General features: G+C 35.4%; 4 protein-coding genes across 8 annotated transcripts; 1 reads left to right on the plus strand and 3 right to left on the minus strand.

The window, feature by feature from the left end:
- Window positions 1-2,896: 2,896 nt before the first annotated feature.
- Window positions 2,897-7,764, plus strand: GPDHP (NAD-dependent glycerol-3-phosphate dehydrogenase family protein). Of its 3 annotated transcripts, none has more exons than XR_002282197.2 (12): window positions 2,904-3,333; window positions 3,569-3,645; window positions 3,942-4,014; window positions 4,156-4,373; window positions 4,846-4,953; window positions 5,052-5,115; window positions 5,289-5,326; window positions 5,891-6,011; window positions 6,130-6,184; window positions 6,298-6,346; window positions 7,048-7,190; window positions 7,300-7,764. XR_002282197.2 is itself a non-coding variant. In XM_020671910.2 (12 exons), the coding sequence occupies exons 1-11, from the start codon at window positions 3,030-3,032 to the stop codon at window positions 7,057-7,059; spliced, it is 1,119 nt and encodes a 372-aa protein (XP_020527569.1). In that variant the 5' UTR covers window positions 2,904-3,029; the 3' UTR covers window positions 7,060-7,061; window positions 7,300-7,410. The 3 variants fall into 3 exon arrangements, 2 of the variants coding, with proteins under 2 accessions (XP_006852214.2, XP_020527569.1); XM_020671910.2 differs by having other exon boundaries at window positions 7,048-7,061; window positions 7,300-7,410; XM_006852152.4 differs by lacking the exon at window positions 7,048-7,190 and having other exon boundaries at window positions 2,897-3,333.
- A 228-nt stretch (window positions 7,765-7,992) lies between these two features.
- LOC18441926 (pentatricopeptide repeat-containing protein At5g16860) lies at window positions 7,993-13,162 on the minus strand. 2 transcript variants are annotated; one of them, XM_006852151.4, is made up of 2 exons: window positions 12,109-13,162; window positions 7,993-9,105 (listed from the first exon to the last, which is right to left on the minus strand). In XM_006852151.4, exons 1-2 carry the CDS (start codon window positions 13,023-13,025, stop codon window positions 8,211-8,213), a joined length of 1,812 nt encoding a protein of 603 aa, XP_006852213.2. In that variant the 5' UTR covers window positions 13,026-13,162; the 3' UTR covers window positions 7,993-8,210. The 2 variants fall into 2 exon arrangements, with proteins under 2 accessions (XP_006852213.2, XP_020527706.1); XM_020672047.2 differs by having other exon boundaries at window positions 7,993-9,123.
- A 3,078-nt stretch (window positions 13,163-16,240) lies between these two features.
- On the minus strand, window positions 16,241-20,700 carry LOC18441924 (P-loop containing nucleoside triphosphate hydrolases superfamily protein). Of its 2 annotated transcripts, none has more exons than XM_020671908.2 (3): window positions 20,628-20,700; window positions 18,163-19,702; window positions 16,241-17,858 (listed from the first exon to the last, which is right to left on the minus strand). In XM_020671908.2, the coding sequence occupies exons 1-3, from the start codon at window positions 20,689-20,691 to the stop codon at window positions 17,852-17,854; spliced, it is 1,611 nt and encodes a 536-aa protein (XP_020527567.1). In that variant the 5' UTR covers window positions 20,692-20,700; the 3' UTR covers window positions 16,241-17,851. The 2 variants fall into 2 exon arrangements, with proteins under 2 accessions (XP_020527567.1, XP_020527566.1); XM_020671907.2 differs by having other exon boundaries at window positions 16,241-18,037.
- Window positions 20,701-24,452: 3,752 nt separating this feature from the next.
- On the minus strand, window positions 24,453-56,884 carry LOC18441923 (hypothetical protein). The gene is made up of 2 exons (XM_020671900.2): window positions 56,759-56,884; window positions 24,453-25,240 (listed from the first exon to the last, which is right to left on the minus strand). The coding sequence occupies exons 1-2, from the start codon at window positions 56,861-56,863 to the stop codon at window positions 25,160-25,162; spliced, it is 186 nt and encodes a 61-aa protein (XP_020527559.1). The 5' UTR covers window positions 56,864-56,884; the 3' UTR covers window positions 24,453-25,159.
- Between the last annotated feature and the right edge of the window lie 15,205 nt (window positions 56,885-72,089).

A 72,089-nucleotide genomic window follows, 5' to 3' on the forward strand; every position in this document is an offset into this window, starting at 1 on the left:
AATTGACGGTCTAAAAATGCGTTACGAGATGCACTATTTCCAAAACTTGAAATACATTTTTTTTCTCATGTCCATACATCTGGATGTCAAGATGATCAATTTGAGAATATTTGAGCATCAAAACAACCTTCTCTAGTGAAATTTTTAAGTAGGCTCTAATTTGATTGTTTAGAGCCTCAACTCTATATAAACTTTTCCATTCCATCAATATGCTTGTCTTTTTCGCCCCTAAACAAAATGAGCTGATTGCTGACAATTAATTTGATGGCCCACTTATGGCTTGGGTCCATTCCTATCTGTCAAAATACGGTAGAGATGAATTATTTAACATCCCACTAATTTCTCTTGATTCAATTGAATACAGTAGAGATGAATTATTTAGCATCTCACTAATTTCTCTTGAATCAATTGTAAAGAGTCACTAACATTCATTAATCATAAGTTAGAATAATTGATATTTTAAGTGCGATTTGATAAGAGGGTAAACTGCAATACCTGATAGTCTGATACTTTAAGCGTGATATGATAAAAGTTCATTGAATCAACGATGCCAAGAAGTTCACGTCCATACAAAATTCCGTGCAAAATTTTCCCACAAAAAGCCAAACCTACAATTTGGTCCACGGCAATAATCTTGTATGATAATGAGATGGAGAGAGAGAGGGAGAGGGTTCTAAAGCTGTCTAAGTTGCTACCTATGTAGTTCGTTACATTAATTAGGGAAAATATAATTAGAAAAAGTTTGTATAAGGTTATCGTTTTATTTGAAGTAGTCTATAAAGATATGGGGACTTATGGCCTCACATAAAGTATGACCTTAAATAGAGCAGAATGACGGATCAGAATTTGTGTAGCTGACCCAATTAATTGAAAAAATGTTATGATGATGATGATATCACATTGTCTATTTTATCTGGAGGGTGTAAATTTGGTATTTTTTTAAAATAAGTGTCACTTTAGAATATTTTTTGATGAAGTACTCTAATGAAATGAAAAGCAGAGACTAAACCCTTTGGTATTAATTAAGATTGTTTGACCCCCTTAACAATTTTATATGGGTTCGGAGACCCTAATGATATTGTTTTACATTAGTTATTATTAGTTTTCTTTTCATGAAGTTAATACTAGGTAAGATCGATCTCTAAAATTTCGAATCATGGGGCTCGACCATGTGTTGTAGGTGGTCGGGCCGACCACCTAATTCCTCTTCAGATGGGTCGTTCAACAACAACGATTAAAGAACGCATCTTCTCACTTGTAATTCCCATAAGATCAAACTAAAATAAGGAGCGATTAGAGGGAGAATCCTTGTGGAGGTCAAATGGGCACCAAGGATTATGTACGTACCGGTTTTTTTTACCGTTATAACGGTATTATTAAAAAATAGCGCGTTATTATTTTGGAAACGTGGGTTCCCCAATTTTTTTAACTTTGTCAAGTTTACTCCCAATTTGATTTTTCAGAAATCGAACCGTTGGTTACCCTTATACTTATTGTTTTTGGTCCAGTTTGCTTTGGTCCTCGGACCACAATATGTTGCAACTTTCTATGAGCGGTTCAAACATCAAACTGCATTCTATCACAATTTTTTTATTTTTTTTTTGTTAAAAATCAAGTGGTCCGTTTTTTTTAACATCGAACCGCATTATGTTGCAAATTTTTTATGAAAATCAAGTGGTCCAATAATTTTAACATCGGATCGCATCCCACTAAATTTTGGAGTGAACCATACGGTTCAATGTCAGAAACATTAGACCTCCTTCTATTGTACATTTTTAATTGAACCATTGGTCTGCCTTGTATTGAATTTTTTTTTTTTAAATCAAGTGATTTAATAGAACATATACATGCAATTTGAATACAATAAGAAGATCATCATTTATGTAGAAATTTTCTCAAGAAAACCCAAAATCTTTTTCCCCAAAACAATACCAAATCTATAAGAGTGAGAGTGAGATCTGCTGGTGATGTTAATAGAACTTTGAGAGAGAGAGAGAGGCCCAAGATAGGAGAGAGAGAAAGCGAGAGCGAGAGAGATTGAAACAGGGAGAGAGAGAGGGTAGAGAGCAGGCGAGAGAAGAGAGAGAAAGAAGAGAGCAAGTTTTCGAGGGGTAAATAAAAAGGTCTGATGTTTAAAACATCAGACTGGAACAGACTTGACAAAAAAAAAAAAAAGGTGGATATGTCATTCCATATAATAACATGCTATTTTTTAGCCATATCGTTATAGTGGTAAAAAAACCCAGTCCATACTCAAATTTCCCTTTAAAAAATGCCAGGTCAGTAGGGAATCGCTCAGTTCGATCCGAGAGTCAGTCACTCCATTCCGATTTAGTGTATATAAAGGAAAACGACTGAGTCTAAAAGGGAACTCCGACAATTCTACACAGTAAAATGACGATCTAGACCACCGATTTCTCGATCCAGACTAGTTTTTAGCCACTTCACTGTTTTTTCACGTGTTTTTTTGGCACAGTAAAGCGGCAATCCAAACCACTGATTTACCGATCCAGACCAGTTTTTGGCCACTTCACTGTTTTTTCACGTGTTTTTTTGGTACAGTAAAACAGCAATCCGAACCACCGATTGATCAATCCGAACCGATTTTTGGGTGGCCACCGATCCGTTTTTTAATTCATATCTTAAAAAGAACACTATCTTTGGCGACAAATGCATCTGCTGACATTCTAATGTCCTCCTTAATCAAGCCTGTCCACAAATGTAGACAGAGAGAGAGGTGTTCTACTTTGCAGTGGAGAGAGAGTCTATAAATATGTATTACTTCAGGGGAGAGAGAGAGAGAGAATGCCTGTCCATGAAGGTCTTATGATTTGTATTTTGAGAGAGAGAAAGAGTCTATGAAAGTGTTTTAATTTGTATTGAGAGGAGAAGTAGAGTGTCAAAAAAGGAGTTTTAATTTGTAGAGAGAGAAAGGAGTTTTAATATGTAGAGAGAGAGAGAGAGAGAAGAACCTCCCATAGGCAACCCCGCCAGTTTTATCTGGACACCCCACATTGTTTCTTACGAACATGCCCGCCATCTCCGCCCACTTGGAGCGTCTCTTCTGCCACCACACTATAACCGTCCCCTCTCTCTCTCTCTCTCTCTCGAATAACCCAGTCAAATACCCTGAATCCTCTCTCTCTCCTATAATGGTCCCTGCCCTCGAAGTAGCACCCCAAGAGAACCAGGATCTGGAGCTTGACTCAGACATGAATTCCAACTGCAATGGCGCGACCCAAGAAAGGGTGGCCGTTATAGGAAGCGGCAACTGGGGAAGTGTGGCGTCCAAACTCATCGCCTCAAACACTGCTAAGCTCTCCTCCTTCCATGGTACCTACCCTCAAAGACCCAACTCCTCACTTTCTCTCTCTACAGATTAAACAGTAATTTTTGTCTATCCATGCACAAAAACAATCTCTCTCTCTTAAAGATATATGTGAGAGACGAACAAGAGAGAGGTTTGTCTCTCATAGAGATTGTACATGAAAGTTTTATAGATGAATTGTTTCTTTCTGAGTTTCCATGACTTGAAAGTTAATGGAGGTGAATGTGGCGTCTGTGGCAGATGAAGTGAGGATGTGGGTTTTTGAAGAAACGTTGCCCAGCGGCGAGAAACTCAGCGAAGTCATTAACAGAGAGAATGTAAGCCGAAAATCAAACTCTTTTGAGAGAGAGAGAGAGAGAGAGATTTAAACATGAAGACTTGGAGATCTCAAAAAACCTCACCCAACATCCTGAATTTCCAATGAACAATTGCAACTTTCAATGAAAAATTGTTGGATTTAAGGCAGCACATGAGAAAGAACATCCAAATTTTCTCAATAATTCTTATGAGAAATCAAAGATATCATTACATATTTTATGGATCACCTTAAAATCTGCATTCATTACTCTTGCAAAGGACGTGCCAAGACGTATTCACTTGCTGTTCTAAACAGGAAAATGTGAAGTATCTTCCTGGTGTTAAGCTTGGAAAGAACGTAGTAGCAGATCCTGATCTTGTGAATACAGGTAGCTTCACAAACTCTCTCTCTTCACAAACTTCTATCTACTTTGCTAGTGTCTTGCACCTCTCTCTCCACTTCTTTACTCCTCTCTCTCTCTCTCTCTAATTCTTCAAATGCATGTATGTTACAATTGGTGATTTGACAGTAAAGGATGCTACCATGCTTGTATTTGTAACCCCACATCAATTCATGGAGGGCATATGCAAGAGACTCATAGGAAAGGTCAGGCCTGATGCACAGGCTATTTCTCTCATCAAGGGGATGGAGGTGAAGAAAGAGGGCCCTTGCATGATTTCCACTCTAATCACTCAACTTCTTCACATCAATTGCTCAGTTCTCATGGGTGCCAACATTGCTAATGAGGTACCGCAATATCACTTCATCATCATCATCATAGTATATTTCTAATTGGAATCGGCTATACGAATCATGGTATATCATTCTGCTCTAATAAAAGCTGGTTCAAAATTCATGATAAGTTTTGACAAAATTTTACATTGGATGTCTACCAAAAACAAACCTAGCTCTTTTATCTGGGACGGGTTAAAAGAAAGTTTAAGATTTCACCAACAAAAGTTAAGGCATGGTGCTAGGACACTTACCGATTGTAATACTAAGGTTTTTAGGACTTACAAGATGTAAAAGGAATATAGATGAAAAATTGATAAACTATACCAGAACGACAAGCTTGGTTTGAAAACGAAGAATGTGCAAGAATGCTAAGAAAAATGAATAGAAAAAAAGACGGCTGATAACATAATACATGAAAAATATAAAACACAAACAAAATATGCATTTTAATAATTTTCCTCTTCATTCTTTTTTGTTGGCTTAGATTGCACAAGAGAAATTCAGCGAAGCGACAGTTGGATATAGAGAGGATGAGGAGACTGCCCTGAAATGGGTTCTCCTGTTTAGTACACCGTATTTCCTTGTAACACCAGTAAGTTTATTTTCCTTCCATTTTCCTTAAATTGTATACACTTTTATATACTTTTCCTGTAATGATTTCTCTTATATATACTTAATGGATTTGAGCAGGTTCAAGATGTTGAGGGCGTCGAACTCTGTGGCACACTGAAGAACGTGGTTGCTTTAGCTGCAGGTTAAAAGAGCACTAGAGAGAGAGAGAATAATTATCAGAAGTTTGCACAATTATAACTGGTGTCAGTGTGTGTGTGTGTGTGTGTGTGAGAGAGAGAGAGAGAGAGAGAGAGAGAGAGAGAGATACTATAAGAAGTTTGCATAATTGTGGCCATTGGTGTTCTTTTGGATCAGGATTTGTGGATGGGCTGGAGATGGGTAACAACACCAAGGTATCTGCAAACATGTATTATTCATGTGTGTATGTCTACACATGAAACCGCATGAAGCACATGCATGCATAGTGCCATCAACTTACAGGCACATACATCATATGTGCACATGGATTCATCTTTACAGCATGAGCACTAGCATGATTTCGACTCCTCAAATGCTCAATATTTATGTCTTAACATTTATGAAAACAACAAAGATGCACATTGATACATACACACACTCACAGATGCAAACCCACATCATTCATGTGGGCACGCTTGCACATTTAGTTGATGAACATCAACTAGATGTACAGATATAGAAGTATATAGATATCTGTATATTCACTTCGTGGTTTCATGCTACTACGATGACACCTAACAATTAGTTCATGAACACAAAATGCACCTACATTCATAGATAAACACATCAGTGGATGCATGCGCTTACGCATGAATGAATGCTTTCTTGTAGTGACATACAAGGTTCACACATGGGCATGTCGATCTGTTTTTTCATTAATGCATGTTGTAGCATGTAAACCCTAACCATTTGAATTCTCTTTTCACTTATATAAAAAGGCAGCAATAATGAGAATTGGGCTAAGAGAAATGCGTGCCTTCTCTAAGCTGATGTTCCCTAGTGTGAAAAACAACACCTTCTTTGAGAGCTGTGGCGTTGCAGATCTCATCACCACATGTTGTAAGCATTCAGCCCCATATTATGATGAAATCCCAATATCCTCTTTATAAAAAAACAAATTAAACCGGTTCTTCCTCTTCTGACTGTAATATGTCATGGGTCTCTTCTTTCATGGTAGTGGGTGGGAGGAACAGGAAAGTTGCAGAAGCCTTTGCTAAGAACAATGGCAAAAGGTGGGTTCTCTTTGCAGAAACAAATGCCTTCAGTATGAGAAATTCTAGGGTTTGTCGTCTGGCTCCTTCTCTTAAGATACTTATTCAGTGTTCTTTGCTTATGGGAATGCCAGGTCTTTTGATGAACTTGAAGCAGAGATGCTCCAAGGCCAGAAATTACAGGTATCACTTCCTTCTATGTCAAAGTAAAAAATGATAAATTCGTAAAACTTCCAAAATGACCTTTAACCCTTGAAAGTAACCAAAATAACTCCGCTCTAGCTCTACAGAATCAAGCAGACCAGCATTCATGCTAATCCAAAGCATTTACCATTTTGTTAAGGAAGCTAGTTTTATACTCATGAATTTAGAGATCACACAAACATTAAAAAAAAAGAAAAAAAAAAGAGAAAGAAACTGTGAAGGGGTTGCACTCGAATTGTATTGCATAAGTGTAGGTATTAAAAGAATGGATGTAAAAGCTATCCCCGCTTATTGACTTATTTTATTCAGGAAAAGTATACAAAGGGACCATTTACTTTTAGTACAAGGAGGTCACAATCACTGTTGTCCGTCATATTGTAAATCAAGTACTTGTAGATGTGTGACTGACTAAACTCAAGTTCAAAAAAGAATTTCTCAAACTTCATGATGCACTCCAAGCTATCTAAGTTGACATCTAATTACTAGGACAGGTTGTGACCTCCTTGAAATAATGGTAAATAGTCTCATAGTATACAATCCCTTTTTTATTTATCTATACAGTTCTATTAGCCATCTTCTATAGAGTGTAGTCTATAATCCTGCATCAAAATATTTGGATGTTTATCACCTACAAACTCTGGCAAAATAATTTTTAGGTAATGTACTATCGTTATTTGCAGTGGCAAGCTTAAAGGTAACACATAAGCCATGGACATATGTTTTGGGCAAACATGCATTTAATGTGCCCTAATGTGATGAGATAAAGACATTGGCTCCAGCAGAGCATTTATGTGTGGATTTGGAAAGTGTCCCTAGCAATCGAGTAAAGCTTTTGAGTCCAAGAAATTTAGTGAAGCTTTTATATCCCTTTATGGATTTGTATCATTTATAGCTAAAGCTCAACCCTATGCTTTCTGTTCTTTCTGTTTTAGGGTGTTTCGACTGCAAGAGAAGTTTATGAGGTTCTAAGCCATCGGGGATGGCAAGAGTTGTTCCCACTCTTTACGACAGTGTATGAAATCTGCATTGGGCACTTGTCCCCATCAGCCATTGTTGAATACAGTGAGCACAAACCGAACTTTGCTCTAGTGGATGGTTCTGCACAGGTTTACTAGATATTAAAAACAAGTACAGAAGGGAAAAAAGGAAACCCTATTTCTCTTAGGTACATATGTATTACATGACTAAAAAATAATGCCTCGAAATGGATTGGATCTGAAATTCCATATCAAGGCTGTAATATGATAGATTGAATTAGTAATAGTAGCACAGGCAATGAATGCGATGTTAGAATGTTATATGTAGTGTAACACCACAGGAAGTAGCAGTACCTGCAATGACTTTCATTGTAAGCTGAGGTTATCATTTACGGAATATTAATTGAACTTATGACGAGATAATCATCATGTGATCATGTGATCATGCCCAAATGTACTAGCATGATGGATTTTCTCTTGATGGAGATTTGAATTGGAAAATTTTAGATTAGAAGGACATATCCTACTTAATCAGGACAGCATTTTTTGGTCTTAACTATTATTTTTATACAGAGAACCCAATTTGTGGTCTGCCACAAACCCCTCTTTTTGCATCGTTCACATCAATCAATATAACCGTGGATAATATTTTCAAAAAAAAAATCCTACTTAATTAGAAATAGTAACTCTCTTTTGGGTCAGCCAATTGATGATAAGATTACATTTACAAAATCAAAGGCCATGAAAGGAAAAATTACAAGCTGTAAAAATATACATACATCTATACAAACAAAAAATATGGACACAATTCAAAGCCTGAATATCAGATTAACGGAATGGAAGCGAGGAGAGAGATTCCCCCAGTATCACCATCCTTGTAATGATAAAACCGGCTTGAATCTCATACTGTGATTTTCCAATCCTCGACCCTCCATTTGTCTCGAAACCAATTCAGCTGTCTCATGATCCCCATGAAGTCGGCAGGCAGCAAGCATGTTCGCCAAAATCACAGGCACTGGTTCAAAAGGCATAGAATATATGACACTTAATGCTTCTTTGAGGCGCCCTGCCCTTCCAAGGAGATCGACCATGCACGCGTAATGCTCCATCCCTGGACTAATCCCATACTTTTGGCTCATGCTCCTAAAAACTTCGAGACCTTCCTCTACCAGTCCTACCCTTGCACAGGCAATCAAAGCCCCTATAAATGTAATGTAGTCGGGCTCAAGGCCATTCTCCTCAAGCTCAGAGAAGAGAGAGAAAGCCAAGTTCCCAAACCCATTTGTGGCATAGCCCATAATCATGGCAGTCCATGATACCAAATCTCTCCTTGCCAACACATTGAAAACCAACCGAGCAGAATTGATAGACCCACATTTGGCGTAAGTGTCCAAGAGAGAGGAACCCACCACTACATCTGAGCTCAGACCATATCTAAGAATGTAGCCATGGATCTCCTTGCATTGTTTCAAAGCAAGCAAGCGAGCACAGGCTGGTAGAATAGTAGTGATAGCAAAAGCATCGGGTCTTGTGTTTAAGAAGACCATTTCGCGAAAGCAAGCCAAGGCTTGCTCGTCCAACCCACTCTGCATAAGCAGGCCGATCATCTCGGTCCATAGGACCACGTCTTTCTTTGAGAGAGTCTTGAAAAGAGAATAAGCCTCATCGATCCCCCAAAATTTGGCATAATTCTTTATTAGAGCCCCCCCCTCAACTGGCTTCAGCTCGAGGCCATGGCGCAACACATAACCATGGACTTCTCTGATATAATTACAGAAGCTCACAAAGAGACAAGACAGTAAGAGGAACTGATATATTTGCCATAAGAATCAAAAGAACTGAATTTAATGCCCTGAGATAAGGAAGTTTGTGCCCATAATCCATACAAATAACTTGCACAATTCTACAGAAGTAAAAGTGTACTGTGAGAGAAGGAATTCTACATTCATGTCCCCTGACGCAGCAAGCGTCCATCTTAAAGATGGATGCAAAAGAGTCGTGCTCCCACAAAGGACTAAAACGAATGGTCAAGAATTATTCCACAAAAAAATGTCATTTTTTAATTTTTAAAATTCAAGTTTTTGCATATATTAATTATCTTCATGTTGGAGACAATATAAACCTCGAACATTGGATTCAAAATCTATCTCAAAAATTCATAATGGACAGAGTACGCACATCTACATACGAGTCGGCTGACTTATATTAGCCGTGTCCTATATAGGTTTCGATTCTCATGACTTTCGAAATCCTATAGTATGAGCATAACACCCCTATATTTTCTTAGAGTGTATTTCTCCCATCATTTCAGAGATTCTTGCCGGTAAAAGGTATCGACCATATACCCCTAGAATTCATGCTAGATTTCCAAATATGCATCCCTAACCCACAGTCATGTCAAGAACATGTGTATCAATGTTGCACATGTGTGTTTAATGTGCAAGGGAGATGGAGAAACAGGTGCCCATCTTTTGGTGCACTGTCCGTTTGTCTCAAAAATTTGGTAATGCTGTTTTCAGCAGTTGGGGGCGAGGATGTTATGTACTGGATAATGTAACTCAATTTGCTTCCCCAAGTTTACCCAACATTGTCCCTGTGATTTGAAAAATACTGAGGGGTACGATACAGTGGGAAGTGTGGAAAGAATGAAATTGGCGCACATATGATGGGAATGAGTTGTCAATTCTCAACAACATCAAGCATTCCTTTTGGCGTTGGCTGTCGATTACCAAGGAGGATTGGGGTATTTCAGAAGTGGACATAATGCTAAATCTCTCAAACTTGTTTAAATTGGGTGTGGTGAAATGTCAGCCTAAAGGTAGATGGTTCCCACCATTGCAAGGCCATTTTAAGCTAAATTGGGCGTGATAAAATGTCGGCCTAAAGGTAGATGACTCCCACCATTGCAAGGTTGTTTTAAGTTTAACTTTGATGGAAGCTCATATGGTAATCCGGGTCAGGCTGGCAATGGGCGGATTCTTAGAGATTGGAATGGTAAGGTCCTTTTTTTTTATGCTGGCCCCTGCAGAGTCGCTACTGCTAACCACGCTAAATTCTCAGCCCTACTCCAAGGTTTGAAGATTTTTTAAGAAAGAAAGATAGAAATCTTCAGCAGTGTGGAAGATGTCTGGCTGAATGTTATTTGATGGTGTAATAAGGAACAAAGAGTGCCTTGGCAGTTGAAATCGGTTTGGCTGCTGATACTCTTGCAAAAAGGGGTGTCGCCCTTTCTTTGTTGTTGGTGTCCGAAAATGTTATTTCATTTATGTAATCTCCTGTCATTAATAAGGTTTATTAATATTGGTAAAAAAAATACATATGCACACTATACACGCATAAGCATGCCCTTGCGGATTCTTCTATCCCTCACAATTTACAAATAAATACACGAGTCTCTCACATGGACACAGGATAACACCCTCAAATAGGAAATCTAAATTTTGGTTCCCATAGGGCAAGCACCTAAAAACTGGTACCACGAGGGCAATGCATATGCGTTCCTTAAGATTGGAAGAACTATAGCACATTGTTCCACAATCATTATATTCCAATTGGAGGGACATATAGAGAGGCTAGGCCCTGATGTACATGTTAGGAAATATAGGCAATGATCAATGACGAGTTCAAGGCATCATAGTGGGTGGCTTGATTCGAGATTGGAAGACAGCATCATTTAATATCAACACGCCTAGTGTCAATCGGTGCTACGTTAGGAACCTTGATCTATCTAAAGCTGGGGATCTTATCTGTTGAAGGTTGAAAATTTTGTCCATGAATTTCTTGACAAGAACCCCTGCTAGGGATCTGGGGATCTCGTCAGAAACAGATAAGGTTAACTCTGATGGAAAATTATAATATGATCTATATAGTTATTTATAGTAATAAATAACAACCATGACCATGCGATTTATCACCATCCAATCAGTTGGTTGGACAGTGATGGAGTGAAAGTAGCCGCATACAATTAATTAATCAAATTGTATGGTGGGACCCATTCCCCTTCATCACTGTCCAACCATCTATGTGATGGTGATAACCTCATGGCCATAAGACAATGAGGATGATATTGGTCATGTTATACACCACAGTGCTAAAAGCAGTTGAAGTTCTCTAGACATTCACAATTCTGTTGAGTCCAAATCCAGAGCTGCCTTGGCTGAAATTTTTTGTGACTGGTTGTAGTGAAAGGAAATTCAATGTATGTAACTAGATGGAAACAACAAAAACAATTAACAAAGACTATGGAATGCTAAAGAACAAGAAGAGACCAGAAGCACCTCAGTGGACAGGAGAAGTTATGGAAGAATGAAGGCGATTAGCTAGCAAGTTCATCTAGAATAGGAGAAAAGCTAGCAACAGTGCAGATCTTTTTCCATACATTACAGGAAGCTAATAAATTGCTGATTCTCTTGCTAAAGGGACAATGTTTAGACGGAAGAAAACTACCTAGAACTGCATTCCCTCTGCCTAAAATTTGTGCCAATCATTGAGAAAAGGAATATTTGGTTGGTTTCCAGTGGGCCACATGAATTCTACAAGGAATTATATCAATTGTGTAAAAAGGCCACGCCAATGGGATCTACCTCCCTCACTCTCCACGCCCCCCAAAAAAACAACACACAGGTATGCACGAAGTTACAAGCACAATAACAAAACCTATCAATACATGCGTGAAGTTACAAAGTTACAGGGACACTAACAAGCACATCATAACACTAAAATTCCTTAGCACAAGCATAATCAAAAGCAACAAATTCCAAGTACCTGGCCCATCTCCTGCCCCCAACCCTTGCACAAGCAGCGATCAGACTTGCTATGGTCACGTAATTCGGCTCCACCCCAGCCTCCTGCATAGCTCTAAAAAGTTCCAATGCCTTATGACCATGTCCATTCTTGACAAAACTCGATATTAATGCAGTCCAAGAGACCACATTAAGCTCAGCACCCATCTCCACCATTTCCCTAAATTGCTCTAAAGCCTTTTCAACACACCCCATATCGACATACCCCGTAATTAATGAAGTCCAATATATAATATCCACTTTCCCTGCCCCAGCTAAAACCTTCTCAGCATCGTCTAGCCTATGGAAACTGATATACATATTGGCAACAGAATTTTGAAATGTGTATTCAGTTCCTAACCCATTTCTGATCAAGAAAGCATGCACTTCTTGGCCATTTTTTACATACCCAAGGTCTGAAATGGCTCTGAGGACACATGAGAGAGTCGGTTCACTGGGTTCAAATTGGCTTAATTGCGTCTCTCTAAAGACGTTAAGAGCCTCTTTAGGATCACCATTTCTCACAGAACAAGCAATAATAGCGGTCCACAGAAGATTTATTCTTTGATGCATTTTATCAAATACCTTCTGTGCATCTTCAACGCACCCACATTGGGTATAGAGAGTCACGAGATGGTAACCTAAAGGGCCACTTGGGTCGAGCCCATTAAGTATTATTTGAGCATGTAAAAGCTTACCTTCTGCTAGGTCTTTCCTAGCTGTGCAAGACTGCAATAAACTTGAGAATTCATCACTGGTTTTGAGCTTTATATGGGCTGTGAGCTTTGATTTTTCTTGGGTTTTGATATCAACGGAAGGGAACTTGAAATCACAGAGAGTAGTGCCATCTTCGTTGTATCTTGGGTGGAAGAAGTTGGAGAAAGACATACTGAAATTCATGGTGGATTAGGTGGGGTTACAGGCGTTGGTGTTTCAGGTCGACTGCCATGGAAGCAGGAGAGTAGAGTTAGAGAGACAGGATTAGAATTGGCTGGTCGGAACAAAATCTCCACTTTGTCTCCTCTCTCTCTCTCTCTTGTCTCTCTCCTGTGGTCCACAGTTTGTGGTGGAATAGTGGATAGAGAGGGAACTCACGGAAGTGGCCTCCAATGGATGAGGCCCCCTTTTTTTCCATTTTTGTTTTCTTTTTCAATATTTCGGCGAAATTTCGGTGTGAAACCAGAATTTCATTTTGAATTTCCAGCTGAAACATTGAAGATTTCGTCGAAATCACAAACTATAATCGAAACCCCATGAACAAGGAGCTCACTAGCTGGCATGGGCGATGAACGGTTTAGAAACAAAGTTAGAACAATGTATTTTTAAGGTTCAAAATCCCTTTTCTTTCGTCACACAAATTTTTTTTATAAGTAATTGAGGTTGGCTACACCAATTTTTGTCTACGGTTTTGCTTTATTAAGGGTCATACCTTCATTGAGGCTATAAGTTTTTGTAAATTTTTTTTATAGTTCAAAATCCATTTATAATTATAATGCTTGAGATTATTGGCCTGTGAAATTTTTTAGGTCTATTTTTGAAAGAGACCATATTTGAATAGGTGGATCTACTTATGCTTGAACACCATCCATAATAATTTTTTGGAAAGGTGTTTGGCGTGTCCGACTCACACTATTTTTGTGCGGGCTCCTTATAAAATATATGTCAAAGATCTATTTTCGATCCAAAATTTTAGTGTTCAATAATCTCAACCATAACAATGACCTAAATTTTGATTTTTTTTTCAAAAAATATAAATGTTATTTTTTTGGACTCCTTTCTTCACCATCCATTTAAACTTTTTTTTTTTTTGACTAAAGTTATGAGCTTTTATTGAAGCAGCATGGAGTTACATAGTCGGAATTAAATCAGACGAAACAAGTAGAGATTTAAGGGAAACTCCAAGCTTAGCAAGCCCATCTACTTACGTCATTAGCTGAAAAAAAACTCGCAGAGATGGAATAGCACAAAGATCATAAATGTTGACCCAAAAGAAATCTAAGGACAATGGAATCCGAAACTCTTGACTGCACCATTTAACGACATTCAAAGAGTCACCTTCAGCAATAATGTCGCCCGAAAACCCCTTCTCAATAATAATTTTAAGGCCTTGTAAAAGAGATAAAATTTATGCGTAGTTAGCCGTATTGTTGCCACAGCAGCAGCCGGAGTAAGAAAAGAGAACCTGACCAACACTATCACGGAAGATACCGCCAACTCCGATCAGACCTTGGTTGCCAAAAGAACTCCCATTAAAGTTGAGTTTAAGACAACTATCTGAAGGTCGCTTTTAGGTCCGACAAGGACGACCATGATAAGAGTTTAATAGATGTAATATTTTTTGACATCCACCTTAAAGATGAAGGTTAGATAGGCAAGGAACTGTACGGTAATAGGGAGTCAGATGACTCACCAAAACCGTGTCCAACAAAATTTGGTCCAAAATTTAGAGAACTCAGAGTTTCACATATGGTACAAAATGATAATGATGTTATAGTGTATGATCCTTGGGAATAAAATACTTGCTTCACTATCACTAGAAACTAGTTAATTATACATTCAACAAACAATCTAATCTTTATGGGTTTGACCTTTTTTTTTACACTATCTAGTATTTATAATGAACACATATAACATAGTCCATAGAAATACACTATTTATTTACCCCCTTGGGCCAAATATCTACTTTGGAAAGGTTTTCAAAATTTGATGAGAAATTTTGGGATCTACTTTAGAATCTGGCGTCTTTACGTCCACTTCAAGCACACCCAAGGTTTGTGGGGTGTTAAAGGGAGGTAAGAATTGGTTTTTTTTTTTTTTTTTCTTTTTGCGCAATTCAATGGGAATGATTGGCCTAACCTGTTTTTGAATTATTTAGTGGTTTTTGAAGCTATAAGTAGGAATGAAAGCCATAACATGCGACTGAAATACGGGGGTGTGATACAAGGGAATGATAGGCCCAACCTGTTTTTGAATTATTTAGTAGTTTTTGAAGCTATCAGTAAGAATGAAAGCCACAACATATGACTGAAGTAAGGGGATGTGCTACCGCCTTGACCTCAACCCTTTTCCCATGGTAATAGGGTTTGAAAGTAGAGAAGAGAGAACATTCAAAGTAAAAAAAAAAATGAAGAGAGTAAATGCCTAAAACTAACCTATCACTTACATTAGCTTTGTCCATCTATAAACCACACCACCATTTATGTACCATTTTCAAAGAAAAAAATTTGTATTTTGAGTTCTTAGTCTTTCCCTACAAAAATTAGAGGGCTCCTATGAAATCTTGAAACGTCATTTTTTCTTTGCAAATAAGAGAGTTTTTTTTTTCCTTAGAGGTTAGTCGCTGAGTTCTAGAGATAATATCCCCAGCATATGAGATCTAAAAAATATATTTGTAGCATAAGTTTAACTAGAGAATAAATGGACGGTATACTCCCATAGGAGTATGAAATCTTTCATGAAGCTTAATTCAATATGAGAATTTAAACCTCCAAGCTGGGTGTTCAATGTGTATCAATTGAAATATATAAAAGAAGGAAAATCTTCGAGTGCTTATTTGGAAAACAGGTTCACCGGCCACGTGAGATCCATAACCAATAAGTTCGTAAACTCAAATGACGCATGCGGTCCACATTAATTATTCCTCCCAAAATCCACTTGCAATCCAACTCATTAACATTGGAGCCACTGAATCAAAAGAATAAGGACCCAGTTTCTATGCAATAAGGATCGGTTTCTATGCGGCCAATAGAAATGTGGGCCTATTAATAAATCTATTTTTGAGATGGATTTTTGGGCTTAATTAGTAATCTCTAACATGAAGATCATGAATATGAAAAAATAAGTAAATTTTAAAACTATAAATAATAATCTCTAAGATGAGAACAGGAATATTAATAAATCTATTTTTGAGATGGATTTTTGGACTTAATTAGTAATCTTTAATATGGAGATCATGAATATGAAAAAATAAGTAAATTTTAAAACTATAAATAATAATCTCTAAGATGGAGAACAGGAACATGAAAAAATAAGTAAATTTTAAAACTATAAATAATAATTGTAGTAAGAAAACATTTGGATCGTTACTTTCCATTGTTTTTAGATGGAACACCTACTTGCATCAATCTCAAAATGCTTTGCACTTAGTCATGACGTCCAGCCCGCATGAAACAAATTTCCAAAGAATAATACAAAAAGGTTTAATAAAATTACGGGCATACAATTTTTTTGTTTGTCTTCAACTCACTTCGACATCATCCATCATCCTTGGCCAAGCCAAGGCAGAACAAGCTTGACGTCAGGCTTGATCATCAAAACCCCATTAATTCATTTACTACGATTATTGTGGACAACTTCCTTCACATGCAGCTTCATATAATGCAATGGTAGTAACCAATCCAAAAACCAGTGAGAGTATTTGAAAAGCTCTCTTACCTCTATGGCAAAGCATTTCAGAACCATATTTTTGTAGAAACACCATTGACCAACTCGATTGGGTTTGCTTTGGTTCAAACATTCTTCACAAAGCGGTGGGGTTGGTCTCGAGTAGCCATCAGGCCAAACTAGGGGGGAAGAACAAGTTCTATTATGATGAAAAGGTTCAGAGATTGATTAAAGGAGGTGCGGAGACCCCCAAATGAAGAAGCAGTTTTGGCACCTCCCGCAAACCCTGCAAGTTTTCGAAATGGTATTCCAGATAACCCAAATAAATAGTGTGATTAAAAGCCAGATGTCTTGGACAGGAGATAAGGTCTTCAATCCCCAGAGAGCACAGTTCGGGGATTCCCCCAATCCCTCCCATGAACCAATTTTCTTCTCATGGATGTATGGGTGTTTGCTCAAAATATGTCGACACCGTCAACAAGGGCACGGGCGCTCCTCAAATCTCCTCCAATCTCCCACTCTTCCCTCTGCAAAGCCAGTCTCCCAAATACAATTCTCCCTTCCAACACCAGCTACCCCAAGTGAAAGCATTCCTAGCCATGCCATAGAACCCACAAATATGATGAACAAAGGAGACCTATTCATGTCGAATGCCTTTAAATCCCCATCATCATCATCACCGCCATCATCATCAGCATTATCATCATCCATGCAAGGACATGGGTGGATGGACAATGTGGCATCTATTGGGAGTAAGAGAACATCAGGCAATGGCCTCGTTACCTCTAGGTCACAAGCTGCTTCTTGGAGTGGCAGCTTTGCCAATATGCTTGGTGGTGAAACCAAACTTATGGATCAGAAGCCACTTTCCATGGCTGCAATGGATCAAAAGCCACTCTCCATCATCACCCAAATCATCATTAGTGGCATAAGCACTGGATATGTTCCCATGAATGGTGGCAACCTCGGTAATGATTTACAAGTAGAGCTGTAACTTACGGTTAGAGATGAAAGCTGGGGGGGCTCTATCTCTCTCTCTCTCTCTACACCCCCCTACCCCCCCCCCCCCCCCCCCCCCCCATCCCCCTTGCCCCCGTCCACTTCTGCCCTCAAATCCTTCAAAGCACAAATTGACTTGGCTAATGAAACAGCCTGAAGCCCCAATCCTAAACCCCATGAGCACGAAACCCCTGTGGCCTGAAATGCTTCCACTTCTTTTTTTCAACCCATACGAGTATACCTTCTTAAGCATGAGCTAGGCCCTTCCATCAAAATGACTATGGTGCCCTCGGCCATCAAGCCTGACAGCTTCTTGACCTCGCAGGCCACCACAGTCAAGACCTTCATGATCTGTGGACCAAAGAGGCATGCATCAGCTTGCATCACTTGGTTGAATAAATCAGCCAAGACATGAAGTACAACCCACACAGATTAACATATACTTGCAATGAAAATTCATTCAGTCCTTCACCATGCTATTTAATCATTCTCTTCACATGAAAGTACTGAAACTCCTTGAATACAAATATCTGTTAAATATAAACAAACAAAACCAAGGGAAAAAAACATAAAAACTCCATTATCTCTCTTGAAAAAACACTGCTCCCTCCTTGTATTGAGTAAATGAACAAAGTTAAATGGACCCCCAATCTACCTTTTCCTTTTCTTTTGGCGTGAACCAACTTGATAAGAAGCCTGTGAATGAGGAGAATTTGCAAGCTCCCTAGGAATGATAGCCCCAGATTGTTTAAGCATCCTAACAAAATCCTTGAACAAACTCTTGTCCTCCTCATTAACAAATACTATAGCCTCTCCTGCCTCTCCCAATCTTGAGGCCCTCCCAATAAGGTGCACATACTCTGGAACTGAGTTTGGCATGTCAAAAATTATGACCTGCCTCACCCCCATCAAATCCATTCCACGACCCAAAACCCCAGTAGCCACAATCACAGACATCTCACCTAACAAAAACATCCTCAAACTCTCCCTTCTTTCTCTCATACCCTTCTCCCCATGAATAGAAGAAGCTCTCAGACCAGTTGAGACCCTAATAGCCTCAGCCAAAAGATCAGCTCCAAATCTAGACCCCACAAACACAACTGCTGGTGGCTTGAAGTGCTTTTCACTCTTCAATATTTGAAAGAGTTTCTGCTTCTTCTCCTTTGTTTCTACCCATATCACCACCTGTCTCACAGTGTCACTGGGTCTATTTACCTTCCCCACCGTTATGACCACTATGTCTTCAGCCATGGACTTGGATAATTTCTCAACCTCACGAGGCAATGTAGCTGAGATCATCACGATTTGTGGTCTTGAGAGGGCCCTCACAATCTGCATCACCTGATCAAGAAACCCTTTCTCGAGCATGCAATCCACTTCATCTATGACCAACGTGCGGACCTCATCTAACTCAAATTCATGCTTAATTAGTAGGTCAACGAGTCGGCCAGGAGTTGCAACAATAAGCTCGATCCCCTTTCCAACCCTATAGGCCTGACTAGCCATTGGGTTACCCCCAACAATTAATGCGGTCTTGAAGGGCAGGCCCTTTCCAAAAGCTTTGGCTTGCTCCTCAACTTGGGCACAAAGCTCACGAGTTGGGGCCAAAACTATCGCTAATGGTCTCTTCTGATCCAAAAGCCGTTGTCGTCTTACAGTGTAGCACTTAGATATAATAGGGATCAGATATGAGGCTGTTTTGCCAGAGCCTGTTTGTGCCAAAACCAATAAGTTTCTACCCAGTAAAGCAGCTGGGATCACTTGCATCTGAATGGGTGTGGGTATATCGTATCCTAGGGACTCAAGGTTATCTTGGAGCTTTTGGGGAAGGTTGCAGTCGGAGAATGATACAATTGGAGCTGGAACTGAACTGCCCAGAACTCGAATATCATTTTTGTTTCTCAAGGAATCAATTTGGTTTGATGTTAATGAAGAATCTGAACATTGTTGCATAATGTCGCTTACATAGACGCATTCATCAAGGGCTGTGAGCTTAATTACAGTTGGGGATGGACCTATTGGTTTCGGGGAGGAGGACCTGATCCTTTTGAGAAGTATTTGCTTGCATTCTTTACTGCAAATATCGTCATCGGTCTCATCACATATGTACTCACCATAACGGCCACAGATAACACAACGAGGTTCACCTTGTAAGGCCCCTCTCTGATCACAAGACCTGTCCTTGATTGGACTTTCTGTTTTGAAACCATGAAATACGCTAATTAGTAAAAAGACTAACATTTTTTCGATTTTCACTTAGGTTGAACACTTAGAGTGCATCAACCAGCGGATATCTCAATATTCAATTCCAACACAGTACAAGAAGATAAATTTTCTAGTAAGAATTCGGAATAGAAGAGCCAAAAAGAGTCTAACATCAATAGTGACTAATGAAGGGGTAAAAAAGAAAAAACCATCACAGAGTAGTCATATGATCCTTACATTCACTGGGATAATTCAAAACTATTAAGACATGTATACTGAAGTGAAGTGGCTTCCAAATGATTAATTAATGGTTTACAGAAGTAAAAACACCAATTTAAATGCAGAATATCCATTCGATAAAACCTAATCTGAGACTACAGCAAAAATCTCTAAATGTTCAATTCACCTATTACAGCAGATAATATGCCACCATGTATACAGAGTTTCCATTCAATAAAACCTAATCTGAGACTACAGAATAAATTTCTAAATGTTCAATACACATATTGCAATATGTAAATATACCACCATGTATACAGAGTTTCCATTAAATAAACCAAAGTCTGAAATTCAAAGTAAAATGACACTTATAAACAGGTAGAACCCAGAGACAATCTGCTGTAACATGTATAGAAAAGTGCATGTCAAGATGACCAGAGAAAAGCTAAGTATTCTATAACATTAATATAAATTCATAGAAAATGTAAGCACACATTGATAGCCACCTCTACTAGTTAGAATGCAGGGATATACAAACTCTGAGAAAAGCAGCAAAAGATACTTGGGAGATGCTTCGAATTGAGTAAACCGAAATTCAATCAGATTGTTTTTTAATGAATTTCTATGTTTGTTTCGAGAGAGAGAGAGAGAGCATATTTAGCAGGACCATTTTTTTCTTCCAGTTTTAAGGCATACCTTCATCACCATCAGATTCTTCAGCCAATTGTTCGCGAAAATTAATCTCGTTCTCTTTCTCCATGACCTGATGGAAAAACCTGCTTCAGTATTGTTAATGCTTCAGTATTGTTGAGTTTTCGAATTTTAAGCTATTATATAGGGTCCATTAGAGCTATAGATGTGGTCAAATGGGCATCACCGTCTCGTTCAAAAGATGGACGGTCCAGAAAGTTTTATGGGACAGTTATGACCCAACTACAGTTTTTATATCCATCAGTAGAGTTAATACTACTTTCTCGGTTTATCGGAGCCCCTAAACATAGGGAGAAAAATAAAGGAAAAATTATGGATACACCTTCGAGTACTATGTAGCAGTGTTCGAAACAACGGATCGGGCCGTGTAGTTGGTCCTAGCCCGATCCGATTAGTCCGACTGATTCCAACTAGAATGGCCGATTAGTGCCTCGATTTTTTTTAAAAAATGTAATTTTAGTAAGCTATTCTAGAATGAGAGAGAGGGTATGAAAAGGGCATTATAGTCTTAATTTTATTAATTTTTTGACTTGGGTAAATAAAAGGAGGGTGCAGTTGGCATACAGATGCATCCGTAGCTCTATAGGTAAGGTGCAACTTCAAATTTTATCATGGTATATAATTTTGATGTAAACTGGTTTTAGGACTATCTCAAAATCTATTTTTATATCTAATTATAAAGTTTTAAATTTTAAAAATGGTTAAAATCAAGTAGATCTATAAACATATGCAAATCTTGAAAATGGACGGTGTAGATAATATGTTGTAAAATATACTATTTCTAGATTTAAAATCTTTTTATTTTTCATGGTTATACATCTCGATGTCAAGATGATCAATCAAAGGGTTTTTCAAGATTAAAACTACCTTTTTCGATGGATTTTTTAGGTGCATCCGTAGCTATGGCAGTAAGGTTGCAACTTTATGTAACTTTTTCCATAGAAGAAAAAGAGTATTGGGTCTCGGGTATGATGCTAAAAGTATTGGGGTGTAAGGTGTCTAGAGAGTTCATTTTGAAGATATCTATAATTTTCCCTTTTTTTTGAATGTTTGAATGAACTTTGAAGATGATATTGCTCGAGTGATATTTTGATTAAGGGTGGCAATGGACCTGACTAAACCTGGGACCCGTTGGGTAGACCGACCTCGGGTTTGGGGATAGGACTCGTACCCATAGTCATAGGGTATATGATGACAATCATGTGTCTTTAAACGCGCGTTAGGTGATCATATTTTCACAATATTGGCAACATTTACAGTATTATTGGCAAAAGAAAAGAAGCTCTCAATCACAGGGTATATGATGGTTAAAAAAAAGGTACTACAAAAAAAAATAGAAGTTGATAGTCATAGGGTGGCAATATATCCAACAAAACTCCAGACCTGACGGTTATGGGTCCAAAATTTGAACTCGAATACTATTCGGGTGTGGGTCCGGGTCTAGCCGGACCCGACCTATTGCAACCCCTAATTTTGATATAGGTGTAATTTTGATGGGTCCTCTAATATTAGGTATATGTCCTTTTTAAGCTTACTATTTATGACTTTATGCGATTAATTATGTTGATTTTGAAAATAGTAAAAAGACCATGTTGATAGGCATTTGAAGATTGTGTTAATATATTGAAAGATGTTACTCATTTATTTGAAGTAACTCACATTTACTTTGTTAGAGTAGCCGTCCGCTCTCCATTGGCATCTCGAGGGAAAAAAAAGCAACAACAATGTAGTCTCAACATTGTCCGAAAAACCAGCCGGTTAGAATTAGAACCGGTCAGTTAGAATTACAAACAGTCAGTTAGCTTAGAACCGTTAGTTTCAAGTTCGGTTAAGGGCGGTTAAGGTACAACCCCATAAATTTTCAAGCCCAAAACCGGCCGGTTAGGGGTTGAACAGGCCGTGTTTTGCTCAAACCGACCGGTTTTTCAATTCACCGAACCGGTTAGTGGATATAACGGGTTTTATAAACAAATAATGGTATAATTATTCTAATGCCCGTTATTTTTAATTAAAGCCGTTATTTGATGTAAGAATTTACATGTTGATTTTTTTTCTTGCTTTTTTATTCTTTTTTCTAGCTTTTTTTGGCATTTTTCATGCTTTATGGCTGTAGAACACTATTTATTGTTGGTAAAACAATCCAAGATTGAAAAATCAAGAGATTTTGTCAATTGAAACGGCAGATTTTCATGCCTTTTGAAATTTCCGCCATTTCATCAATACCACCTTCAATAGTCAATGGTTTTTGCTGAAATTTGGGGTTTTTAATCCGAATCGAATCATCCATCATATACCTCTTTTAATTTGTTCAAAAATCAAAAGATTGGGGGTTGCTTTTGGCTCAAAAAGCTTATGCTCGAAGAACCTGTGTTCAATCCCAAAAAACAGAGTTTGGATGCATTTTTTGGTCATTTTTTATCAAATTGAAATGTGTATTTTAGTCATCAAGGCTTCATCTATCATATAAACTAGGTATGCTTATTTATTATTGAATAAATATTTTTATATGAATTTTTCCTTGCTCGATTTCATAGTTCTGAATTTTTCACTATTTTTTCCAAAAACATTTATATGATTTTTGGTGCATTTGAAAGGGTGATCAACACCTTTACAGTGCTCGTGTCCTGATTTGTTCGATTATCCAAACAATGAGGGTCGTTTCTTGCTTGAAATGCTCCTCAATTTTAGGAGTTCTTGAGAAATCGATATTTCAAAAAATATATATTTTACTTTATAAAATTATTATTTTTTATGAATATGGGAAGTATTTTTTTTGTTGTTCTTAACAAAATAATATTTTTAATAAAATTATTTATTTTGATAAAAATATATTGTTTTGATTTATACGACGAAACCTATATGTATCGACCTATTTACCTTGCAATATCGCTGAAATTCTAGATGGAAATGTAAAAGTTGGTGAATCAATTTCTTTTCCATTGTTTCTAATAGGAATTAACAATATCTTAAAAGCGACGTAAAACTTGAAACTGGAGTGCGTAAAACTTGACCAGTTAATTCGGTTAACTTTCCCGATTAGTCCAGTTCTGATTCTAACTACTCCAAACCCCATGTCTGGTTAACCGTTCAATCTTGCAAACAGTGGCATCATTTTGATGCTTCCAAATTTTCAAATTTCAAATTTCCAATTTTGCCTCTAATCCCCTCCATCTCTCTCTCCGGACCCATTTTTCGTAGTCGAAGACCATTTAACTCGACGAAAACGACTTTCCTTAAAGATTTTTTTTTTTTTCTTTTTGACTAGTTAACAGCAGGAATGGAGGGTGGTAGCAATTTGACACTGACGGACAATAAAAACCTGAAGTGTCCGATGAAGCTCTCTCTTTCTCCTTCTCTGCTTTTTCCAACCAAAGGAGCCAAAAACTTTTTCGGTCCCAGTGATGAACACAGCGAGATTCAAATCCACGCTAGTTGAATCTCTTACTTTGAAAAGCCCCAATTTTAATGGGACCATGGAAAAAAATAAATATTCTAAATTTAGTGATGAATTTGGAAAAGAATTGTGAATTCTGCAGTTGCCAATTTTGCTAAAAAAAACCTGTACTTTCAGTCCTCTTTGGTTCCATCACATTCAATCCCCTTTGCATTAGCAACCCTGGTTTTGAAACCCATATTTAATGGCTTCTCTCTCTAAAAACCCAAATTCCATGGCGTTTTGAGATAACATACCAAGTAAGTTTCGTGACGATCATGGAGGGAAAGAGAGAAAAAATGGTTTTTGGTTCACTTGCTCTTCAAACAACTAACAGGGAAATATTATGCAGAGCATATTAATTATAAGCAATGTAAGATACTGAATGTCCCCTTAAGATTTATGATATGGAGAAACGTATGAATATAGACAAGCTTTAAAAAAATTATACCTTCAGATTATACATCATAAAACCACAATCGCCCCTATCTGTCAAATGCGAAATCGAGTGACTAAGATCATGTCATTTTTCTACAGAGTCTCTGATACTTTTCTCAGTCAATGGAACACAACCCCAGCCGCCCAATTGACGACTAGTAGTGATTGGGACCTTGTACCAAAGATAAAAACTTAACCTTTCTTAGGGATTTTTTTTCCTTTTCATTGTTTTTCCAAGTTTCTATCAAGAAATGTCCAATTTTTAAAACTCTAAATTCTACCAAGAAATAACCTAGCCACTACATTCCCCTGAAATAGAACTGCTATGCCCTCCATACTCCTAACTCATCATAAATTCCCGTATTGCTTGTGATGAATATGGTGAGCTTCCTCGACTAATCCAAAATCATTGTGATGATCTAACCTCCTATCCAAAATCATTTCTAAATGAGCAGGCAATAGTCACCTTTTAATGCACAATCAACATGGCACGAAAATGCAAACCTCCATACAACTTACCAACAGATTGCAATCCAAATTTTTTATTTGTACCTTCCAGGGCCCTGGGTATATGAATATTAGGGAAATTGAGTAACCAAGAGAAAATGAGCACTGAGGTCAGAGAAAAGCCCCGCCACAGTGGCCTTTATGCCATAGAATCCTTTTGCTTTTTTAATAGCTCGTCTCTAACACGCTTGATCTCCATTTCTCGTTCTAGTCTCTCTTTCTGTAATAAGAAATATAGAAAAAGAGTGACTAATTGGAAAGATAAATTTGTTTTGTGTCATTGTGCTTGATCAGCTAGCATTTTTAGGAAAGTGGATCATGATACAATAACAGTTTACCAATTCAGGTCCAGTAGAGCATTGGCAAAAGCATAATAACATAATAAAATAATGAAGTTTGTTTCCTAGTCGTGGAAGAAAAAGTTGGAAGAGAAAACCAATTGCATTATTGATCAATTCTGACCAGGAACTTTGGAAATTTGACAAACATCATTATATTTTTTATGATGAAAATCTCATTTTCTCTTTTGACTTAAGCGTGCAACTAGATCAATGCAAGCTTCATTAGGGTCAGAAGATCAATACAAACACTCAGTTGATTAATAAAACCTGTAGAACTCCCAGTCAGGTGACAAAGTGCAAGTAGTGTTTAAATTATAGAGGAGCCATGTCTTTAATAATCTTCCCCAAAAGGTGGCATATCAACCCTACCTGGCGTAACCTTGATAGTTATCTAAATATAAAGCTCCTTACACTGTTTTAAGTACTTCCCTCTCATGAAATAGTAACACATGAAGACTACTAAAGTCGCCCCCTAACCATAAAACTCTTTATGCCCTTATAGCAAATTCTTTTCCAAGGACTGCCTAGTGCTTTTCAATCCCAATTTTTAAAAACTTTTTAGAAACATTTTAGGATCCTTTCAAAAATCTAGTGATTTTAAAAAATATAGTGATTTTTCAAACTTTCTAGAAACTTTTCATACGATTCTTTTTTAAGGACCGCCTAGTGATTTTTCAAAAACCTTCCATATGACTTCTAAGGAGGACCTCAACCAAAGAACTTAGCAAATAAAACCATTTTCTTCAGTTTTCTATCGACACATTCTAAGGATCCTTATCATTGGCACTAATACGATGTTAAATTTGAGATTCGTCCCAAAAAAGCTTTTCTGAGTTGTCAAAAGATGGGCTCAAAAAATTGGAGAAACAAGAACCATGCCATAGTTTAGGAGCTTATGTTTAGATAACTAAAGCATTGTAAGAATATAGGAAGGGTAGGCATGCAACCTGTTGTGGAAGGTTGGTTATTGACCACAAAGAAGGACATTGCTCCACTATTTTAGTGGTAGAGTACACTTGACCAAAATGAAAATTTATATATAAAACAACTATCAACTTTAAGACAAGCACAACAATCCACAGAACAGCATCAAATAGATAGATGTTATAGCCAAAGGCCATAGCAGAGCTCCAAAAGTTTACCTCCAAGGGCTCACAAGTCAATCTCTAAGATAATAATGCAGCTTTGATACCAATTGACACAAATTGATGCAGAGCAATAATAACACCATAAAAGTAACACCAGAAAAAAAAAAGAAAAAAAAAAAAAGTTTGAGAGAATATACCCTCTCAAGGTCTGCAAGGGAATTCACCCCAAAGTTGAGAGAATATACCATCTCTCAAGGTCTACAAGGGAATTCACCCCAAAAATCTCTTTACGAGACCAAATTTTATTAACTCAGCCACTTTTTTTACAATGAAGGGAAACCTCCCTTTAAATAGACTAAAAAATAAGATAAACATTAACCAAAAAAAAACTCTCCCTATACTTTTCCTTTTTTATCTCTTCTTCCCTATTTTCTCTCTCTTAAAATCACGTGCTAAATTTTCCTTATCTTCATAAACATTAACAAAAAAAACTCTCTACACTTTCCTATTTTATCTCTTCTTCTCTATTTTCTCTCTCTTAAAATCACGTGCTAAATTTTCCCTATCTTCTCTCTCTTTAATTCACGTGCCAAAAATTAGGCTCGTTTCTATCCCACGTTTGCCCTAAATTCTCCCCAACTTTGATTATTGTTGATAAGGATAAACTCTCTCTAAACTTAACCTTATCTGATTTGTATTCCTAAACTACCTCCCCTAATTTAACCTTATCTATTTATATTCCAAACTTAACCCAAATCAATCAATAACTAATTAACCCAAATACATAAATATCAACTTCTACACAAACTCAATGCCCACAAATATCCCTGCACACCTCCTCTCTTATTCCTGAAGAGATAAACTAAAGAATAATAAAAAATTAAAATACCCCTAATATTATTTGCATCATTCTCCTCGGGTTGGGAGAAGCTCGACCTCGAGCTCAAAAGTTGGTGATGAAGTCCCACCATGAGCCTCGATACTTTTTCTTCAAGACTGAAGCCTGCAACCGTGTTCTAAGAGTAATTGTTGAATACGAGCTTGGGCTGATTATTCCTAACCAAGAATGGGTACAGCTCCAAAAAAACACCAAGTTCAATCGATAAACACCGTCGACCATGAAATTTGGGAGATCGATTTTAATATCAAAATTTCGAGGTCATTCTATAGGACGTGGCGGATCTGGCTTCTCTATAGCGGATCTGGCTTGTAAATTTCTTCAATATGCTTGAAATCAATACCCTGAATTTGTCGTGGAATTACTGCTGCAAGATAAATGTGGTTGTGAGTACCTTCTTCACGAAGAAGATTGTTCTCCAACCGCTGCAACCTCTGATTCATCTCACGTACTTCAGTTCGAAAATCCTCTGGGGCATTAGTAAAATTTTCTACCTAACGATAATCCATAGCAAGAGTAGGATTAGCTTGATTGCTTAGACCTAACTTGCTCTCAGGATCTAACTTGATCTGGATCTGACTTGCTCTGATCTAACTTGTTCTCAAGATCTGACTTGCTTTGATACCAATTAATGCAGCTCTGATACCAATTGATGCGGAGCAATAATAACACCAGAAAAATAAAAAGAAAAGGTTTGAGAGAATATACCCTCTCTCAAGATCTGCAAGGGAATTCACCTTAAGGTCGAGAGAATATACCCTCTCTCAAGATCTGCAAAGGAATCCACCCTAAAAATCTCTTCACGAGACCAAATTTTATTAACTCGTCACTTTTTTTTACAATGAAGGGAAACCTCCCTTTAAATAAACTAAAAAATAAGATAAACATTAACAAAAAAAACTCTCTACACTTTTCTTATTTTATCTCTTCTTCCCTATTTTCTCTCTCTTAAAATCACATGCCAAATTTTCCCTATCCTCTCTCTCTTTAATTCACTGCCAAAAATTAGGCTCGTTTCTATCCCACGTTTTGCCCAAATTCTCCCCAACTTTGATTATAGTTGATAAGGATAAACTCTCTCTAAACTTAAACCTTATCTTATTTATATTCTTAAACTGCCTCCCATAATTTAACCTTATCTATTTATATTCCAAACTAACAAACCCAAATCAATCAATAACTAATTAACTCAAATCCATAAATATCAACTCACACACAAACTCAATGCCCACAAATATCCATTGACTCCTCCTCTCTTATTCCTAAAGAGATAAACTAAAGAATAATAAAAATTTAAAATAATCCTAATATTATTTGCATCAGATACTCATGCTTTTTCTTTTTCTTACATTTTATACCCAAAACATCTCTCTATATCGAGGTTTTTCTTGTAATTTTCAGCATAGATATTCAATACATCTTTTATATTTTAAAAATGCCTCTTTGGTTCCATCACCCTCTAAGAACCTTCTTTTTCTTTTCCGATAATTCCACAAAATACTTGGAAGCCCTAGAAAAACGAAAAACAAACTACCCCTTCTGAAAGTTTTGAATTGAAATTTTGACATCATCAAATTTACTTAAAATTTATTTTGCCCGCCAAACAAATGTTGGACACTTTTGAAACTTTAGTTCTTGCACCTCAAACAACTTGTTAATATTAGATATAATTTTTCATTACTTCAATTATGGATATTATGCTAGACTCACATAACTAGATTAAACTTTAATGCAAATTGCAGTATATTGTTTAACTATACCTTTTATTAGGAACTAAATTTCGTTATATATCACAAGGGAAATCATATGCAAGTGTCTTCTACTGAATTCGAGAAAAAGACACTGATTTGGAGATCTTTTGTGTTGTACATTGGCGTTTTTTTTTTTTTTGAACAAAAGTAGTACATTTGGTGTTATGTTCTCATCACCAATATGTACAACCATAATTATTGTGAGGGGGACCAAATTAGATCCCAGATCAGGTTGAAGCCATGCAGCGACAAGCAGGAAACTCTCGCAGTCAGTATACCTTAAAGTCTTGGGATCTTGATCCCAATATGTGGGGAAGTTTGATCCAAGATTAATATGGATCGTATGATAAATAGTAAAGGACCAAGTCATGTCGTGGTTAAAAATCGAGGTCCCCAAGAGTATTTAACTAGTTAAGTAGCACAAAATATACTACGATACTATACCACACTCCTATATAATAATATCCTGCTATACTATACTACAATACTATGTCATATAATAAATTCTATTAGACTATACCATATGCTAGTATATATAAAGTCACCATATACAACCAATGTTCGGTGTCTTAAGTGTCTAGTACGTCGGTCTAAAAAACAGTATGGCAAAGCATATCCCTACATTTATTTTTAGAATTACATTATTGCATTATATAATATAGCATTCCATCTTATAAGACTAACTAAACGGTTGAAAAGGTGGTAAGAGTGGTCTTAAAGCAAGGTATTGAGAGTTTGACTCGTTATGAGTATATCCTTTTACAACTAATAAAATATTTATTAAGTATATATATTTTAACTGTACCTTTTTTTAACATTCAACAACTATTGGTGATGTAGTAGCATGTGAGGCCGTGGAAGAGTTTAGTTAAAGTGAGGTTTGATTCCCATGATGAACATGGTTACCTTTTTATTACTAAAGAATAGTAGAGAAAGAGAGAGAAAAATGTTGTAAGCCATGGGAATGGACCAATAGACTCACCAAGAGAAAAACAGTAAGTGCTAAAATTTGAACATCTAATATTATATGTCAAAAATTGCAGGATATTCAATTTAAACTCTCGATACTGTATTGAAAAATGATGCCATCAGCCAACACATATGATCACGTCCGTTTTGGGCCCTTGTCAAAACATGTTAACACGCAATGCCAGCCTATACATGAAGTGTTGAGGTAACATTGTATATAATAATATAATGTACACTATACTATAATGTACATACTACAATAACATACCACACTACTAGAATATACTGCTATAATATACAACATTGTTATGCTTTAGTACATTATTATACTATGCTACATTGCTAGGGAATTTAGATCACCTATAACTCAAAATCTCGATAGCTAAAAAAACAGACCGAGATTCCAAAATTTAAACAACGTGGATGAGTGAGATTCCCTTCCTTGGAGCGTAGAAGCAAGCTTGCAGCACGGAATCGAACCCTTGGTAGAACAATCCAAGTAGCTAAATGTCACCTCAACACTCCATATATAGGTTGGTGTCGTGTGTCAACACTTAGAGACACGGGCTACATGTGACATACGCATTGGCTGATGTCATCATTTTTCAGTATTGTGTTTTAAAGTAAAGTATCCTACAATATTGGATCTCCAAATGATAGCACTTACTTTTTGCTTTTGGCAAGTCCATGATTCCATTCACATGGCTTGCAATGTTTTTTTTTTTTTCTTCTCTTTTTCTTTACTATTCTTTAGCAATAAAAAGGTAGCCCATGCTCATGATAGGAATGGAACCCCTCTTCAACTGTTCCATACCTTCACATGCTATCACATCACCATTAGTCGTTGAATGTTAAAAAAGGGAAAATTAAATTGTACATATTTAATATAATAGTTTATTAGTTGTAAAAAAATATAATCACTACGGGATTCAAACTCTCAACACCTTGAATTAAACCAAACCGTTTAATTAATATCATAAAAAGAAATACTATATTATACAATATTTCAATTATAAAAAATAAATGTACAGATGTGTCCTACCGTACTAGCTTTATAGACCAACATACTAAACACTTAAGACACTTGTAGACTCCATGTAAAAACAGGAAATATGTATGTAACATTTTGTCATTTTCTACATGCAAAAAGGCATATAAAGATTACACCATTTCTTGAGAAAGGTGTTTTACCTCCATTGTAGATGCCCACCTGTTTGTTAGCCATTCCAATCGGGCGTATACATTAGATAAAATATAAAAAGGAAATTTATCAAACCAGCCACACAAAATGCACCATTTAGCATTTCACTCATTTGTTTGCTCCTAATTTCAAAAGCCCTCAAAGGATAATATTAAATGGGTCAATAATTGGTTAGAAATTGTGGGAGGTGCAATGTTCACTTTTGCGCCTAGGCAGTGTTCAAAAAGGCGCCCACCTAGGCGGGCCAAGGCCCTAGGCACTCACCTTGAGGGCTCACCTAGGATATCGATGTATTTTTTATTGCTCACCAAATTAAAATAATAAAAAATATTTATAACAAAAAAGATGACCTTAATTGTTTTGGGGGTATTTTGGTCAACTGTTCTGTTCAAAATTATCTTTTTATTATTTTTATTTGACGCTTCAAATAAAAATGCATTTATGCCTAAATTCTAGAAAATACCTAAATAAAAAATAAAATGCAAAACTTTTTTTGGGCCATTGGATGATATTAGTTTTAATTTGAACCATCAAAGTGTTCTTGTGCACTGTTCAAGCATCCACAACATGTGGAAGCTATATCATCCCATAAAAAAATTTAAAAATTTATTTTAATATATGGAAATGTAGACAATGTGACTATTAACTTTTGATACAAGGAGGTCACAATCATCATTAACTGTTAGATTTGAAATTCAGTGGTTGAGGATGTGCCATTGTTTCAGCACAAAATCCAAAATAAAACTTTCTTGAATGTTGTGAGACACTTTCATCCATTGGATTTCACATCCAATTGTTAAAAGTAATTGCAACCTCATACCAAACATATACGTTACACATATAAATGCTAGGTCAAATAGGGGTCACCCTACTCAAACTAACTTGATAAGATTCAAATTGGACCAGGAACTACACCCTAACTAAGATGGGTCTAGGTCTAATAAACCCATATCCGACCTGTCGGCTCCATTTTGTGGGTACAGACTTGGACCCTGATGGATAAACCTGTCGGGTCCATAAGTCCTTAGGAACAATGTTAAAAAATACGGACCGCCAAGACGGTGGCGCCTTACCTACTTAACCGAGCGTTTCATAACTAAGCCCTTCGCCCCTTCCTCTCTCTTTTCTCCCTCTTCTTTCTTTTTGGGGCACCTCAATCATGAGACACCTGCCTAGGTAGGCAAAGTGCCGCCGCCGCCGCCTCGACAGCCATCTCCACATTTTTAACATTGTGCCTAGGGATAGGAAATGGATATCGTCGACCCGACAGGTCAACCCCACAATGTCTAGGTCTGGAACCACAAAATCAAGACGACAGGTTGGATCTGAGTTTATTAGACATAGACCCATCCCAGTTAGGGTCTGATTCAGCGTCCAACTTGGATCCTCTTACCAAGTTGGTTCAAGTTGGGTGACCCCCTACCTGACTTGGCATTTATATGCATAAGGTATATTTTTTGTATAATGTCGCAATCACTTTTAGCAATTGAATGTGAAATCCAATAGATAAAAGTGTGTCACAACATTCGAGAAATTTTATTTTAGACTTTGTGCCAAAACAATGGCACATCCTCAACCACCCAATTTCAAATCTAACAGTCAATGATGATTGTTACGTCCTTGTATCAAAAGTTAATGGTCTCATTTTATACATTTGCATATATAAAAATAATTTTTTATATTCTTTTATGGAATGGTATACCTCCAACATGTGGTGGACGATTGAACAGTGCACAAGAACCCTATCTCCCCAACTTTTTAACACGTGAATTTTTGCAGGGGGGATAGGGACAGAGCAGCCACAGCCTCAGCCTCAGCCACAGCCACAGCTAGACTTGACGATCAACAAACAATAAATAATATGCATAATCAAAATAAAGGAAAAAGCAAGATGGAAATAGTTCCATCTGACTCCCCAGGCTCACCTATTATGACTTATCCTCCTTCACCTATCCCAAATAGGCCAATAATAAAATATCCTTAACATCCTAGCTTATACTCTTCATCTCCTGGCCCAAATAAAGCACCCTCCTCAGAAAAATCCCAATTCATAGAAACTACCTTTATGATAGATACTATCATAGAGGATGAACATATATTTCTTGACCCGAAAATAGTTGCCAATTATTATTAATCTGAACCCTTCAAATGGAAACAAAAACAAGGGAATGGTTTGAGGCTATACTTCTTGAGACGGGCTCAATATCTTTGGTACACTTCTACCAAAGAAATACCAATATAATAGCCTATTCAAAATTACAAATTCGAAAAGTAATATCATACAAAGAATGGGGCCTAGACCCTACCAGAAGAAGAAAATTGCAGGCCCCGTAATTCAACAACAAATACTTTAAATATTCAGAATATAAAGAGGCCCGGCATAAAGTTTTTGCAATCCAAAATAATTATAATTCACACACTTGGTTTGTTCAATTTAAAATGCATGTTCTTGAGGCATTCCCGAATTGGTTCCAAGATTGGTTTATAATTTCGGGATCTGGGTCACAAATTCTCCCTTTGAAGCTGCAACAATCCCAACAAAAATTTATAGAATATAATAATAAGGATCCTAATATTGACCACCATTTATATTTTATGTCCTTATACCAAATCTCATGGATTATAAAATGGGAATATGCGATATCAGAAAATACAACCAATGACTGGGAATATATTCCTAGAATCGGAAAATATTTATAAAATGGTGGGACGTGTTTGACTCCAAGTCCCTTGATCCAGAAAAAATTAAAATGCAAAAGATTCCAGATCAAATGCCAAATGAACAGCCAAATAGTTTCGCCGAATATGTCAATAAAATGATGAGACAGAATCCTCAAGCTACGAAAGAAGAACTGAAAAAACAGCTTTCACAAATGCTTGAAGAAGAAGGAGATGATGTGACAACTTCATCCCAAAATGAAGATGAAGAAAATGAAGAATTTTCCCAAATACTCTGACCTAATAAAGATGGCCAATAGTAGAATATGAATACGTGTCCACAATATGGATAACAGCTAAAGATGCTCATATCTACTTTATTACTCCACCGACACTCCACCGACGCAAGACAAAAAACCACCAGCTCACCTCGATACTCCACCGACGCAAGACAACAATCCACCAACTCACCTCAATGCCACCTGTCCTTCACCGAAGCTACGCGACAATCCACCTGTCCAAATGAATCTGTCAACATAAGATGCTTAGTACCTAGTGGCCGACAATCAGTCGCATCCAGCACCTTTTGAGTCAGCATGCAATATCATACTCCGTCTATAAAAAGGAGGAGTTTAGCCTCAAGAAGATCATCCGGAAGAAGAGCTTTCTCTCTCTTTCTCCTCTATCCTTTCTCATAAACCCTCTATCCTCTTCTATATTCTCTGAGTACTCCTCAAGAGTTCTAACAAGGAGTCCATCCAGAAAATCAGTGTCACTCCTATTTAAATCTTTCCGGGTAACTATTGTAATATTCCTGTTCAGGTAATCTTTTTAGAGCTCATCCTTCTTATTCTCTTTTGAGCATACTGGTATCTGTAATAAACCTAGCCTCTTTGATCTCTTATTGTCTACTTTTATCAGCCCTGTATATCGGGTGGTGTGTTTATAAACCACTCCATGTGCGATTGTAATTTTGATAATCTGTCAAGCTTTTGTCGTACCGAGTGGAAGCTATTCTCTAGCTTTTGTATCTGTAAATTGTAAGTCACTGTGCTTTTACCTTTATTATAAACTAGTTGATTGTAATCTGTGATATTATAGTCTCATGCAAATAAAATTTATATTGTCTGTGAAAATTCGAAATCTTACTTACACTAATTGGCTCGTATTGGATATCTCTCCTTTTTCATTATTCATCTTGATAATTGTATGTTTATACTTTGGGTTAGTTAAACTGATAATTTAATTACTTGAAAATTATAATTGCTTGATAATCTAATTAGCGATCCTGTTGTAGTGGTATCAGAGCCAGATTAAGTCTTTTATCTGAGAGTTTATTATTAAAAGGTACTAAAGTTTTAAAGTAAAAAGTACTTGATAAAATATCCCATTAAGAGGTTAGTCCGAGAGTTGAGACCATTTGTCGCCTAGACCCATTTTACCGTTTGAGGCCAGAGAGAGCCACTTAGGTACCAGGGACGTAAGAGGTTGACTAGAGTACTCATCCGTAACCCTAATGGAGAATTTTATCAGGACTCTGTCTAATAAAACTTTAGCTCCTTCTAATAGTATACTTAGGATAAAAAACAAAAGAGAAATAGTAATTGATAATATAGAAAAGCAAATACAAAATTGGGACGTACCAAAAGTTCCTATAACAGATATATATAAAAAAGGCACTTTTGAATTCAAAACTGGATATGCTATAAAAACTGTAGACCAGAGCTTATTTGTTAACAGTGAACAAGAGAATTTTTAATTACTATCTGATAAAATGATTCAATCACATAAAAATAAGAATTATAAATTTTTACATATAGGGCTTATACAAATTGCAATTAAACCCCTTACTAGACTAGGATTAAATAATTCAATATTGTTATGTATTAGAGATAGTAGACAATAAATTTTCAGATTCCTTATTGGGAGTAGTAGAATCTAGTCTTTGTAGTGGTCCAGTATATTTTAATTGCTTTCCTAATTTCTCTGTATCGTTGAGTGATCCTAATCTGCTTAAAGTACTCACACTTAATCTTAAAACTCAAGGATTTGATATGAATCCAAGGTCTCAAAACATAGCCTTAGTATACAGAATTTGTTATAAAGTTATGAATACACTTTGCCCAAATGTCTTACAGATAGATACAAAAGGCCAAACAGTATTTTTCCAGACCAATATAGATAAATCAAGTATTGTTATCCCAAAGTCTATAAATTGGTCACAAATTGTCCTTCTAGACAATTGGTCAATTCAAAATGAGAACCAATCTTACAGAACTCCTACTAATTATAACCCAGATCAAATAATTGAATATCCAGATGGAGAAATAGAAATACAATTTAATTCTAATAGAAAAACTAAAATAAATATTGCGGATAATATTCTCGATGATAATAGTATAAAACCTCCTTCTAGAATTCCTATGCCATCTAGGAACTCTACCTCTTCCTCTTTAAAAGACGAACCTATAATCCAAGGATTGAGCAGAAGTACTAGTAACATTCAATGGCCTGTTTACAAACCAATCAATCATAAACCAGAATCCAGTAATTATGACTTCCAAATATTGACTTACAGAAAAAAGAAAAGATTGATATAGAATCACTAGAAAATGATTATTTATCCGAGGAAAATAACAAAATAAGGAAGTGGTATTTAAACGAATTCCCTCAAGAAATAATAAATGCTTTTCATAAAAGATATAATAATTTTTTAAAGAAAAATAAGCAATTCATAGGATTTTTTACATGGTTAATAGCTACATTAAAAGAAAAAAATATTCCTGTACCTAATTTTGAACTAAATACTTTAGAATCCCAATATCAATCTTTTACTACTATTAATAGAAAAACCTTTCAAAGTATCCATCCTCCTGAACAAAGTCTGCAAATCAAAGGAGTCAATAAAGAAAATCCAGAAACTAGGGCATCTCCTTATAAAATCATCCCAACAGAACATACTCACAAAGTAGAAATGATTCCTCATATTACAGAACAAAATAATTATACTAATCTATATCTACAATCTCTATGAAAACAGACCCACTAGAATAGAAAATATAATAGGAAAGTCTCAAGAGAAAACAATAGAACAGAAAATTTTATTAAACCTCCTCCTGAGATTAATGAAGAAAGATTCCATTTGAGAGGAATAAGACAAAAAGAAAGAAATACAGAATTAGTAGACGAATTAATAAAAAAATTATCCCAATTAAACATCCAAGACAAAAAAAGAAAAGGGAAAGTGGTAGAATCAGAAGCTATGGTCCTCCAAGAAGAATTAATCTCTACTGAAGAGATAAATAATATGGAAGAAGTATTTAAAGAAAATGACCAAAAAAGAATAGATTATGGTAAAAAGTGGAGGCCAACAGCACAAACTAGAATGTACCATCCAAGACCTACTCCAGTAGATATACAATTTGAGGAAGACCTTATATCCCACACAATATCCTATTCAGGTAGAACAATTGTCAATTGGAACATTGATGGTATGCCTGATCATCAAATATTGGATACTATGAAACACATCACGATGTATGCCACTGCTTGCAAATTAGCAGATAACCCTGATTAAGAAGTTGCCAAGGCCATTGTCTGTGGATTTACAGGATGGCTAAGCGGCTGGTGGGACTTTCGTATGAGTGAGGCCACCAAGCAACAAATCTTGAATGCTACTAAACAATGGATAGTAAAAAATGAGTAGAATCAAGAGATTCCCCATAACGAAAGTGATGCAGTCAATACTCTGAAGTACCTCTTTAATAGACTCTAGATCTGAGGATCTTCTGTCTAACCTTCGTTGTCCCACATTATCACATTATAAATGGTATAAAGATGTTTTCTTTTCTAGATTCTTGGCAAGAGAAGATAATAGTGCAGACCATTGGAAAGAAAAATTTATAGCTGGCTTACCTTATCTCTTTGCAGAAAAGGTAAAAAATAGACTTAAAAATAAACATGGAGGAATTATTCTATACTCGCTATATACCTTAGAAGAATTGTCAGCAGAAATTTGTGCTGAAGGCTTAGCCCTTGGTACAGATTTAAAATTAAAAAGACAATTAGATAAACAAAAAATGACAGGGAAAAAAGAATTAGGAGACTTTTGTGAACAATTTGGATATAACACAATACCTATATCAGATAAAGGATATAAAAGAAAAAATAAAAACAAAAAACCAAAATGGAGAAAAATAAATCCAAATATAAATTCATAAAAAAATTGGCACCCAAGGCTAAATTTAAAAAGGGAAAAAGGAAAATACCTGTTTGCTATAAATGTGGAAAAGTTGGACATTATAAAAATAATTGTAAGATAAAAAAGAAAATAAATGCCTTAAATTTGGATGATGAAATAAGAAAACAAATTTATGACTTAATTTGTATAGAAGAAAGTGAATCTGAAACTGATTCTTCTAGGACTAACTCTTTAATTGGAAAAATAGAAGATGAAGACTTAATACTTAGTAGTTCAGATTCAGAATCAGGCATGGAAATAGAAGATTGTATCTGTAAATCTATTAATACTTTAACTAATGAAGAAAACCTAATTATAAATTTGATAGATAAATTAAATGATCCAGATGATAAAAGGAATGCCTTAACACAATATATACATATTGCAAAATCAAAAAATAAACCTACTTCTAGTTTAAAACCATATGAAGAATATAGTTTAAATGAAATTCTTAAAGAATTAATAAGAATAATCTTACAGAAAAGGAACCAACTGTTTCTGAATTAAAACATGAAATAAATGAAATTAAAACAGAAATTCAACAATTAAAAAATAGAATTAGAATATTAGAAATGACTAAAGATTTTTCTGAATCAGATGTAGATACCAATAATGAACTAGAATTTGATAAATTATTAAAATCTTACACTCTTACATCAGAAGTTCCTAAAGCCTCTGATGAAAATCTGCAAAACAATAACTATGTAAATATTCTAGATAGAGTAATAACCCAAAAGTGGTTTGTGTAAATAAGAATAATTGTTAATAAAGAATACAGTTTCCAATCCCTTGCATTAATAGATTCAGAAGCTGATCTAAATTGTATAAATAAAGGCCTTGTTCCCACAAAATATTTTCAAAAAACTACCCAAATATTGAATACAGCTGATGGTAGTAAATTAATTATTAAATATAAACTGTCTAATGCAGCTATATGCAATAACGGAAATTGTTTTGAAATGCCATTTATCATGGTAAAAAGATTAAGCCAAGCAGTAATTCTTGATACACCCTTTTTAAATCTACTTTATCCTTTAAAAATAGATAGTACAGGTATAGAATATACAATTGATGGTTATACGATCAAATTTGAATTTGTTGACAAACCTAAAGTAAAATAAATTAATAATGTCAAAACAATGATAGAAAATAAAGAAAATTTTTTATGCCGTCTGAAAACAGAAATCAAATATAAAATAAATGAAGAACATCTGTTAAAACCCGATAATAAAAGAAAAAATTAAAAATATTGAAAAACAGATAAAAGAAGAAATTTGCAATGAATTACCAAATGCATTTTGGGATAGGAAAAAACATATAGTAAGATTACCTTATGAAGACAAGTTCAAAGAAAGTGAGATACCCACTAATACTAGACCAATTCAAATGAATACAAGACTTCTAGAAATTTGTAAAAAAGAAATAGACGACTTGTTACAAAAGAAACTAATTAAACCAAGTTCCTCCCCATGGAGCTGCTCAGCTTTTTACGTAGAAAAGGCAGCAGAAAAGGAAAGAGGGGTTCCACGATTAGTAATTAATTATAAACCCCTAAATAAAATATTAAAATGGATAAGATACCCTATACCTAATAGAAAGGATCTATTGGATAGACTAATTAATGCACGTATCTTCTCTAAATTTGATCTAAAATCAAGATACTGGCAAATACAAATCGCTGAAAAAGATAGGTATAAAACTGCATTCAATGTACCTTTTAAGCAATATAAATAGAATGTAATGCCTTTTGGATTAAAAAATGCCCCTTCCAAATTTCAAAAGATAATGAATGATATCTTTAATCCTTATATGAAATTCATAATTGTCTATATAGATGATGTTTTAGTTTTCTCAGAAGACATGCAGCAACATTTTAAACATTTAAAAATTTTTATTAAAATAATTAAAGCCTCAGGCTTGGTTGTATCCGCTAAAAAACTTAGTTTGTGCCAAACCAAGATAAGATTTTTAGGACATAATATTCATCAAGGAAGCATTGTCCCTATTGATAGGGCAATAGCATTTGCTGATAAATTTCCTGATATTATTCTCAATAAAACTGAACTCCAAAGGTTCTTAGGATGTTTGAATTACATACCACTACAACAGGATCGCTAATTAGATTATCAAGCAATTATAATTTCCAAGTAATTAAATTATCAGTTTAACTAACCCAAAGTATAAACATACAATTATCAAGATGAATAATGAAAAAGGAGAAATATCCAATACAAGCCAATAAGTGTAAGTAAGATTTCGAATTTTCACAGACAATATAAATTGTATTTGCATGAGACTATAATATCACAGATTACAATCAACTAGTTTATAATAAAGGTAAAAGCACACTGACTTACAATTTAAAGATACATAAGCTAGAGAATAGCTTCCACTCGGTCGGACAAAAGCTTGGCAGATTATCAAAATTACAATCGCACTTGGAGTGGTTTATAAACACACCACCCGATATACAGGGCTGATAAAAGTAGACAATAAGAGATCAAAGAGGCTAGGATTATTACAGATACCAGTATGCTCAGAAGAGAATAAGAAGGATGAGCTCTAAAAAGATTACCTGGGCAGGAATATTACAATACTTACCCGGAAAGATTTAAATAGGAGTGACACTGATTTTCTAGATGGACTCCTTGCTAGAACTCTTGAGGAGTACTCAGAGAATATAGAAGAGGACAGAGGGTTTATGAGAAAGGATAGAGGAGAAAGAGAGAAAGTTCTTCTTCCGGATGATCTTCTTGAGGCTAAACTCCTCCTTTTTATAGACAGAGTATGATACTGCATGCTGACTCAAAAGGTGCTGGATGCGACTGATTGTCGGCCACTAGGTCCTAAGCATCTTATGTTGACAGATTCATTTGGATAGGTGGATTGTCGCGTAGCTTCGGTGAAGGACAGGTGGCATTGAGGTGAGCTGGTGGATTGTTCTCTTGCATCGGTGGAGTATTGAGGTGAGCTGGTGGTTTGTCGTCTTGCGTCGGTGGAGTAATAAAGTAGATATGAGCATCTTTAGCTGTTATCCATATTGTGGACACGTATTCATATTCTACTATTGGCCATCTTAATCAGGTCAGGGTATTTGAGAAAATTATTCGTTTTCTTCATCTTTATTTTGGGATGAAGTTGTCACATCATCTCCTCCTTCTTCAAGCATTTGTAAAAGCTGTTTTTTCAGTTCTTCTTTCGTAGCTTGAGGATTCTGTCTCTTCATTTTATTGACATATTCGGCAAAACTATTTGGCTGTTCATTTGGCATTTGATCCGGAATCTTTTTCCTTTTAATTTTTTCTAGATCAAGGGACTTGGAGTCAAACACGTCCCACCATTTTATAAATATTTTCTTTCCGATTCTAGGAATATATTCCCAGTCATTGGTTGTATTTTCTGATGTCGCATATTCCCATTTTATAATCCATGAGATTTGGTATAAGGACATAAAATATAAATGGTGGTCAATATTAGGATCTTTATTATTATATTCTACAAATTTTTACTGGGATTGTTGCAGCTTCAAAGGGAGAATCTGTGACCCAGATCCCCAAATTATAAACCAATCTCGGAACCAATTCGGGAATGCCTCAAGAACAGGCATTTTAAATTGAACAAACCAAGTGTGTGAATTATAATTATTTTGGATTGCAAAAACTTTATGCCGGGCCTCTTGATATTCTAAATATTTAAAGTATTTGTTGTTGAATTCTGGGGCCTGCAATTTTCTACTTCTGATAGGGTCTAGGCCCCATTCTTTGTATGATATTACTTTTCGAATTTGTAATTTTGAATAGGCTATTATATTGATATTTCTTTGGTAGAAGTGTACAAAAGATATTGAGCCCGTCTCAAGAAGTATAGCCTCAAACCATTCCCTTGTTTTTGTATCCATTTGAAGGGTTCAGATTAATAATAATTGGGAACTATTTTCGGGTCAAGAAATACATGTTCATCCTCTATGATAGTATCTATCATAAAAGTAGTTTCTATGAATTGGGATTTTTCTGAGGAGAGTGCTTTATTTGGGTCAGGAGATGAAGAATATAAGCTAGGATGTTCAGGATATTTTATTATTGGCCTATTTGGGATAGGTGAAGGAGGATAAGTCATAATAGGTGAGCCTGGGGAGTCAGATGGAACTATTTCCATATATTTATTCATTATTTTTATTTGGTGAGCCATACAAAAATACATCAACATTCAAAATTTCAAGTAAATATCATTTTTAAATAAAAAAATAAAATATGAAACTCTTTTCTGGCCATTGGATGTGGAAATATTTAATCTGAACCACAAGCACCCTTCCACCATCCACATCATGTAGACAAGAGGCTTTCTTTATATTTCTAGACTTGGACCCAACCCAAGTAAGGCTAGCAATGGACCAAGCCAGCCCTGGCCTTTGGGCCCATAAAGACGGGCAGGGCCAAATAAAATAAAAATAAAAAAATAAAGAAAAATAGGGTTGCAACAAGCTGAACCATGCCGGACCTATCGTAGCCCTAGCCCAAGCCCGGCCCTGCCCTACCCTCGGGGCACATTTCATGGCCCAAGCCCTAGTCTTTTAGGGCCTAGTTGGATGGGCCGGCTCATTACCACCCCTAGACCCAAGGGGAACCGACCTAGTATTTATGTGTAAGGCACATACAAATATATAGTAACATATTATAAAATGAACAATTGTTTCATGCAGTCTGGAGTGCATTTCTTCGGCATCCATCTTAAAGATGGATGCAATAGGTGGTCCATCTAAAAACAATTGTAACTAACAATCCAAATGTTTTTTTAATATAATTACGATTTCTAGTTTTCAAATTTTATTTATTTTTTCATATTCATGATCTCCATGTTAAAGATTATATATTCTCTAAAAATTAAGATCAGATAATATTTAAAAAATATATTTATTGCCAAGCCCGCATTTCTACATGTGCGGGCTTGGCCGCATGCTAACCACGCCCTTATAAAATATCTAAAACTAACTTTTTATTTTTTTATTTCTAGACCAGGACTCACTGGTCGGGTCCACCCCTAACCTATACCTAGGTCAAGTCATGGTCCAAGTCGACCCACACCCAACCGACCATTCCCGGACCTATTTGTGGCTCCATCAAAACCAAAGTAGTTTCTTAAAAGATTATATGCTCCCCGGGGAGCAAATGTACATATTTGCTCCCTCGTGCAAAACCATAGCTAGAAGAATGTTTAGGACCCCAAATTTTTGGAATGTGACCAACTTAACCTAGAGACCAAAAAACGGCAAAATAAAAAAGAACTTTATTACGCACCCTGGATTGCACAATGACCATCCAATGTTTTGACTGTCAAATCTAGTTGTTTACATAGTCAAAATTTTTTTTTTTACGTAAATTTACTCATCCAGTGAGAAAATGCAAGTTTTGCTCCCTTGGGAGCATAGTACACAAGTGAAGAAATATTGGTATTCAAAAAATACCAATATCTCATATTGGTGGTATTCCTAAAAACCACTTTAGTTCTGATGAAGGGGTAAAATTGGACATTGCCCCTTCATCCTATGATGTGCACCTTGATGGGCTTTTCACAAGTAGGCCAAAGGGAATGCGTGTGCTTCAATAAAGTTCCCATTATAAAAATAATAACTGTATATAAATGTTCAACCACAATTATTTTCTCTTTAATATATATTTCAGCATCATAATGTTACACAAAGTAAATATTTCTTTTATACTTATTGAATCACAAAAGCATGTCACCATGTCAGAATATTTGGACAACCATGTAAAACACCCTACATGTGGCCAAACACCAACACCCGTGTTAGCATCATGAAACTCAGGGAGTCACCAACATCATATATTCTTGACCATCAAGTCCTAGCCCTCCTCCATAAATGCTCGATTCTGCTGTGCCCACTGATTCACAATAAAAGAAAGGAAAATATTCCATACCCAGCAGGAGTATCGAATAGAATACCCAGACCCAAGATCCACCGTCAGTGGGACCATGGATGACAAGTTGTTGCTCAATTTTATAGCTGCACAGTTCTTTTGGCCGGAACAGTTAACTCCTCCACCCATTGAAGGTGGTGGGTAAGAGTAAATGAGACCCATGTTCCTCATAAGCTACCATTGAAGCTAAGCTTACTTCCTTGTTGGCAGCTTGCTCCATTTTGGCCAAGTCTAGGTCTTGGAGTCTCAGTTAAAGTCACGAATGTAGACTTCTAGAGGCATAGGTGTTCACCCCAACATCCATTTGGGGTGATCCAAAGGTTATATCAATGTTCGCTTCAAGATCTACAGCCCATATTGCTGTGGCTTTGCCGTAATGTGGCTATCTTGGGTTTTAAATCATGGTTAACAGCTGGTTGGAAAAATCAATGGCCAATATTGTTTTCCTAAATGTGTTAGCTTTCTTTCTTTTGATTACTAAATCCTCATTGCAATGTGGTTTTAATTTTTAGCTTCACTAGGTTATGTTTCTAGAAAGCAAGATTTTAAACCTAATTGCACTAGAAGCTTCAAACTTTCATGCATATAGTTTTCTAAAGTCTTTTAAAGTTTGCTTGTTACGCTTTCATAGGGCAAATGGAACTCAGAACTACGATAAATACTAGGTTTCACCAACTCGGGTAAGTTGATATGGACTTGTCGATACCACCCCCAAATAGCAATAGATAGATCAAATTTGAGCAAAAACCATCAAATTCGATGGATTTGGTGTTGTAAGGTATTTTTTGACACTTGTATCCCTGGTGCGAATAAGAAGGAAGCTAGTCGCGACCTAGGCCTACAAGTACTAAAATACCTATGGACTACGAAAGCACTGATAGAATAAACCCTGTTCTTGAGTGAATTTTGAAAGGCCTCGGATTGGTCCCAAAAGGCGTGTGGGGGTGGCATTTGACTCCCTAAGAACACCCGCCAAGTTTCGTCACGATCTGCCGAAGTTAAAGCAGATCAGACGGAAAATCAATTTTCAAAATCTGCTCCAAGCATGCTGAAAAAGTACCTCATAACTACAACCCTATTATCTGGGTCACAGATGAGTACCAGACTACTTCCAATGGATTTAGAAGGTCTGAAAACCCCCAGATATCAAATTTCAGCTCATTTTAGCACTTCTAGACCATTCTAGGATCAACTTAACCAAAAAGGGAAGGCTTTACATTATTCTGATATGCCCCCAGTGAACCAGTTTCCAGTGGAAACTATGCCTTATAAACTCTTGGGATGATCTTCCAAAGGCCGTAACTTCTCCATTTTAAGCCCAATCAAACCCAAATTTCAAGGGCTTCTTTGTCTCGTCAACGCACACGTTTTGATGAATGGCACGGCTCGAGACGGAAGAAATCCTACAGAGAAGTTGCATAAGAAAACTCGTGTTGCAGATTTTTGCAAGATGGAGACCCTTTTGATCACCGTATCATGAAGCCCCGACCTCGGATCGTCTTCAAAACGTGTCTGTTGCGATCGTGACATCGAGGGCTTCGATTTGAGGTAAACATCACATGTGATAAAAGACCAAATATCATAGTTTGAGGTTGCAACTGTTAGAAATTGTATTTTTGCATATTTGGGCCTAAGGCCCCCATGGAAGATTATTTCATAATACTGCAGAGAACTATTGCTTAATCAAGAATACACATGACTCCGTATAAATATACGGTCCGTAACAGTTAAAGATAAATACCAATGGTTATGGATAAACACCACCTAATCTTATCAAGAGATATGTACCCATACAGATGCATATCCATACTGATATGTATTAGTATGATACATATCGTAATCTTATCAAGAGATATACTGATATGTATCCGTAATGATGTATATCCATATCCTAACACTCCCCCTCAAACTCAAGATGCTTTGACACAAGGCAGCTAGAGTTTGAGCAATACTAAGTTGCCAAAAACAAGGTTATGTTTGAACAACCTTCAGATTGCTTGAACAACAAGCACATAAAAGCGGCGGCAGACGTTAGGAACAGACGGCCTCAGGAACACCCTGGATCGAGTAATGAAAAACACGATCATTAGAGGATCGAGTAACGAAAAAACTAATCATCACACAAGATGGAATAACAAAAAACTCCATCATCCAATCGGATTGAGTAATGCAAAACTCAATCATTAAATAGGATCAAGTAACGAAAAACTTGATCATCAATCAGGATCTAGAAATTCGATCATCAAACACAAGGCACTTGGAAGAGCCAAAAAAATATCAGCATTTGGCTCCATGGATCACCAATAATGCATGAGCAAAAACCATCTATGAAGTGGTGGAATCGCATTCGATCTCTAATAATAATTTCCCTATCAAAAGATCCTAGAGATCGCTTTCATGGCCGAATGGCAATCTCCACATATGCAAAGGTTTCTTCACAACATAAATCTTATCGCAACTTCTTGTAACGATAAAACCAAAAGCAATGGCCAACTTCTCGCTATGGTAACGCAATGCATCTTCTTTCTCCACGTTCTTAGTATCTAGTAAGTGCCCTTCCAATCTCAATCTCTTAATAATCTTTTCCAACGTTGCATAAATCTCTTTACTCCTAGAATGAGATCTATTGCCCGCTAAGAATTGGTGAACTATTCCCTCAATTTCTATTGAACTCCAACCTGGTGAAATCTTGATCCCTTTCTCTCTCATTGCCTTTCTCGCCTTCTTGACCTCACCCCATCTCCCTGCCCCCACATATATGTTCGAAATCAACACATAGGTAGCAGCATCTCGAGGTTTCAACTCAAGCACACGGTTCAATACCTTTTCTCCAAGCTCAAGATCACCATGAAGCTTACATGCACCAAGCAAAGCTCCCCAAACAATAGTGTCAGGCTTCATGGGCATGCTCTCTATCAACTGTTGGGCCTCGATTAAGAGGCCAGCATGGCCTAGGAGATCAACCATGCACCCATAGTGCTCGATTTTGAGCGTAATATTGTAGTCTTTGGTTATGCAACCGTAGAAACTTTTCCCCTCTTGCAACAACTTTATCTAGAGACGGAACAACTTTATCTAGCAACAACAAAGGAAGGTTTTGAATGGAAGCACCTTGGACAAGACTCGGTCTAGAGAGAGAAACAGGATAAAGTTGTTGGAACGGAAGCTTTTTTAATGGAATCACCTTGGACAAATTTATTTTGATGGATTTGCTTTGCAAATTTGCTTAAGCAAACTTTGTGATAGGAACCCAACTTATTTTGATGGATTTGCCTTGAAAATATGTAACAAGATTTTGACGGATTTGCTTTGCAAATTTGTAATGAGATTATGTAATGAAAAATTGTGACGGGCTTAGAGAATTTGCAAAGCAAAAATTGGTACAAGCTTTTCAGAAGCAAACTCGATGGGATTTTCAGAGCAAAGGACGGAAAATTTGCAAAGTAAAGGATCGAAGCAACTCACCGAGATCGTTGATTGGCTGTTCAAGAAACAAGTGAATTCGAAGTTGGAAACGGAAAAAGAAGCTTTCCAACGGAAGCAACTCGCTCGGATCGTTAATTGACTATTCAGGAACAACCCGATAGTAGGGCTCAAATCAAACGATTGTAGAGATACAGATCGATCTTTAGGTAGTAGATTCAATCGAGCAGTAGGTCTCAGAAAACCTATGGCGTAGCATATTCAAACGAACAGTAGGTGTCAAAAAACCTATCGCTCTGATACCATGTTAGAAACTGTATTTCTGTATATTTGGGCCTTAGGCCCCCATAGAAGATTATTTCAGAATACTCCAGAGAACTATTGCTTAATCAAGATTATAAAAGACTCCGTATAAACATACGACCAGTAACAGTCAAAGATAAATACCAATGGTTATGGATAGACACCACCTAATCTTATCAAGAGATATGTATTGATACAGATGCATATCCATACTGATATGTATCAGTATGATACATATCCTAATCTTATCAAGAGATATACTGATATGTATTCGTAATGATGTATATACATATCCTAACAGCAACAAGGGACATTTTCGGCAACCGGAATCCCAAATTCCGGCAACTTCCCAATTCGGAAAGTGATGATCCGGCAACCAAATCGAGCCATTTTTATCACAAAATGATCGTGGCGGCTTCCCTGTCATTCTGTGATGAAAAGATTGACCCAAAACATCAAGAAACAGACAAGATCAATCATTCAAGATTGCAAGTTTCTCATCTTTTGCCGGATTTCAAGAGTTCAAAACCTCGATTCAATGATCAAATCATATATCAAAATGATCGTCTCACCAAGACCATCACTTTTACGATGTTATTTTTGCCGGAAGGTTGCCGGAAGAGCCCGAAATAGGCCCCGAATGATCAACATAGTCTATGGTGCCTTTTTGGAGACCATCTTGTCATTTCCAAGATTCTGAACGGGGACAAAATAGTCATTTTGCCCCAAAAAACGGGATTCAATTTTAATTAACAAAAATTGTAATTTTTGATAATTTGGCTAGCTTTTAATCATCCTTGTTTCAAGGGCATGATATATAAACACCTTATACTTTTTGTAACCCAAAGGTGAGATATAAGTACAAAATGTTGGCAAAAGTTACTGAAATACCATAGTTTCAAAAAGCGCTAGGCGGCACCCTGGCAGCCATGGGGGTCTAGGCCGCCCAGGGCCTAGGAGGGCACCCAGAACCTGGGCGACCCGGTTGAAAAAAAAAAAAAACAAATGATGAGTGATGACTGATAATGATTAATCCATAAGAATTTTGATAATCCATAAGACCATAATCCCAGTTTTTTTAAAAAAAATAGAAGTCGAGAAGAGAATTTTGATAATCCCTAAGACCATAATCTATATTTTCATACAATGCTAAACAGTAAAATCATACAAGCATGCACTGATAGTTTGATACACTGCAAACTGTACACACAAAAGTTAGATAGTAAAACTAGAAACTAAAAATTAGAAAAAGAAAATACATAAAAATTCAGAAAATACACGGTCTAGGACACAATAGTCAACACTCAAGACTCAACACAACAGTCAACACTCAACACTCAACACCTAAGAGTCTTCAGTCATCATCATCAGAAGGAATAAGGTAAGCTTCTTCATATGCATTAGAATCAAGGCTATCATCATCAAAGTCATCTCCCTCTTCAATATAATGCTCGTCCTCCTCTGTTTCTTTTGAATTTGCCTCTTCCTCCTCTTCTTCTAGCTCCCTCTTACTAGTATGTGCAGATGAGGCCCTAGGAGTCTTGGGTGCTCTACCCTTTTCTATCTTTTTGTGCTTCCTTTAACTCAAATATTCTAAAATTTCCTCCCTGGTAGCCTCAGGAACATTTTTACACGGGGCAACATCCCCGTTAATACCGTCGAGGTATTTTTTAAACCAGTAAATGTCCCCCATTAGTATCCTTTCCACACTCCACAATAATTACATTTAATACGATTTTTGTCATTTAGATTCGGGTTATAACCATACATCCAACCCGGATCACCACTTCTAGAAGAACCTGGAGAAGATATTTCCGTAGAACAAAACTCATTTTCATCATTTTCTGGTTCTTTTAAATTCAGAAGTTGTCTGATCTCATCTCGAATAGCTTCAGGAACTTTTTTATAAGAAGCAACATTTCGTTTAATACTGGCAAGGTATTTCTTAAATCGGTTAGTACCCCCATTGGTATCTTTTGTACAAAAATTACATCTTATACAATTTTTATCATTTGGTTTTAGGTTATAACCATACTTCCAACCCGGATCACTTCTTCTAGACGTAGCATAAATAGATCTATTCATATAACAAGAATTTTGTTCCTGTTTTCATTTTACAAAACTCATATATTGTTTAATCTCCTCTCTGATAGCTTCAGGAACATTTTTACAAAGGGCAATACCCCCCTTAATACCGGTATGATGTTTCTTAAACCGGTTTATACCCTATTTCGTGTCTTTTTCACAAAAAATATCCATATTTCCAACCAAAATCTCTACTTTGACTAGATCCTGAAGAAGACATCTCAAAATAAAATACGCAATCTACGAAATAAATTTTTGCAGTTACTTTTATTGCTTGAACTCCAGACTCCCACCTCTGAGATGTTTTCTGGTGCTAAAATAATGAAAAACACCCTCTAATAGGATTATAAAACTCCAAAACTAAATGATATCTACCCGGGTGATCTTTGGATCCGTTTTCCATAACTTTGAGAAACACTTCTATCCAATGAAAGTCACAAAATTTAGTTTTCTTGAGGTTTCTTTCTCTCTAAAATGGGTTTTTGTGGGTTCAGGTTTGACATGAACCTAAAGCCCATCCTTCAAACCTTTTATATTTCAAAAAAAATCAATACAATTAAAAATAAATAAATTCCGCCCATAAGCGAGGCGCAGGCCATGGGCGCCCGCCTAGGCGAGTTTCGTATTGCCTAGGGACTGCCACCCAGTTTGTCCGCTTAGGCCTAGGCGATGCGCCCAGGCCTTCGGGACCACCTAGGCGCTGGGCGGTCCGCTTTTTTTAACACTGAAATACATTGAGCTTCCCTTTAGTTGTGATTTTTTACTCTATCTTCTTCACCCCAAAGAGAGGAGAGAGAAAACTTTTACTCATTGAGGACTACCCCTAAAATCTCCCACTTCCAACTTAGAACTTTCCACTCCCAACCTAGAACGTTTTACTTCCATCTCCCTTAATCCCTACTCCCATACACCCCAGTCACATCTCCCATAGTTCCTACCCCATACACCTTAAGCCTACTTTCCATAGTCCCTAGTTCATAGGCCTTAACCTTATACCCTCGCTTCAACATCAAAGCACTTAACCCACCTTCAATAATACACCAAGAAGGCTATAACCAACCGAGCCCCCTCCCTGGTCTAGACCCAAGGGCCACACTAGGTAACTACCCCTACTATCTTTCTCTCTCTTCTTCTTCTCTCTCTCTCTCTTTCTCTTCTCTCTCACTCGGTCTCGGACCGGGGGCTAAGTCCCCGATCCCCTCTCTTTCTCTTTCTTTCATACTCTTTTCTCTTCTTCTACCCATCTCTCCCTCTCTCAGTTGTCCCTTTCTCTCTCGGTTCTCTCTCTTTATATTCTTCTCCCTCTCTCGGTTTTCCCTCTCTTTCTCTCTCTCCCCCTCTCTCTCGATCTCGGACCCCCCTTTCTGTCACTCTTTCTGTCTTCTTTCTTCTTTATTTCCCCCTCTCGCTCTTGGTCTCGACCAGGGGCTCTCCCGATCAGAGACTGAGTGAGAGAGAAGTGAAAGAGAGAGAGAGAAAGAGAGTAAGGGCGGTTACCTAGTGTGGACCTTGGGTCTGGATCGGAGAGGGGGCTAAGTTGGTCCTAGGCTCCTAGCCTTCTTGGTGTATCCTTGAAGGTGTGTTGAGTGCTTTGATGTTGAAGTAAGGGTGCAGAGTTAAGACTTACAAACAAAGGACTATGGAAAGTAAGCCTAAGATGTATGGGGTAGGAACTATGGGAGATGTGACTAGGGTGTATGGGAGTAGAAATTAAGAGAGATGGAAGTAAAAGGTTTGGGAGTGGAAAGTTCTAAGTTGGAAGTGGGAGATTTTAGGGTTAGTTTTCAATGAGTGAAAGTTTTCTCTCTCCTCTCTTTGGGATGAAGAAGCTAGAGTCAAAAATCACAAACTAAAGGGAAGCTCAATGTATTTCATTAACTTTTGCCAACATTTAGAACTTACATCCCACCTTAGGGTTACAAATGAGCATAAGGTGTTTATATATCATTCCCTTGAAACAAATGTGGATGATTCAAAGCAAGCCAAATTGTCAAAAATTACAATTTTTGTTAATTAAAATTAAATCCCGTTTTTGGGGCAAAATGGCCACTTTGCCCCCATCCAGAATCTTGAAAATGACGAGATGGTCCCCAAAAAGGCACCATAGACTATGGTGATCGTTCTGGGCCTATTTCAAGCTCTTCCGGCAACCTTCAAGCAAAATAACATCGTAAAAGTGGTGGTCTTGGTGAGACGATCATTTTGATATATGATTTGATCCTTGAATCGAGGTTTCTAACTCCTCTTGAAATCCGACGAAAGATGAGAAACTTGCAATCTTGAATGCTTGATCTTGTCCATTTCTTGATGTTTTGGATCGATTTTGTCATCATAGAGTGACGGGGAAGCCGCCACGATCATTTTGTGATAAAAATGGCTCGATTTGGTTGCCGGATCATCACTTTCTGAAATGGGGAAGTTGTCGGATTATGGGATTCCGGTTGTTAGAAAATGTCCCTTGTTGCAACCTCAAAATACGACATCTTTGGCCTTTCATCACCTGTGATGTTTACCTCAAATCGAAGCCCTCAACATCACGGTCACAACAGACCCGTTTTCAAGACGATCCGAGGTCGGCTCTTCATGATACGGCCACCTGGTCAAAAGGTCCATCTTGCAAAAATCTGCAACACATGAGTTTTTTTATACAACTTCTCTCTTGGATTTCTTCTGTCTCGGGCTGTGCCATACATCAAAATGTGCGCGTTGACGAGACGAAGAACCCTCTGAAATTTGGGTTTGATTGGGCTTAAATCGGAGAAGTTACAGCCTTTGGAAGATCATCACGAGTTCAAAAGGCACAGTTTCCATTACTGGAAACTGGTTCACCGAGGGTGTACCAAAATAGTGTAAAGCCTTCCCTTTTGGGTAAATTGTCCCTAGAATGGTCCAGAAGTGCCAGAATGAGCTGAAATTTGATATCTGGGGGTTTTGGATCTTCTGAATCCAATGGAAGCAGTCTAATACTCATCTAGGACCCCAATAATACGGCTGTAGTTATGAGATACTTTTTCAGTATGCCTGGAGCCGAATTTTGCCTAGTTATGAGGGTACTTTTTCCTCCTTATTTGCACCGGGAATACAAGTGTCAAAAAATACCCTACAATATTTGGGACATTGAAATATTGCCTAGGTTTTTGCCCAATGTTAAAAAAGATACGATTTCTTTGCGACGACAGGTAAATTGTTGATGAAATTTGTTCCCCAACCTCATTTGTGGATTCTCCATCCAATCAAAGGGTTGTTTACAAGGAAAAAAAAGAAGAAAAAAAGTAAAAGAATACGGATTTATGAAATTTTGGTTCTATATCTACTATTTGCTCAAAATTTTCATGAGCTTCAATCGACTAGATCAAATCCAAAATCTAAGTAAATATCTGGATTTGGGAGGTTTTGATTGGGGCTGTCTAAGGAACTTTTGACAAGGATTCGAGGAATGAATTCATGACGAGAATGATTTGGAGGGATCAGCCACAAATTTTTTGGAAAATTTCCTTTTTCGAATTTAAAATATTCCTAGGATAAATTTTATTATTTTGACTTTAAATTCATATGATCCATCTTTTATATATTTTTTTATATTTATTCTTATTTTTATATTTACAACATTTCACTATTTTTCCACTTTTTTGGGCTTTTTGGGGCTTTGGGCAGCTTGGTGCAAACTACACCCAAGTAAGTCAAACCAGTCAGGGTCACAGTTATGCGGCTGAGCCGCATCCAAACATTAATAAATACCCAAGCAAGCTTATGTCAAATTCTATCCAAGTTGTGCAATTCCTCATAACCCTAGCTCGTTGATTGGAGCTTCTCCACATTAAGATTGGGCATCCTTTTTCTTTCCCTACATTTGTGGCACCATCCCCATTCATGATTCCCCAAAACCAAATCTATCATCTATTCAAACCCTTCCATAAACCTTAGCCAAACCCTAGGTAAACTAGCTCAATAACAGGAATGGATTCAAGGTCTAGTTGGTCAGGGTAGTGAGGTTCCATACATGACATCTTGAGTTCTACTCCTATCACGGGTAGGGGAACCCTTCCTTGCTAATCCACAAAAAAGAAAAAGGACAAAAAAAAAAAAGAGCTACCCTAACCATATACATAACTTAAATTCAAACCCTAATTTTTATTAATTAAAACCTAGGATCCTTCTCATCATCCTTCTATTAAATGGACCTGCTAAACTCCAGCAACTTTAACCCTCTTAGAAAACCTAAAACCTATCATAAACCTTACCCTAACCCAACCAAACTCTTCCCAATAAAGTTAACTCTAGTTCTATTATCCAATTCTATACCAATTAGGAAGCATTCATAATGCCCAACACCTACTCTCTTAATCTTTGTAAGTACCAGAGCCCTTCAGAACTCCCAAATCCTAACTTAACTATAATTCCTAATCAAATACCAAAAAAACATTTCTTTCTATGCCCACCTCGTGCGTCAAATTTATGCAGGAGCCATGTTATCTTGTGCAACTCCATAATGGGAAAAACACGCGGTATTACAGAGACACCCCTAAACCTATTCTATATGCAGTTTGCTACTTCTAAAGTAATGACCCCATCTGAAGAAATGGAGATGACAAGCAACAACACGTGAGAGCTAAAAGCAAAAAAATGACAAACTAAATTGAAAGACTTTCCGAGTAAAGGAAGTTCAAGAGGCATCTTCCATTCATATCAATTTTGGTCTTAGCTCGCTACGACACACCTACCAGCTCTCGCTCTCAGTCGACACACACGCGAGACTTGCAGCTCGACTTTGCACTTGCCTTTCCTTGCCCTTGCCTCGTTCACTCCTTGCTAGCTCACTTAACTTGCTGCTAGCAGAGGTGGAACGCTACCCCCTCGAGCTTTGCTTGTAGATCCTACCTGCTAGTTAATAGTGCTGGTCTATCTAGTGGGCTGAGTAAGCGAGAAGGAAGTAGGTAGCTAGTTCAGAGGTAGGGAGAAAAGCTGCATCTATCCGGGACTAACTAGAGGCCAAGCATTCCTACTCTTCATATTATAACTTCTTTTCAACTTCCTCATTTTTATAGAGAAACTCATACTCTATCGAGAAGAAGTGGACTAGTAGTTCGAACTCATACAATATCACCTAATAAACAATGATGAGATTTGAGGAGAAGCTCTAGATCCTCCTACCGAGGTTATGCAATAAAAGGCGGTTTATGGTCTCCCCATCATCTCTCTACAAATGCTATGTTCTTTAATCGAAACCACACTTCTGAGGACACTTCCGAATGAGAAGCGTGTCAATCATAGCCAACCAGAACATAATAAGCAAGGCAGTCCAAGGATTCCCCATACAAAATGACTTGGAAAGTCATCCTATTATGATATGTTGAAGAATAGCACAATTAGAATCTACTTTTGATAACCCACTTCCACATTGTCATATTATCACCTCATCATCAATTCATCATCATCCAATCCTTATCAAACCTAAGGTCAGTTTTGAAGGACGATTACAAAGGGCACCTCACTACCGCATCCTCCCCACTCCAAGTATTCCTAGAACAATACATCACTAGAAGAAGCAATGCCAACAATCATGGAAACGAGTCAACAAGATTCCAAGCCACTACACATCAAACTGGAGCTTCAGTCTAATAGCATTGCCAACCATAAAACTAAGCCAAACTCTAACACTAAAAAACAAATGTGACCCCGAAATGCAAATACCACCCTAACAAATCACCCAGCATCCCTATGCCCTATGATGGAAATATCATCTTTGAACTTGGACATAAACCCCTAAATCCTCCAAAAATGCTAGTGCAATTAGCTTAACAAATGTGTATCTGCCAAATAAATATGAGATATATACAGCCCAACGGACTCCTATTGCTTAGGCTTGCACCCTTTCTTTCATCTAATTATAAACCCCGTGTGCATCTCATGCGATCAACAGTACAGAAATCATAGCAATAACACTACCCAGTACTTTCTCTAAAGAGGAAGATGAAATATTACAGAACTATATTTCGTGAAAGTTCAACAAACTTAACTAAATGCAGTTTCAAATTATGAATGCACTGAGCAGATCGATGGGTGGATAAAAAAGTTGTGTCTATACATTCTCAATTTCAATGATCTATTATGGATTGTTTTAATGTTTTGCCTCGTCAAGATAAGTTGATTGTAGCAATTTCCTTATATATAATTAAGGAAAGAAAATCACAATAACTGATTCACCAAATCAAGCAATTAAGCTGGTTTGACTTCAAGTTGGATAGTGTTCGGTCAAAAATCCAAGTTCAATCGGTCTGAAGAGCATCAACCATCTAGGATCAGCATACTAGTCAAAATCTTTCAAAAAAATTCTGCTAAAATTGTTAATTAAATAAGTTTATTATCAGATCTCAAATGCATCATGCATCTCAGCCTCACATTTATATCCACAGTACCCCCCATGTAATTGAGCTGATTAATTTCCAAAAGGAATATCTTCAAGTAAAGGGGCAAAATTCACCACATTTTCATAGTTCAGTTTGACAACAAGGCAAAGCCTATTCACATCAAACTTAAATATCTCGTTTTTAATTCATGACCGCTGCAAAAAGATAAAACTGAAGAATCACAGTTTATCATGGAAAAATCAGTTCCCACCAAATCTAATATAGAAACCCTAACCTTAGAAACAAAACAAAGCAGCAATTGGCGCCTATATAAAGCAAATTATCGTGGCAATCACTCTGAAAATAAAATCAATTGCTAGAAAAATTTGTGGAGGAAAACTTGCAATCAAAACAATTTATCAAAGGATTCGAAGAAAAATGCGATTCAGGATAAATTGATATTAGGGTTACTTCTTAAGAGTGGAATTAGGGTTTTACCTTTTCGTCTTGGTGCAAAGCCATGTAGACGTGAAGCCTATCAAGAGACTCCCAGAACACGAAGGCACCAAGCGTCATGGCGAAGAAGGTTGCGACCTTCACCATCTTCTGATTTGACTCTGAACCTCTCTCTCCTTTTCTTTGAAGTTTTTTTTAGCAGAGAGGTATCTTACGGGAGAAATGGAATGAGTTTATCAGGAAATATTTGGCGATAGACCATGTTTCTTGATCGAATTACGGCAATAGCCTTGCATTTCTCTTTGTTTCGACTTTCAAGAATATGACCAAATTGCCCCTTAATGAGAAAAATGGCTTTTGGGCCTATAAGGGGCAATAAAGGAAAGTTTATCCAAGAGATTCTGAAAAGTTCATGTAAAGCTTAGGCTTTATGAAAACAAAATAAAGCCAACACCTCAAACCCTCGTCCGGAAAGCACTTTCGGTTGCAAAAGTTACGGTGGCTCTAAAATAAATTTTCAACACTAATCATAAAATTTGAAACTCAAAAGTTTTCATGGCGGCTCTAAAATAAATTTTAAACACTAATCATAAAATTTGAAACTTAAAAAATAGTACAAATCTTGCATATCTATGATTTAAGACGAAATGGATGGTCTAAATAATATGTTACAATATACACTATTTTTAGAGCTTATAATCCTATTTTCTTGCACAACCATAATGTTCAAGTTGAAATGATCGATGTAAAGATTTTTCTTGAAAATTTAAGTTATGAAGTGAAGCTTTACTTATTTTAACTTGACTGCAGCCCTATCAAACCATTTTTTTTTATTTTATGGTAATAAAAATGTTTAAATATATATTTTTATTTTTAAATATACATATATTTTCTGAGTTTTTTTTTTATTGTCTACAGAAAGACCATTTATCTTTTGTACATGAAAATCACAACCATTCCTACTCATTAGATGTTAAATTAGATGGCTTGGGATGAATCACGAAGTCCAATAAAAACTTTTTTTTAAAACTTTGTGTTTATTCAATGACACTCTTACAATATACCCAATTGAAATCAGGGGTACAATAATGATTATGACCTCCATATACAAAAATAAATGAATAGTTTCCATTTTTTATTTTTGTCAAAACATCCTCAATCCCAAACTCGGACTTTGAAACATTGATCTTTCTTTTTTGCCTCGATTTTAGCACGAGAACTTCATGTTTTGAACTGGTTACTTATATTTCTTTAGGTGCTAAATTGATTTGGAACTTAAAAGTTTGGAAATTGTCACTTTAGAATTTAACTAAACAAGTGGTTTGGACTGTGAAGTTCCGAATCGTATCGTTTAAAGTCACACCTCAAGGCGTATAGTGTGCTCCTATTGAGCGTATTGCAGAGTGGAATCCCTCAAACAAAAGACTTATTTGCATTCAAAGTTTAATTCAAGTGTAATTTTTTTTCACATGAAAATACTTCATACAATTATTATTTGCGATTGTAAGGTGGATCCCGAAAATTCAAAAAAAAAAAAACAAAAAATTTGCCGAAGTAGCAAGTTTACAATACACACCTTAAAGAACATGAAGAGACGTTAAAAGATATGTGTACAATTTTACATGGGCTTACCATTCTTTCTTTAAACCTTTTTCATTAAGGTATGATCCTTAAGGTGCGCATTATACATGTGCTCTCTTAGTGAAATTTTTTTTTCTTTTTCATTTTTTAAATTTTTTATATTTAGTTTACAATCCCAAATGATTATCTTTTTAAAGGGAAGGGTTTCTATGCTTCCCCTACAGCATAGAAGTTCTATCCTCCCCCTACTATCCAGCCGTTCAATTTTGATGAAGAGAGCCACTCACCGTTTGATCTTAGATCCGACATCTCAAAGCATTTTATTTTTAATTTTTTTTATACAAATTGTATGAATATAAATTTGGTACATGTCATCTTCTCATTGGGGCTCACTTATAAAAAATATTAAAAATATTTTTTGATAAAATATAATGACTAAAATACCCCTTGAATTTTCCAGGGGTATTTTGGTCATTTCATTTTATTGAAACTATTTTTTTATATTTTTCACTAGTGATATTTTAATAGAGGAATGGACGTCCAAAATTTGGTGTCAAAATAGTTTATAGAAAAAAATTAAAAATAAAATAGTGTTGAGACATGACATTGTGATTGGGGCAATCTTAACCCTCCATTCAAAATGGGCGGTTGGATAAGGGGAAGATAAAACTTCTATGTTGTAGGGGAAGCATAGAAAGCTTGCCCTTTTTTAAAATTGAGAAATTTTTGTGGCGATCGCCGAAATATCCAATATTTAGCCTTGGCCCTAGCTCAACTCTTGTCCTTATCTCTAACCTGGCTTGGAAAAATCCAAAAAGACCCTAGCCCAAGCCTTAACTAAACCGGCTAAGCCAAATAAAATAAAAATAAACAAAAAAAAAACGGAAATAATGGTTGGGCTGACTCTGTCATAGACCTAGTTTAGTTCTGACCTTGGCTTAGCCCCTTGGGCCATTTTTGAGTCCCAGGGCCTAGTATTTTAGTGCTGCTCCAGGCCAACCAGCAATTACTAGCCATAAAAGGCGCATTAAAATTTGTGATTACATTCATAATTTTTCCTAAATTGACTCTACTTTGGACCTTGAAAAACTCTCTAATTGATCAGCTTTATTTCGAGATGTATGAATATGAAAAAAAAAAAAATTTCAAATGTTAAAAATAATACACGTTGCCACGTAATATCTAGACTGCGCCTTTTTTAGACTTCTAAGTATATACAGGTGTGGTTAATTCGTATCATTTCTTAAGCTCTAAATTCCATAATTAAAGATGAAAAAATACATGTTTAGGCTATCGCATAAGTTTCAAACACCAAAATTACGTCTCTGCGGCAAAGTTTAAAGGTACGTCTTACCCTGGTAACGTAAGGTTGGCGCCGCACCATACTTTGTTCCTACAATAGGGTGTCCTCTACTACGATTTTATGATGGAAAAAGTGTTGAATGAGTGAGGGACCATCAAACGCCTAGCTTCAAGATGCGAGGCCATAAAGAAGGATTACTTAAAAGGGAAAAGTTTATATAGAGTCGAGGCTCTAAGCAATGAAATTTGAGCCTATCTCAAAAAGTTCATTAGAAGGTTGTTTTGATATCTAAAATATCTTCAAATTGATCATCTCGACATTAAAATGGATGGACATGAGAAAAAAATGGATTTCATGTTTTGGAAAAAGTGTATTTTGTAATACATTTTTGGACCGTCAATTTTCAAGATTTTCAAGTTTTCATAGATCTGACGATCTACACTAATTTTTTAAGCTTTAAACTTTATAAATAAAAATGAAAATATATTTAAGGGTATCACAAAGATTTCCAGTATTGAAACCACATTTCTCGATGCCATTTGAAGATAGGCTCTAATTTGATTGTTTAGAGCGTACACTCTATACAAACCGCACCCTTAAATCCAAAACCGATAGAGTAAAAAAATTCAAAAAATATTGGTTTTAAATTTTTAAGATTCATTCATTTTCCATATTCATGATCCTCATGTTTGGGATTTTTTATTCCTACAAATTTGAATCTAAAATCTATGATTAAACTAGATTTTGTAGGGGACAAATATGAATTGGTCAGCATCCGAATATTTTTATAATTATAGATAATCCACAATGGAAAAGTTTATATAAGGTTACAACCTTACTTGTAGAAGTAAAGTAGTATTCCACATCTTCTATTTTATTTGAATGGTGTAGATTTAATATTATCTCAAAAGCCATGTTACTTTTTTATACTATCTTAAAAATGTGTTAAATCCGCACTATCTAATTAAAATAGACAGTGTAGAATATTGCAATATTACTTCTACAAATAAAATTGCAACCTTGTATAAATCACACCTCCCTAAATTCACAACTCTTCACGACAAATATTAATTATATAACAGGTTGTATAGGGTGGATTTATTAACTATGTATTTTTTTTATTTAAATGGTATCTTTTAGAGAATGGGGTTGGGTACTAGTGGTAGCATTACTTATGCCCCAGCTAAGGTATAGGCTTCTATTCTCACCTGACACCTTAAAAATTACTGATGATTTAGAAAACAGGTAGATGCTCGTAATTCCCACTAAATTACCTAAAAAAAATGTATTTTTCATGGTAGCTTATTTATTAAGCAATGGTTAATGTATAATTATCACTAAAAAATAAGGGTACTTTCATTATTTTTATAAGGAAAAAATTGCAATTTCTATTGAATGACGAGGCCATGCTACTAATAAATTTTCGGGACACTAATTTTCAAAATACTATTGTATTTTTACAAAAAAAAATCAAATATACATTCTCTTAATGATTAAGTTACCTATACAAAATGAATTTTAACAAAAATTATTGAATTTTGAAGAAAATTCACCCATTGCACATATTTTAACATTAATGTTTGTATTTTAAGCGGTTATTATGAAATGAATATATTTTGGAGAACTAAAATGTGGCTCCAATAGGTGAGAATATGAAAGAAAGTAAACTTTGGTGGGCTCGTTATTACAATGCATACCCAATAAAATACTATTAGGTGCGAGTTGGTTCACATGGAAGGCTAAAAAATGGCAAGAGATAAAAAGACATGGTTAGAAGTAGTGAAAAAAATATATAGGGACTTATGACTTCACTAAAGGTAGGACCCTTGATAGAGCATAATGACGGACTATAATTCATATAATTGATCCCAAATAATTGAAAAAAAATTATAATGGTGATGATTTTAAACCGTTGATAACTCTAAACAAACCCAAACAATTCTTCAAATAAAACTATGAAGGGAATATCTACACCGTTTACTTACACAAAACTAACTTCAAAATAAAAAACTTTCATACTGCCAAGTGCAATTTTCTCGAAGCACAAGATTGAGTGTAGTAGTATTAGATTGAGAGTAGTAGGATCATCAGGGACAGTAAAAAAAAATGCAATTTAATCACTAAAAATTTTGTAATCATTATCATCACCATCCAATCGATGGACGTGGATCACCATCAAATCAATGGACGTAGATGACAGGGAGAGTGGGACTGCCACTCTTTCTTCAACACCTTCCATCCATGTTTTAGACACAACCCTCATGTATCGCCACCATGGATTCCCAGTATTCATGTTGATTAAAATATATTTTTCGATTCAATGGACAACGGGCATCTCTTGCTAATGGAGAGATTAACGGTAAACCTCATCCTCATAGAATTTATCCTAACCCTTTCATCATCAAGAATGAATGGTGGATGGCCCTTTAGGAGCACTACTCTAGTATAGCGCTGGCCCAAGGCCGGGCCATCCCTTGGTCCTATCCCAACTCTAGTCCCCATAGGGCCAATCTTGATTGAGCCAAAAGGTCATGACCCTAGCCCTGAGCCCAGCCCTAGTCCCCATAGGGCCAACCTTGATCTGCCCAAAAAGGCCTTGGCCCAAGCCCTATTAGGATAGGGTTGGCGCGAGCCAAATAAAAAATGAAAAAACAAAGAAAAAGTGGTCGAGGCTGAGTTGAACCAAGTAGGCCTTGCCCTAGAGACGGCCTGACCTGACCCCACGGGCCATGGTTGTCCAGCTTTGACCTAGCCATTGGGTCATATTTTGTGGCCGAGGCCTTAGTTTTTTAGGCCAAGCTGACCGGGCCAAGCCATCCAGCCTTTGCAGTTGGGCATTTGAATTTGAATTGTGTAATTGAACCAGACATTGGCTTGTATGAGGGCCACATGTCATATGAAACCGGGCATTGTATATATAATGGAATGAGTGTGTAATAAGCCATCTTGATGACCTATGGAGGCTTGAATTAGCATGCATGGGCAATTGTGACCTGTGCAATAGCCTAACCACGATACACCCCCTTATGAGTTATGTAGGCATGCATTAAAGGTGTGGGGTGTGGGGTGTAGGGCATGTAATTGCGGTGGTGGGTAGTGAATTCAGCGTTAGCCTTAATGGCTCTAATAGTATTGGACAAGTGTGTGGCAAGGGTTTTGGCCCTTAAAATAATAATTCTATTAAGAAAGAGCAATGATCCAATGTAATATTTGTATCGTAGTGTAATGCTATGACGCTTCTAAAAAACTATGTTTGTGGTATTTGCATGACCCCAAATTTTGCACACACACTCTCTTCATCTCAACATTCAATCCCAAAAAACAAAAAGTTAAATCTGAACCCTAGATATGGTCAAAATGAGTCATCTCCAAAAACGAATCTAGACCATTCATTTTGTGAATTTCAAGATCTTAGCCTTTATAAACTCAAAATCATTTTTTTTTTCTTTTTTAACATTGTTCATCTAATGATAATAAAGCCATCCAAAAAATTTTGAAATTAAAAAAATCCTTCTAAGGCCTAGATCTAAGCATCTCACCAAAATGAACGGCCTATGTTAAATGGGCTAAAAAAATACTTTCTAGGTTGTGTTTTCATTTTTTTCTTTTTTTATAATTATTCATTAAAATGAAAAGATTGTATATTTCAAAATTTGGATCAAACAAATGGCCATAAGATGGTTTTTAAACCTTGTTGCATCATATTACTATACAACGGTTGCATGATATCATTGCTCAAATATAACAACGATTCAAGGCAACAATTCATTAAGAAGACATTTGGATTTTTAGTTTCAATTGTTTTTAGATGAACCACCTATTTGTTAAGATTGATGCTTTATACCTCAATACCGCACATATAGAAATGTGGTCTCCGCCACATGACAAAATACTATTTAAGTATTTGTTATCCATTACTGTAGTCAAATGAAATTTAAAATGCAACTCATTGGAATAGAATGGATATTTCTAACTCAAATTTATAGTGAAAAAAAGAAAAAAAGTGTAAAATAGTTTTGAACTTTTTGATTTAAGGGAAAAAAAACAAGAGCATGACCCTGACAAATAAATAAATCGATTGTGTAATAATTAGTGTAAACAAAAATATAAAATTTTAAAATATAAATTTATAATCATGTTTTAATAAAATTTAGAAAATAAATAAATAAACATACTTGCAATGTGGAATGATTGATAAAGCAACTTGAAAATAGATTTTGAAGTGGTATGAGCTAGTGTTACTTTTTTCTTTTAAAATGTCTTATAAACTGGTTTTTTTTTTTTATGTTCAATAAACCAGTAATAATATTATTATTATTATTTTTAATATCTTATGAGCTAGTACTATATTTTTATTTTTAATCCCATCGGCTAATACCATTGGATGGAGTTTAATCACTACAATGTCATCACGTGTTTGAGTCGAAAGAATGGACAAAGAAGAATTGTCCCAAATCGATGAAATGTGAGAGCAAAAATTCCTATAAAAGCAGTTACACCCAATCTTCAAAATGGCCGCACGTGATTGGGATGCCAAGGGCCCATTGATGAACTTTGATGAGTCAAATAAGGGGTGATGTCAAGGGTTAAACAGGATACCATTAGATTAATTTTTTTAAAAAATTAATTAAATTATAAAAAAATACTATGAGATTAAATTAAAAAAGATAATGGGAAACCAATTAAATTAAATTAAAAAAGATACTATTAGACTATTTTTTTTTAAATTAGATTAAATTAAAAAAGATACTATTAGATTAAATTAAAAAAGATACTGAAAATGGGAAATCAATTAGATTAAATTTAAAAAGATACTATTAGATTAAATTAAAAAAGATATTGAAAATGAGAAACCAAAAAAGATACTGAATTAAAAAAGATACTAAAAATCGGAAACCACAAAAGAAAAATAAAAAAAGATACCGAAAATGGGGATACTATTAGATTAAATTAAATTATAAAGAGATTCCATTAGATTAAATTAAAAAAGATACTGAAAATGGGAAACCAAAATTTAATTAAAAAATATACTATTAAATTAAATTTAAAAAGATACTGAAAATAGGAAAACAATTAGATTAAATTTAAAAATATACTATTAGATTAAATTTAAAAAGATATTGAAAATGAGAAACCAAAAAAGATACTGAAAATGGGAAACCACAAAAGAAAATAAAAAAAGATACTGAAAATGGGGATACTATTAGATTAAATTAAAAAAGATATTGAAAATGAGAAACCAAAAAAGATATTGAATTAAAAAAGATACTGAAAATGGGAAACCAAAAAAGAAAAATAAAAAATATACATTAAAAAAGATACTGGAAAAATAAAAAAAGATAACCAAAAAAGAAAAATAAAAAAATAAAAAAAGATACATTAAAAAAGATACTGAATTAAAAAAGATACTGAAAATGAAAAACCAAAAAACATATTGAAATGGGAAACCAAAAAAGAAAAATAAAAAAAAATAAAAAAAGATACATTAAAAAAGATACTAAATTAAAAAAGATACTGAAAATGGGAAACCAAAAAACATACTGAAAATGGGAAACCAAAAATAAAAAATTAAAAAAATAAAAAAAGATACATTAAAAAAGATAGTGGAAATGGGAAACCAAAAAAGATACTCAATTGATATTGAATTTAAAACAATACTGAAAATGGGAAGCCAAAAAAAATACTAAATTGATTTTGAATTTAAAAAAGATCCTGAAAATGGGAAACCAAAAAAGAAAAAAAAGAACATAGTAACCAAAAAAGGAAAAAAAAATACGGAAAATGGGAAACCAAAAAAGATAATTAATTAAAAAAGATACTTAAAATGGGAAACAAAAAAAGACACTGAATTAAAAAAAGGATACTGAATTAAAAAAGATACTGAAAATGGGAAACCAAAAAAGATACTGACTGAAAAATACTGAATTAATGAATTAAAAAAAGATACTAAATTTAAAAAGATACTGAAAAAGAAAAATAAAAAAAGATACTGAGTTAAAAAAGATACCGAAAAAAAAAAAAAAAAAAAAGATGCTAAAAATGGGAAACCAAAAAAGATATTGAATTAAAAAAGATACTGCAAATGGGAAACCAAAAAAGATACTGAAAAAAAAATTACGGAAAATGGGAAACCAAAAAAACAAAAGATATTGAAAATGGGAAACCAGAAAAATACTGAATTTAGAAAAGATACTAAAAATGGGAAACAAAGATACTGAAAATGGGAAACCAAAATGGGAAACCAAAATGGGAACAAAGATGGGAAACCAAAAAGATACTGAATTTTAAAAACATATTGAATTTTAAAAAGATACTGAAAATGAGAAACCAAAAGGATACTGAAAATGGAAACAGATACTGAAAATGGGAAACCAAAAAAATACTGAATTAAAAAAGATACTGAAAATAAGAAACCAAAAAAATACTGAATTAAAAAAAATATTGAATTAAAAAAGATACTGAAAATGGAAAACTAAAAAAAGATATTGACTGAAAATTATTGAATTAATGAGTTAAAAAAAGATATTGAATTAAAAAAAATACTGAAAATGGGAAACCATAAAAGATACTGAATTAAAAAAGATATTGAAAAAGAAAAATATAAAAAGATATTGAATTAAAAAATGTACTGAAAAAGAAAAATAAAAAAAGATACTAAATTAAAAAAGATACTGAAAAGGAAAAATAAAAAAAGATATTGAATTAAAAAAGATAATGGGAAACCAAAAAAGATATTGAACTAAAAAAGATACTGAAAATGGGAAACATGCTCAAGAAAAATAAAAATAAAAAAAAGATACTGAAAATGGGAAACTAAAAAAGATACTGAACTGAAAAAGATACTGAAAATGGGAAACATACTAAAAATGGGAAACCAAAAAAGTTAAAAAATATACTGAAAATGGGAAACCAAAAAACAAAAATAAAAAAAGATACTGAATTAAAAAAAGATACTGAAAAAATAAAATAAGATATTGAATTAAAAAAAATACTGAATATGGGAAACCAAAAGAGATACTGAATTAAAAAAGATATTGAAAATGGGAAACCAGTTTAAATTGAAAATGGGGAAACCAGTTGAGATTAAAAATTATTTTTTTAAATTAAAAAAGATACTGAAAATGGAGAAACCAGTTAAGATTGAAAATGGGAAACCGGTTGAGATTAAAAATTTAAAAAAGATACTGAATTAAAAAAGATACTGAAAATGGGAAACCAAAAAAGAAAAATAAAAAAAGATACTGAATTAGAAAAGATACTGAAAATGGGAAACCAAAAACGATATTGAATTAAAAAATATAACGAAAATGAGAAACCAAAAAAGATATTGATTTTAAAAAGATACTGGAAATGGGAAACTAGTTGAGATTAAAAATTATTTTTTAAAATTAAAAAAGATACTGAATTAAAAAAACATACTGAAAATGGGGAACCAGTTGAGATTGAAAATGGGAAACCAGTTGAGATTAAAAATTTTAAAATATACTGAATTAAAAAAAAATTAAATTAAAAAAGATACTAAATTAAAAAAATACTGAAAATGGGGAAACCAGTTGAGATTGAAAATGGGGAAACCAGTTCAGATTAAAAATTAAAAAAGATACTAAATTAAAAAAATAGAGAAAATGGGGAAAATACTGAAAATGGTTGAGATTGAAAATGGGGAAACCAGTTGAGATTAAAAATAAAAAAGATATTGAAATTTTAAATTAAAAAATATACTGAATTAAAAAAGATACTGAAAATGGGGAAACCAGTTGAGATTAAAAATAAAAAAGATATTGAAAATGGTTTCCACCTGTTGAGATTAAAAAAAAAAAAAAAAGATACTGAACTAAAAAAGATACGGAAAATGTGGAAACCAGTTGAGATTAAAAATAAAAAAGATACTGAAATATGGTGGAAGATTAAAAATAAAAATGATACTGAAATTTTAAAATTTTAAAAATACTGAATAATTAAAAAAGATACTGAAAATGGGGAAACCAGTTGAGATTAAAAATAAAAAAGCTACTAAAAATGGTTTCCACCTGTTGAGATTAAAAAAAAAAAAAGATATTGAATTAAAAAGATACTGAAAATGGGGAAACCAGTGATTAAAAATAAAAAAGATACTGAAAGTGGTTTCCACCAGTTGAGATTAAAAATAAATAAAAAAAGATACTGAATTAAAAAAGATACTGAAAATGGGAAACCAGTTGAGATTAAAAATAAAAAAGATACTGAAAATGGTTTCCACACGTTGAGATTAAAAAAGATATTGAAAATGGATACTAAAAATGGGGAAACCAGATGAGATTAAAAAAGATATTGAAAATGGATACTGAAAACGGGGAAACCAGTTGAGATTAAAAAGGATATTGAACAGGGGGAAACCAGTTGAGATTAAAAAAGATATTGAAAGTGGGAAACCAGTTGAAATTAAAAAAGATATTGAAAATGGGGAACCGGTTTAAATTAAAAAAGTTACTGAAAGGGAACTAGATTAAAAAAGATATATTTTTTTAAAAATTAAAAAAGTTATTGAAAATGGGGAAGCCAGTTGAGATTAAAAAAGATATTGAAAATGGAGGAACCGGTTGAGGTGTCGAGTTTTTTATGATAGAACCGGTACAGGCCACCTGAATGGGACGGTTCAGGAGGGGACTTGGTTGGATCCCAATAAATTACATAATCTAAAACGGATACAGCCAAATTCGATCCAGATCGGGCAGTTCCAATCCGTATAACAGATTTTCTAAAAGTTGGCTTACACCAACGGCCAAAGGGGCCCTGCAATTGCAAATAAAACTGCATTAAACCTTGACTTATTGCATCCTTCATTATGCCAAACTCCACTTCACAAAAACCAAGCTCGCATCCTTCATTATGCCAAACTCCACTTCACAAAAACCAAGCTCAATATTGTGGGGTAAATGCCCCAAAGCAAGAGAAGACGTCAATCATGTTCTAATGTGAGAACACCGACAAAAAATGAGATCAGACAATTAACAAAACTAAAATCATCAAAAAAACCCCAAATTAGTTTTAGCCTGTTGGCAGCATTATGGGGCTAGACAAAAACAAAAATTTTCAAAACAAATGAATTAGGCAGTTTTGCATTTGTTATTATCAATGTCCCTCTCATCAGATGATGGCAATGAGTCATAATGGATTAACCATCATTTGGGTTCATTTTGTCAACCAAGAACAATTCTCAATATAATTTCTTATATATGAAGAAGCTCAATCATTTGCACCAATGATGTCTTAGGCCCAAAAATTTATAAACCATAGTTAATAAACAACCATTTCAATTATTTGTTGACAAATAAAAAAGTTGATCTTTGGATAACCCTTTGTTAGTTAAAGAAGTAAATAATCAACATAATTAAAACTAGGGAAAGGTTTCTATACTTCCCCTACAACATAGAAGTTCTATCCCTCCCCCACCATCCAACCGTCCAATTTTGATCGAGAGAGCCACTCATCGTTTGGTTTTAGATCCGATGTCTCAAAGTATTTTATTTTTAGTTGTTTTTTATACAAATTGTATGAAAATGAATTTGGTACGTGCCATCTTCTCATTGGGGAGCACCTATAAAAAAAATTAAAAATATATTATTGATAAAATATAATGACCAAAATACCCCTTAAAGCTTTTAAAGGTATTTTGGTCATTTTATTTTATTGAAAATATTTTTTTAATATTTTTTGCTAATGCGAGTTTAATCGAGGAATGGACGTCCAAAATTTGGTGTCAAAATAGTTTATATAAAAAAAAATTAAAAAAAAAATAATGTAGAGATGTGACATTGTGATTGGGGCAATCTTAACCCTCCATTCAGAATGGACGGTTGGATAATGAGAAGTATATAAGTTTTATGCTAATGACAAACCAGTTGTATTAGTTGTTAGCATGTGTCTCTCTTCCCTCTATACATCCATCTCTGGCTCAAATATATTTTTGTTTGCTTTGAAAACAATGAAAGGTGTCTTTACCAACATGATGTGAAAGAGCACTATTGCTAAATTTTCAATCTTATTCTTCGCCATTTGATATAAAAAATGGCATAGATATCATTATTAATGTTTAAATTTAGAACAGCTGCATGATCATGGCATCTGCATGATTTGGCACATATGCCAGCTACTCTAGATGAAAGAAGATGTGAAATTGACTGGTATGGACTATACTATTATGGTAGGATCCACTAGTCCATTTGCCACATCAGGCATCACGCATACTGCGGAGAATAATGAGAGTTTATACCCACTTTTTTTCTTTTATTTTCTTTTTTTCTCTCTTTTTTTCTACTTGGGTCTTACTCTTTGTAGTTTTTTTATTCCAATTTTGCCCCGTTCGATCAAGGCCACAACAGACGGCTAATATCATTTCATTTTTTGTGTTTTGGTTAAATCTAGGGCAGTATGAAACCACTAAAATCGAACCACTATATAGTAACTTCGTACCACCTCACTTATAAATTTTGCCAAGTATAGAATAGATCTATACTAGCAAATATTGAACTTCGAGTAACACCCAACCTAAGATTACTTGTTTAGGCTTCAATTTTTAGGATAAGTTTGAGAAGGGTGCAGTTGGCATACAGATGCATCCGTAGCTGTGGTGCACTTTCAAATTTTATCATGGTATATAATTTTGATGTAAAATGTTTTTAGGATTATCTCAAACTCTATTTTTATATCTAATTATAAAATTTAAAATTTAAAAAATAGATAAAATCAAGTAGATCTATAAACATATGAAAATCTTGAAAATGGGCAATGTAGATAATATGTTGTAAAATGCATTATTTTTTGGACTTAAAATCTTTTTATTTTTCATTGTCATACATCTCGATGTCGAGATGATCAATCAAATGGTTTTCTAACATTAAAACTACATTTTCTAATGGATTTTTGAGGTGCATCCGTAGTTTTACATTATAAGGTTGCATCCTTATATAAACTTTTTCCATCTAAAAATGCTCCTAGGCAGGGTTTTACACGAAGTAGTTAATAGTTGATTTGCTTTTATAGGGCATGTAATCTTTTGGGATACAGACGATTCATCGTTATCGTCAGTTTTTTTTTTAATTGATAGGGTCAACTACACGAATACTAGTATGTCATTCTGCACTATTAAAGGTAACGCGGGATACAAATGATTGGAAAAAAAAAAAAAAAAATTAAAAAAGATGTGGTTGCTATGATTCAGCTGACTCCTATTGTGCATAAGCGGGCCCCCTCTCAAACTTATCCTAAAAATGTTTTGGATACACAAACCCGAAGAAAGTCACATCCTAAGATCCAATAGTGGCAATGCAATTTATAATTGTCAAGGAACCCAAATTACTTTTTCACAAAATTTGAGATAAAAGAGTTATGTTTTCAAAATGTTGATGCGGTGATTCTATTATCATCACCGTAACTTTTTTCCAATTAATTGGCATATTGATTTTAATATAAATCCCTAAATTTGAGATAAAAGAATCCTCATAAATAGGTTTTTCAGGTGAAGGAGCACCGGTAAAATCTACTCGATTATGCAATAGACGCCTATTACATAGCCATCAGAATATGAGAAAACAATGATTCAGTTGTTCTTTTGTACGGCACATTGGAATCAAAGATAGAACAGAAAAGTAATTTTCTCCTCCTTGTAAATAACCGCATGACATGCAGTCCACTCCAAAGAGGCTCAAGTGGTGCAAGCATCGTAGCAACATGGAAGGACACGCAAGGCCGGTTAAAAACTGAAGAGCAAGTATACTATGCTCCCAGGGGAGCAATATTGTACATCTACTCCTTCGGGTTAGAAGTTCTACTTTTTTGAGAATCACTTAAGAATTTTAGATGATTATTCTCAAGGAAAACATTTAAATTTTGTGTCTGACACTTAGATCTCACCATGAGACTGTCTCAATTCAATCTTAAGACCTTTCTTTTCTGAAGTGTATAGAGAGTACAATTTTGAAATTTTTTTCACTCAGGTAAGTATGGAGTGAAGAGATTAGATCTTCTGAGACCCTAAAAATAGGCCTAGATTGAGTATTACCCCAAGGATGTAAATAAGCAATACGCTCCCGCGGGAGGAAATTAAAACTATCAAAATTGAAAAGCACTTTTTAGTGAGGACACATTAGGCTAAAGAACAGGAAAAAAGTAGCACCTCAAAAATTATATAAAAAAAAAGGGCACAAGAAATTGGAGAGAGAGAGCAGTTGCAAATCAAAAATTCTAAAACAATAAAGGGCATAGAAATTGAAGAGAGAGAGAGAAATAGAGAGAGATCAATTTGAATACAATGAGGCCTTTTACCAATTGTATAAGGAAGCCACAAATGTTCTAACCATTTGATACGAAATTTGATAGTTTGAGGTTACCACCCAATTTCACATTCAAAAGTCAAGATTAGATGTGTCCACCTTATACAAAAAGCAAATGATCTTATTGTATATTTTTCCTATATATAAAGTGACAAGAGTTTAGAAATGCATTGAAATC

This window comes from Amborella trichopoda, chromosome 6 (assembly GCF_054954075.1).
Source record: "Amborella trichopoda isolate Santa Cruz 75 chromosome 6, AtrichopodaSantaCruz75HAP2 v2.0, whole genome shotgun sequence".
Lineage (NCBI taxonomy): Eukaryota > Viridiplantae > Streptophyta > Magnoliopsida > Amborellales > Amborellaceae > Amborella > Amborella trichopoda.

Excerpts from the sequence above, each read along its gene's own strand:
- GPDHP (XM_006852152.4), top strand. The coding sequence starts at position 3,030 with ATGCCCGCCATCTCCGCCCACTTGGAGCGTCTCTTCTGCCACCACACT. Across the intron at positions 3,646-3,941 it reads AAGTCATTAACAGAGAGAAT|GAAAATGTGAAGTATCTTCC; the intron begins GTAAGCCGAAAA and ends TGTTCTAAACAG. Across the intron at positions 4,374-4,845 it reads GTGCCAACATTGCTAATGAG|ATTGCACAAGAGAAATTCAG; the intron begins GTACCGCAATAT and ends TTGTTGGCTTAG.
- LOC18441926 (XM_020672047.2), bottom strand. The coding sequence starts at position 13,025 with ATGAATTTCAGTATGTCTTTCTCCAACTTCTTCCACCCAAGATACAAC. Across the intron at positions 9,124-12,108 it reads GGGGGCAGGAGATGGGCCAG|CTTCTGTAATTATATCAGAG; the intron begins GTACTTGGAATT and ends TCTCTTTGTGAG.
- LOC18441924 (XM_020671907.2), bottom strand. The coding sequence starts at position 20,691 with ATGGAGAAAGAGAACGAGATTAATTTTCGCGAACAATTGGCTGAAGAA. Across the intron at positions 19,703-20,627 it reads AGAATCTGATGGTGATGAAG|AAAGTCCAATCAAGGACAGG; the intron begins GTATGCCTTAAA and ends GTTTCAAAACAG. Across the intron at positions 18,038-18,162 it reads CGCCAAAAGAAAAGGAAAAG|ATATTTGTATTCAAGGAGTT; the intron begins GTAGATTGGGGG and ends TATATTTAACAG.
- LOC18441923 (XM_020671900.2), bottom strand. The coding sequence starts at position 56,863 with ATGGTGAAGGTCGCAACCTTCTTCGCCATGACGCTTGGTGCCTTCGTG. Across the intron at positions 25,241-56,758 it reads CTTTGCACCAAGACGAAAAG|AAAGAGAGACTAGAACGAGA; the intron begins GTAAAACCCTAA and ends TTCTTATTACAG.